The sequence below is a fragment of the Astyanax mexicanus genome, chromosome 7 (assembly GCF_023375975.1).
Source record: "Astyanax mexicanus isolate ESR-SI-001 chromosome 7, AstMex3_surface, whole genome shotgun sequence".
Taxonomy (NCBI): domain Eukaryota; kingdom Metazoa; phylum Chordata; class Actinopteri; order Characiformes; family Acestrorhamphidae; genus Astyanax; species Astyanax mexicanus.
This window is the reverse complement of record NC_064414.1, coordinates 51,170,882-51,242,970: the sequence shown is the minus strand read 5'-3', so window position 1 is coordinate 51,242,970 and position 72,089 is coordinate 51,170,882. Positions and strand designations below refer to the sequence as shown.

General features: G+C 37.4%; 1 protein-coding gene across 3 annotated transcripts; it reads right to left on the bottom strand.

The window, feature by feature from the left end:
• Positions 1 to 36,267: 36,267 nt before the first annotated feature.
• Positions 36,268 to 71,719, bottom strand: sparcl1 (SPARC-like 1). Of its 3 annotated transcripts, XM_022684930.2 has the most exons (11): positions 71,639 to 71,719; positions 60,101 to 60,156; positions 59,914 to 59,979; positions 57,176 to 58,051; positions 55,222 to 55,336; positions 52,508 to 52,629; positions 49,718 to 49,838; positions 45,839 to 45,975; positions 44,522 to 44,670; positions 41,026 to 41,174; positions 36,268 to 38,032 (listed from the first exon to the last, which is right to left on the bottom strand). In XM_022684930.2, exons 2-11 carry the CDS (start codon positions 60,152 to 60,154, stop codon positions 38,004 to 38,006), a joined length of 1,818 nt encoding a protein of 605 aa, XP_022540651.2. In that variant the 5' UTR covers positions 60,155 to 60,156; positions 71,639 to 71,719; the 3' UTR covers positions 36,268 to 38,003. The 3 variants fall into 3 exon arrangements, with proteins under 3 accessions (XP_022540651.2, XP_049337349.1, XP_049337348.1); XM_049481392.1 differs by lacking the exon at positions 41,026 to 41,174; XM_049481391.1 differs by lacking the exons at positions 36,268 to 38,032; positions 41,026 to 41,174 and adding an exon at positions 43,828 to 43,929.
• Between the last annotated feature and the right edge of the window lie 370 nt (positions 71,720 to 72,089).

The window sequence follows — 72,089 nt, the reverse complement described above, 5'->3', positions numbered from 1 at the left end:
AAAAACCAAAACAAACCAGTGAAACAAAAGAACATAAACTAAACCAACAAGAGATAAAGATAATAAATAAACAGGGAATATATACAAGGGAAGAAACTAGAAATAAACAAGGAAAATAACTATAAATGAGAAAACAAGAAATAAACAAGAAACAAGGAACTAAGGCTATGAGAGAACAAGGAAACACTGAGAAAAGCTATTAAACACTGAGAGAGACAAACGACAGGTGAAGGTGCAAAGACCGACAGAGACAAAGTGTCACATGGGATCTATTTAAAGAAACAGGAAACACACTAGAATTGAAAACACCTGGGGAAGGGGCGGAGCTACAAATGAGAAACACATGGTGGAAATCTACTGACAAGAGACACAGAGGAGCATAGGTCACGTGAGGAAAACACACAGAGACATGAGACAGGGCTAAGACATGACATACTGAATCAATCCTTTCTTTTAGTAAACTTTACTTCATTTATTTTTACTGAATCAATCCTTTCTTATAGTAAACTTTACTTCATTTATTTTTACTGAATCAATCCTTTCTTTTAGTAAACTTTACTTCATTTATTTTTACTGAATCAATCCTTTCTTTTAGTAAACTTTACTTCATTTATTTTTACTGAATCAATCCTTTCTTATAGTAAACTTTACTTCATTTATTTTTACTGAATCAATCCTTTCTTTTAGTAAACTTTACTTCATTTATTTTTACTGAATCAATCCTTTCTTTTAGTAAACTTTACTTCATTTATTTTTACTGAATCAATCCTTTCTTATAGTAAACTTTACTTCATTTATTTTTACTGAATCAATCCTTTCTTTTAGTAAACTTTACTTAATTTATTTTGCTGAATCAATCCTTTCTTTTAGTAAACTTTACTGGTTTCTGGTTGACGTGTAAATTCAGATGTTTTCGTGGTAGAGGTCCATACCAGGTGGTGATGCTGCCTGTGATGCTCTCCAGGATACTTTAAGAGTCTTATTTGTAACGTTCAGAAAACGTTCTGCCAACCAAACATTTTATAGGCTGGGTTTTTCCTTCTGTTGGCTTAATGCTGTAGATCAGGGGTCTGAAACTCATTTTCACCAAAGGCCACATCGGCATAATGGCTGTCCTCTAAGGGCCAGATGTAACTTATAAATGTAAAAAAAATGTAACCAAATGTAATATAAAATAAATGTAACTAATTCTCTTAATGTTAAATAACTCTGAACTCTGTATTAATTATTTAATGAAAACATTACATTTGCATGGGAAAAAATATGTTTGCTTGTTGCTCGGTTATAACATAACATAACATCCTAATCCTTTTAATTTGTCATGTTATAAATTTTACAAACTCCGTCAATCGAGGATCAAACTATTCAAGTGAATAAAAAATAACATCAAACACAAGTTATGATATTAACTTTGATCCAAACGTTTTACATACTGAAAAGAGGCTTAATTAGTATAAAATCTAAAATTATGAGCTGCTAAGAACATGTCTGACATACATAAGTAGTAGTAATTTAATTTGCTTTCTAAAAAGTTGCATGATACATTGTATTTTAGGTGAACTACTGTAACAGTTGTTGTTTTTAACACACTTTGCTAAAAATGTAGAAAAGTATATTTGGAAATAGGTATTTTAGAAGTATATTGAATTGCATTAAACTATAAGTGTACTTCATAGTAGTCTATTAAAAAAACACTATATTGTATGATCTATACACTATATAAGGTATGATCAAATTTACTTTCAAGCATTTGATGAAAGCATAATATTAATGTACTTCTAATATATTTTAAGTAAGTACAAAGTAAGATACTTAGACATTTCTCAATATGTTTTAAGTACAATTAAGTTTTTGTTTTTTTTTTCACCAGGGATATAAACTGAGTTAATATAAAAAGCATTTTTTTATGATTATTTCATTTATTAAGGAAAAAAAATGTAGCATTTCACTTTTTTTTTATTTTTTTACCTTGAATCAAACTAATGAGATGCTTTGATTACAATAAACATTTGTCTGCAGCGTTTCCACATCAATGACTCCACTGCTGTGTAGTGGCGGTAAGCCGAACTCTACAGTAACGCAATCAGAGGTGGAAAAAGTACTGAAAAATTGTAATTAAGTAAAAGTACCTTTACTTGGCTAAAATTCTACTCAAGTAAAAGTAAAAGTACCCATCTAAAAATCTACTCGAGTAAAAGTAAAAAAGTACTCAATTTAAAATGTACTTTGATTAAAAGTTACATAGTTACTTTTAATTAGTTGATGTTAAAAAGTACAACAAATCATAAATTAAATTGTTTTTAATGAACTATTATTCCACCTAATAATTTGGACCTTTCAGGCAGTATTTGTTCAGAACACCCCATAAAACATTTTCAAGAACAAGTAGTATAGGTTTCTATGATCCATTTTTTTCTTTACTATTGAAAAGTTATGGTCATATATGTGACTATAAACCGTATTTTTAGTTTGTAGTTTTTCAGGTCATTGTTATATTTTAACTTGCAATTGCTCTTCTTTAACTGTTTTTTTTTTAAACATTTAAGCAGATTGTTTAATGATAAAAATACTTACACCACATGCTTTCTCAGGTTTGATGTGGAAGTTTTGAAAGCTGACAGCTCTGTCCGGTGGGGCACATTCTGTATTGCATGAGGACGTTATTGCCTCGGTTTTCTACGCGTGAGCATCCATGCGCCAGCGCATCCGAGCCAATTATTATTATTTTTTAATTCAGACAATTGTGTTTTTCCCAGCATTTTAATTTTTACTCAGTAATCGGGAGTTTTCCAATGTAGCGAAGTAGATTACTTGTGTCAAAATGTACTTGAGTAAAAGTAAATTTACCTTTTTTAAAAACTACTTTAACAATTACAAATTACTCATAAAATCTACTCAATTACAGTAACTTGAGTAAATGTGATTCATTACTTTCCACCTCTGAACAAAATCAACATGCACTGTGGGAAATGCCACATAAAAGGACGTTTTATACATCTGCTGTAGATAGACAGTACATAAAATAAGGAGATATGAAGATGCTGTGGTTCCTCCTCATGCTGCTGTGTACTGTAGGTACAGTATGTGGTTGGGTGTGAGCTGCTTCATTCCTACAGGGTGAGGATTGCTCTCCTGAGGCTCAATTACAGTCTCTGTCACACGGACTCTTCAGTGTTTCAGCATCCGACTGTCACTGCTTAATTGTGTCTGTCTGTCTGTCCGGGCGTGTGGATCGGCTGCAGCGGCTCCAGACCGGGTCTGATGGGCTGGATTCAGGTCCGCTCTGGGTCTAGCAGGGGTTAGAAACAGGATTTAGTGCCGGGGAAGAGTATTGATTCCACTGCCGGCTCCGATACAGCCGGTTTGAGGATGAGCGATGGTGATAAGGGTGAAAGAAGTTAACAAGAACCCAGAGTCCCCTAAAGCTGTAGTTATGCTCCTCACAATACATCGCCTGCTAAAGCAGACAGGCCTGTAACAACGCCAGCAGGAGCACAGCTATGAGGCTGGGCTCCCAGACACAGATTAAACTCGGTTCTGGAGCAAAACGGACTTTCCGGGCAGGAGCTGAGAATGTAGTTCAGGCTAAAAATAGATATTTTATATTTTCTAGGGATTTTATTTATTTGTGTGGCACATTTCTGAGTTATGTGTGATGTGAAAATGACAAAAAATAATGTTTAATAACCCTGGTAAAACAAATACATACTTAATTATACTTAAAACATATTGAGAAATATCTAAGTATGCTGTAACTATACTAACAAATGTATGTACTTACTCAAAATATATTAAAAGTACATTAATATTATGCTTTCATCAAATGTTTGAAAGTAGACTTTTATCGTACTTTTTAAAAAAGTACAATATAGTGTACTGCTATGAAGTACAATATTCAATATATACGGTGGCCGAGAAAGCCCAACACAGTGCAAATTGAAAAGCGCTGCAAAAGCACAAAACACATCCATCAAAATTACAACACAGGCGCAGCAAATAGAAAAACGCGGAATTTTCCCAGGGGACCTTAAAAGATACTGTACCAGCTGCGTCTTCAGTAACGTCTCGGACTTCACTATGTGTACAAAGGACAATAAGTGGCAAACAAGGCGTTTTGTGAAGCAGAACTTTTAATAATATGCACACAACCGTGGTAATCACAGGTAATAAACATAACTTACTTTTCAGAAGCTTGTTTGCCACTTATTGTCCTTTGTATACAGCTGGTACAGCATCTTTTAAGGTCCCCCGGGAAAATTCCGTTGTGTTGTGACTAGAGCTGGGCGATATGGGAAAAAATCTTATCACGATATAGTTTTCCATATCAGTCGATATCGATATGTATCACGATATAAATCAAATCACTTTGTGTCACACTTAAAGGTTTGTTTTTATTAGTGAGAGAATAAGGGAGTGATGGAAGTTTTATCACAATATTTTTTTCTGTATCTCCATAATTATTAGGGCTGGCCTGAATAGCATTTTTTGAGCTCTGGATATTTGGCAGTAATTGGTAGCGAATATTCCAATATTAGTTTTTAAAAAAAACAAATTAATCATGAACGCGAGCCAGAACCCGAGCTTGAACGTCAGCCTGACTCAGGCGCTGCATGAACTCGGGCTTTTTTCCAATTTTTTCCAATTTTCCATGACTGAAAAAAAAACTTGGGCTATAAGCTCAATATTAAATATTTCGTTTGTTTAGAAATTATTTTATATTCTTAAACCATGTTAAATTATATTAGATTAGTAGGGCTGGCCCGAATAGCGTTTTTTGAGCTCAGAATATTGGGCACTGATTGGCAGCCAATATTGGAATATTTGTTTTTAAAAAGACGGATTAAAAACTGATTAAAGTAAAACAAAAATTGCAACTCGGCCCCTTTAATTCACCACAAAGTTTTCCAAGACCCAGCCGAAAAAAAAAAGATTTCCCACCTTTTCCTCAGCTGGGTCGGGCTCAAAAAATGATTTGTGATAGGCTGTTTTTTGGTTTGTTTGTTTAAGCACTTAGGCTTTTGTACTGCTGCAGTGCAATATTTAGATTTTATATTCTGAAATTCGTTAGGTTTTATTTCTTTTAGCATTTTGAACTTTTTTTCCAATTTCAAATTTATTTTTTTCTGTTCGTTATGTTCTATCGGTCCTTGCGTTTTTTGTAGTTGAAGTTGAATTTAATATTGAAGTTCAATATTTCTAATTTATATTTTGAAATTCGTTAGATTATATTTATTATTGTATTTTGAGCTCACTTTAGTTGGTTATTTTCCAAATTCATATCTATTTTTCTGTTATTATTAAATGTTATTAGCTTATTAGCTTAGCTTGTCATTTAGCATACAGAACTTATTAAAAGTATTTTAAGCCAGACAGACACTGTGTGATTTTTTAATGAGTTTATCTGCACTTTTAAATGGTTTGTCCTGTAGGAAACGCACACGATTTGTATGCTGACACTGTTGTCTGACTGAGGAGCTGCTTTCCGTCAAATGCAGCCTGTAGGCAGGAAAAAATCCAGCCAGAACCGACCATATCATGAGCCAGTTTTAAAGCCAGTAATTTAGTAGAGCATTAAACTACAAATCTGAGATGTACCTGCTGTACTTCTTAATCTCTGCCCCCAAAACGGTCCATTAACTTGCTTGACAGACGCGTCAAATCCCCCGCGAGCACGCGCGGCGCACAGCGCACCGATTAATTCATGCGTTGAGCTTTAAACGCGCAGCTGAGCTGTAATTGGGGAAATATCACAAAAATCACAGTGTGATTTGTTACATTAAAAAAAAGACCATTTTCTTCCGCCTAATCTGAGAGGAAAGCGGTGTTCTCGACCGGCCCGAGTTCATGCAGCGCCTGAGTCAGGCTGGCGTTCAAGCTCGGGTTCGGGCTCGCGTTCAGGCAGATAATCTAAATGATAAATGATTTTGTGTTTTTGCACTTGGGCCATAAGCTCAATATTAAAAAGTTCGTTTGTTTAGAAATTATTTTATATCCTTAAACCATGTTAAATTATATTAGATTAGAGGAAAGTCATTTAGACATCATTCTTAAGGTGTTTTTGTCCTGTTACCGCTCCGCAAAAAAACCTCTTCCTTTAATCCGCGCCCCACATACACATTTTTGCAGCACCTGCCCCGAGGTCCTAATATAAATTGAATTAATTACATTTAGTGCTTAAAATTTACTTAAAATTTATTTAAAACGTGCTGAACAGTGCGGCCGTTTATTCCCAAAGTACAAACACTATGGTTGTTTGCGTGTGTCGGGCCATACTCCACTATTCTTTAGGGTTTTTTGTTGCATGCATGAGAATAACTATTACAATTTTCTTAACTATTTATTAATTTGCTCCAGCGTCTTCTGGATTGATTACACGTTGTGTTTTCGTTGTTTGCCGCGCCACTTAGACGGAAATGGAAATGAATGTTTATCGAATTCTATTGCACAGGCTTATCATCGTCATCGAGGGAAAAATTATCGCGAAACAAATCGATATCGTTATATCGCCCAGCACTAGTTGTGACTCACTTCCGTTGTGTTGTGATTCTATTTGCAGCGCGTTTTTCTTTTTGCAGCGCGTTTTTCTATTTGCAGCGCGTTTTTCTTTTTGCAGCGCGTTTTTCTAGTTGCTGCGCCTGTGTTGTAATTTTGATGGATGTGTTTTGTGCTTTTGCAGCGCTTTTCAATTTGCACTGCGTTGGGCTTTCTCGGCCACCGTAAATATACCTCTAAAATACTTATTTCCAAATATACTTTTGTATATTTTTAGCAAAGTGTGGTAAAAACAACTGTTACAGTAGTTCACTTAAAATACAATGTATCATGTAACTTTTTAGAAAGTAAATTAAATTACTACATTTCAAAAATGTTAAGTAAATTTGTAACACACTAAAAATTGTAGTGCAGTATATTAAAATACATTTTTATACCCTATGAAGTACACTAGCAGTGTGCTTCTTACAAAAGACAAGATCAAGAAACATATTTGTACTCTAATATAAATAGATCACATATATTTAACATCAATTCTTAGTACATTTCTATATCCCTGGTGTACATTAATAGTGATACAGTTGTAATACTCATTAAATGTATTCTAATTTTACTGTAAGCATATTTAAAACATGGGGTTACATACATGAAGTAGGATGTTTAAATCTAAGTTAAGTATATTTAAAGTAGTTCCATTTTAGTACAGTTAAGTACACTTAGCACACTTTAAGTAAGAATTTTGTACTATTTTTATACCGTAATTAAAGTATAATAAGTACAAAAAATAAGTGCATTTAAATATACTGATTAATAATGTGGATACAGGTACACTTTATAATATAATATAATATAATGATGCTTAGTATACTTTAATCTGTTTTTTTTTTCACTAGGGAAAAGCCAGTCACTTAATAATAATAAAATAACAGTCACATATCTATTATCATAGAACCATATTTCCTCTAATTTTAGTTTTTCTAGCTATATATATTTATTTTTGTATTTTTACATTCTCTTGAATTTTTTGTATTTATTGCTTTTAGGGTGGCACGGTGGCGCAGTGGGTAGCACTTCCGCCTCACAGCAAGCCGGCCTGGGTTCGATTCCCGGCTGGGGCGACCCGGGTCTTTCTGTGCGGAGTTTGCGCGTTCTCCCCGTGTCTGCGTGGGTTTTCTCCGGTTTCCCCCCACAGTCCAAAGACGGCACGTTCAGGCTAATTGGAACTTGGTTGAAATTGCCCCTTAGGTGTGAGTGTGTGAGTGAATGTGTCTGTACTATTACCGACCTACGAGTCCTCTTCTGAGGACGAGATCATAGAACCTTGTGAATAAACGTTACCTATCCTGCCACGAAATAGCTGACGAGCTGATGTGGCGTTAAACTCGACTGACCTGACCTGACCTATTGCTTTTATTTTATATTGCTGTATATTTCCTGACACTTCTGTTCTGTTCTTTTATGTAATTCCCCACCCCACCCCTCCCCTTACTTTAGGCTTGTCCCAATCTTGCCAGAAAACATCTTGTTGATTCCAAAGACTTTGGAAGAAAAATCTGTAAACTGACTAGACAAACCTTCTACTTTTTGAAAGGTGTGTGTCCTGTTACATCTGCCGTAAAGGTAACACTGCATTTTATAAACAGAACATCATACCTACAGTAAAGCATGGTGGTGGTAGTGTGATGGTCTGGGGCTGTTTTACTGCTTGCTGTGATAAATGGAATTTCTACCATTCGTGACCTCAAGCTGAAACGTACTTGGGTTCTGCAGCAAGACAATGACCCAAATAAACATACAAACAATCCACCTCTGAATATAAATATAAATATCTGAGGAAATACAAAGTGAAAGACAAAGACTTATTTTTAAGTTCTGACCTGATTCCTTTTCACATCACTGTATTTGATACATAAACATTGTTTTATAAAATACAATGTATTGTGTGATATATATTTTTAAGTGGTCCAGCAAACTAAGGCACTGCCACTATGATTCGAGGATCACCAGTTCGAATCCTTGGTCGTGCTGCTTCTCCATCAGCAGCTGAAGTCCGAGAGAGCACAATTGGCCCTGCTTTCCTGGGTTGGTACAGTAGATGGCGTTTACCAGCATCACAAAACCCCAGCTATCAGAGAATAATCTAAATAATCTAAAAGATTATTTTGATGTTTTTGGATGGTGACATTTATCTGATGCTCTTATCCAGTGCGACTTACAAGTTTATTCCTGTTACAGAGGTGGCTAATGTAGTTTTAGGAGTCTTGCCCAAGGACTCTAATTGGTGTAGAACAGCATAGCTAACCAGACCTGGAATTGAACCCCAGTCTCCCATATGGTAGCTCACTGGAAGATGGTGGTGTTATCCTCTGCACCACACCAAGATCTGTCTGTAATGTTACATTTCTTTGGTCTTAGATGGTGTAATCTGGCCTTTGATGGTTAGGTTGGTTAAAAAACTGCTCACCGAGGTGAAAATATATCCAATGCTAGAGCTTAGGAGTTATGTCAATTTTAAAAATGGTAGAAAATGCACTTTTTTTATTGAGGAAAATAAAACTAAAAAAAGCAATGTAGCATCTACAGACGTTATGGAAGGTTTTTATCACTAACATGTTAAATTTAGCAAACAAATTAGCATGACAAATGCCAACCAGGATAATCACCTCTTCTGTACAGTATGTTGTATAGAAACTGTGCTGTAAAGCTGCAGAATCTCGCAGCCTCACTCTGTTGCTCTCGTAATGTTTAATGCGCTGACAAAATGAACAATAGCTGTGCTATGAGTCGAATTCAGCGAAACCCTCACAGAGAACGCATTGCATTACAAACGCCCAGGCAAAATAATTGGGTACATGTGTCTGAACGTGTAACAGCACGGCCATCTGTCTTCCTCTTTCCATTCTTCCCCGTCTGAATGAGTCTGCAGGATTTGTGTTTCTCGCAGGGATGTGCTCAGCAGGTAGAGAAACGCAGGCGCACACACTTTACTGCAGAACCGCTAGCTTTACATTTCTGCATTTTTTTACTCAACAGCTTTTACTGTTGTTTAGAAACTCTATTAAGTAATAGCTCCGTCTTGTTGGTGTACAGGTAGGAATGAAGCTCATCTGTTGATGCAGACCTTCAGTTCTACCAGAAATACATTACAATACATTACATTACATTACATTTGGCAGACGCTTTTGTCCAAAGCGACTTACAATAGTAAAGTACAAAAGTAATAGAAGTTAGAGGTAAAGACATCTTTAGATAAGGCCTAAAGGAGGTCAAAGGGAAATAATGGGATAGAGAAGTGAAGGAGGAGAAGAAGGAAATGAGATTAGAAGTAATTAGTGTGTTAGAGGTGTTAGGAGAGTAAGTGCTCTTTGAAGAGCTCTGTCTTCAGGAGTTTATTAAAGATAGAGAGAGATTCTCCTGATCTGGTAGTGGAAGGTAGTTAGTTAGAGGTGTTAGGAGAGTAACTGCTCTTTGAAGAGCTCTGTCTTCATGAGTTTATTAAAGATAGTGAGAGATTCTCCTGATCTGGTAGTAGAAGATAGTTTGTTCCACCATTGTGGAACTCTGTATGAGAACAGTCTGGATTGCTTTGTGTGAATGTTTGTGTGGTAAAGCGAGGCGATGTTCATTGGAGGAGCGCAGCGGCCGGGAGGTAGCGTAAGCCTTCAGGAGTGATCAGTGCAGGTAGGAAGGAGCCTGTTCTGTCATCACCTTGTAGGCGATTGTAAGAGTTTTGAATTTGATGCGAGCATCAACTGGTAGCCAATGGAGCTCAATGAGCATCGGGGTGACATGTGCCCATTCTGGCTGGTTGAAAACCAGATGGGTTGCTGCATTCTGGATCAAGACTCCAGAGGCAAGCGTGCAATAATAATAGGTTTAATTTTGATAGTGTTTAATGTATTAGATAAAAATGTATGAAAAGTTAGTCTTTGGAGTAGGCCCCGTCGTCAGCGCAGGGCAGCATGCAGGACCAAACTGGTGGTGGTGGGGAGGAAGGAGGAGAAACAAAACAGGTGGAAGCTGGTGATTGGTTGAGATATGAGTGATGAGCACAGAAGTGTCCTGCTAGAACTAGCTCTGAGCTTATGGTACTTTTAATCTAGTAACCTTACACTGGTTGCAACATTTGCACCCCTGGACACTTAACACTTTAATATACCACATCCTGTACATTTGCACTATTGGGCACCATTGACTCTTTATGGTACATCCTGTATATTCACACTCCTGGACACTGCACTACTCATTTAACTTAAATACAATACTTGCACAGGTTTCCCTTATACTTAATTTATTCTATATTACTGCACTACCTGCTATCTATGGCTGGTCCCTTTCATACTTTGTATAGGTTTGTATTTATTCATGTATATGTTCTTTATTCAGCATTTTTTTTTTACTTATATCTTATAAGGTATAGTTAATATTTCAAATCTCAGTTAGAATTTGACATTTCTTACTGTACTTTCTTACTGTACCACCCCTATAATTTTTGTTTGTTTCTACTGTGTTGTGTTGTGCTACTGACTGCTAAATTTCCTTCTGGATCAAGAAACTATCCATCCATTCATCCATCCACCCATCCATCCATCCATCCATCCATCCATCCATCCATCCATCCATCCATCCATCCATCCATCCATCCATCTATGTCAGCCCTGACGCTATCAGTCTGCCCATTCAATGGTTCTCCAAAAGACTCAATTTCCCAGCATTCTCAGCCCATGAACTACAATGACTCAGCTGAACACATGACTCTGCAGCATTCAGCCTCACCCTCTTTCTGATTGCACATTTCCCACACCTATCTATAGTTGTATTACTAGCCCATTTTTTCCTTGGTTCACTGCCGAGTATTATCTAGTTTTCTAGCTCTGTTACGACACGTTTTTCTGTTACGACGCAATTTCTTGCCTTCTTGTTATCGATCCTTTTCTGCTGTTTGTTTACTCTCTTGCCTAGCCCTCTAGTTTTGTTATCCTTTTTACTCCTGCTTGTTTTACTACTTGTCTGGTGGAACCAGTTCTGTGTGAGTGAGCATTATCCCGCTGAAAACGTGTCTATTAGCACCTAAGGTATCCTAATAATTTAAATGGAGAGAACTGCCACATCATAGTCAACCCACAGACCTATAACATCATCTTACTGCAGATTTTATATTATTTATATATTTTAATTTAATTAAAATGAATTAACCCCTGTCTGGGAAAGACCTACACATTCATGCATCTGGCTAATCAGCCAATCATGTTGCAGTGGTACAGTGCACAGCTATGGGTCAGCTTTTGTGATTGAATATCAAAGAAAAGTGAATGAATTTCTGGAAAGTGAAAGATGAAAAAAACACTAAAAAACAACATTCCATGCTCTGCAAGACTGCTCCCCACATTTCAGCACTGTTTAGTGGACTTGCCTTAAGAGTAAGAAACCCTGATGTCATCCTAAGGGTCATCCCATTACTGGTAACTCAAGTGAACATTATTTGGTGACTCCTGAGAGAAAGGGAGCAATCTATTCCACATAAATGTAGCAGAACTTGGTTTTAACGTCTCTAAAATCTGTTTCAGTTTCCAATTTAATCCCTGAAATGTTGATAAAGCTGTTTCTAAGCCACAAGGCCAGTTTCCCAGACCGAGATTAAGCCTAAGCCTAGACAACAAAGGACTTCCAAGGGTGATTTTCCATTGGCACTGCAAGTAAGTCTAAGATTAGGCTTAATTCAGGTCTGGGAACCCAGCCCACCAAGTACTTGAGAACAGTAAACTAGTTGGAAATACTTTTTTTTTTTTTTTTTTCTCAAAAATGGCTTGCGTAGTTTTTGTAGAGACGTATTTCCAAAAGAATAATGACAAATATGAACCTGTTGGCACCATTCCCAATGTCAGGTGTGGATTATAGACATATACAGCCCCATAATATTAACCTGTGAAGCAGTGGGACTAACTCTGTTCTCTGGAATAATGGAGCTCAATCCAATACATTTGGATGGGATGACGTTGGAAGTTGGAGATGAGTTGGGGTAAAGATCATTATCTATAATTCTGACTTCACATATGCTTTTATTACTGGATGCAATCAAATCCTCATGGCAATTCATTAAAATCTAGTAAAAAGACTTTCCTGGACAGAAGAGACTTCAAGAAAAGCAAGAAAAGCAAAATAAATTAATTTTGTTAAACTTGATATTAGACGAAACAATCATTGAGCAGGTTTCCCAATACTTTTGGCTATTCCTGCTAATGTAACCATTATTTACTCTGCTAGTTTTAAAGAATGTATAGCTAAAGAGCAGTTTACTATGGTTCTTGTCATACCAAAAAGCCAAAACTTTCAACATGTAAGATAGAAAAGTGGTGCCTTTAAAGAAACCAGCCCACACATCAAAAATCTCTAACTTTCAGGCCAAATTTCAAACACCTAAAGCATCTGCAACATGTGCTGCATGTACTAACACCCCGGTTGTTGCTGAGAATAATGGAGCAACTGTCCCAATTTTACATGGTGGATGCAAAGTCTCAAAAAATATTACCATACGTCAGTTGAACTTAGACCGAGTGTTATATATTTGGCATATATAACAATACATATCTGTTCTATATACTGATTCTGCTGATCTGTATCTTCCAACTACTATTGCAAACACACACAGAGCCCTATCTTACACCGTAAGCAAGGTGTGTCATGATGCTCATTGCTATCTTTCACCCCACCAACAGTCTATTTTCATCCCTTCCATCTGCGTCATTAAAATAGCAACAGTGCTTGTGAATATATCTACACTGATGGGTGTGGTGGTCTGGAAATGAGGTGTGTTCAGGTAAATTTCTAGTGTATTGCTATCCCTATCTTGGCAACAGAAAAAACTCAGGTGCATCACTGACTGAATACAACCTAGACAGACATGAACACCCAGATGTTCATTGCTATCTTGGCAGTGAATTGTCAACTACTTGCATATACCCCCGCTAGTTACACACACATGCCTATGCAGCAGTGCACAAACCCACAGCGCGTGCCTGTTGGCAGCAATGCAAACTGTTACATCAAGCAGGTCAGTTTCCTCTGCTGAGAAGCATTGCACACGTCCAGGTAGCTGCACTGTTAAAACAGCAATCTGCCAAAGTCAGAGTGCACCTTGCTCTTAAAGAGAATGACAAGTGACACACTGAAAATCAAACCACACCCATTATTTGCTCATTTCAAACTGTGCAAGGTCTACTTTTCCTGTTGTTACGATAGCAAAGACATTGCTATCTGACGTGCCCTTAACTTGAACAGGCCATCATTTTTGTCAATTTACTTCCTGATGTTACACCACTAAATCTTGAGGATTTTATTCAAGCATTATATAAAAAGCTTTCGTGTTTGATAAGTAACTTTACTGAAAAAAGCATAATTGTAATTGAAAAAAAAAAAATATATATATGTATATATATATTTAATTAAATCTGCCAAATATCAAAATATAATGAATAAAATGATAAAATCTGCTCTTTTCTAAACTTCATTTTAAAATGTAAAATTTCCTGAATACAAATCAAACAGTTCATGTCCTCTAAACCATTTGTTTCATTATGTTGGTCTAGTTTTTATGTCTGTTTTCAAACCAGCAGAATTTGGGTTGATTCCTGTTACTGATCTGGAATCATTAAGTGCAGTAGAGAGAAAACAGGCAGCTTCTCCAAGTGTCCTGTAGAAGATTTCAAACCTTCAAATTTTCAGAAGTTAAATAAGTTATTTTAATGCAGAAAAAAGGGGTTTTTATCGCCTGTATACAGGATAAGGCATTTTAAGGGGTGAATTAAGCTGTATGGTGCACGATTGACGACTCGCCTAAATTGCTATAGATTGCTAAAATAGGCTCCTCAGTATTCAGTGAATGGTAATATATTCTGATACTTTGCATATAGACATATGCCTATAGAACATGATAATGTCAAACCAATTACAATCTCAGTCAGGAGGAGGATCATCCGCAGACTCTGATGATAATTTCAACCTAAAACCTCATCGAAGTTGAGTTTCTTCGTTTTAGAGGCCATAGCAACTCACAGCAACATTCACACTCAGCACAGAGAGCACAGTACTGTGAGATGAATGCATATCCAAGAATGCCTTCTAGCATGAAGAAGGAGCAGGCAGGCACAGTCTGTTCTGACCCGAAACCCTCTCAGAACTAACGGACTGACACCACTGAGCTTCAGGCCAGAGAGGAGGAGGAGGAGGTGAGGAGGAGAGGAGGAGGAGGTGTTGGGCTGTGGGGTGGAGGTGAAGGGTAGAGAGGAAATAAGAAAACAGTAAAGAGGAGAGAGAGAGAGTTTGAGGGAGAGAGTTCGAACAGAAAGACAGCGGTTGCATTTACATGCACTCAGAATTTATTCATGGCAAGATTACTGCAATTATCTGATTATTTTAGTATTCCAGTATATAAACAACATACTGAGATTTATCAGAATAATCCAAATAAGGTCTAAACATCAGTTTAAGAAGTCTAAAGAGAGCAGGATTTTAGATCAGATTTTTTAGTGCATGTATATGTAAACTTACGGCCCGACTGTGGCCCGATTTTGGCCCAATTACAGCCCAATTACTGCTCGATTACGGCCAAATTACGGCCAGATTACGGCCCGATTACTGGCAGATTACAGCCTGATTACTACCCGATTATTGCTTGATTATGGCCTGATTACTGCCCGATTGTGTCCTAATTATGCCCCTATTACAGCCCGATAACAGCCCGATTACTGTCCGATTATGACCCGATTACTTCCCGATTGTGCTTTGATTATGGCTTGATTACTGCCCGATTGTGTCCTGATTACGCCCCGATTACAGCCCGATAACAGCCCGATTACTGTCCGATTATGGCTGATTACTGATTGATTACGGCACTATTACAGCCTGATTATGACCCAATTACTGCCTGATTACGGCTCGGTTACTGCCTGATTACAGCATAATTACTGCCTGATTATGGCCCGATTACGGCCCGATTACAGCCCGATTTTGAGTAAAATTAACATTGTTGTTTTATTCTATAAACTACGGACAACATTTCTCCCAAATTCCAAATAAAAATATTGTCATTTAGAGCATTTATTTGCAGAAAAAGAGAAATGGCTGAAATAACAAAAAAGATGCAGAGCTTTCAGACCTTAAATAATGCAAAGAAAACAAGTTCATATTCATAAAGTTTTAAGAGTTCAGAAATCAATATTTGGTGGAATAACCCTGGTTTTTAATCACAGTTTTCATGCATCTTGGCATGTTCTCCTCCACCAGTCTTACACACTGTTTTTTGGATAATTTTATGCCTTTACTCCTGGTGTAAAGATTCAAGCAGCTCAGTTTGGTGGTTTGATGGCTTGTGATCATCCATCTTCCTCTTGATTATATTCCAGAGATTTTCAATTTGGTAAAATCAAGGAAAAACATCATTATTAAGTGGTCTCATATTATTTTCCAGAGCTGTATACTACATTTGTGTAACGGGAGAAACTGAGATGAGCAGAGTTGAGAGAGAAGAGATGGGGGAAGGAAATGATGGTGGATTTAGATATTTTTTTGCACTTGTTTAATAATAGAAGCTGATCACGTAGAGATACAGCATCTTTCGTTTACCTGCTGTGAAGAAGAACGCGAAGGAAACACTAGGGAAGAAAATTCTCTGCCAAAAACTACAGAGGTTGGTACTCAGCTCCCTGTACTTTCATAAAAGTTTGATGGATTTGTGCTTTCCTGAATATTTTAGCATTAAAAACATTTAATATAACTTCCGCTCAAGTATATCAGTATTAACTCTGAGAAGTTCTATCATTTTCTCTTTAACTTTCAGATACTACAAACTCAAACTTCATTTTATTTGATAATATATATATATATATATATATATATATATATATATATATATATATATATATATATATATATATATCTGTTTCTAAATTTCAGGCCTGCAACATACACCTTTTATAATTTGGGACAGTAAAGCATTTATCACTTTGGAAATCTGACATTCCTTTACACCATGGGTGTCACCGCCATTTAATCTGAAGTGGCCGTGTCCCCTTCAAATCTCATATGCTCATTGCTATATTTCACCCCTCAACAGTCTATTTTCCCGCCTTGTGCCCATGCTGTTAAAATACCATCAGAGTTCAGTAATAAATCTGCACTGGTGGGTGTGGTGGTCTGGAAGTGAGGTGTGCTCAGGTTAATTTTTAATGTGTTTCTAATTTGGAGGCGGAAAACACAGGAGCTCCACTGACTGATTAAAACCCTGACAACAGTCAATCATCAGAGTCCATTCCTATAGGTCTCTCCAGCGCATTTTGAGCCACACAAGGCGTATTTTTTGTGCCCTCATGATACCAAAGACACACCGACACGCCTTAACCCTTCTACTGTCGTCAAATTTAGTAACACCTCTTATTCTCTGGATCAGTATGATCCCAGCAATTAAAACCTCCAGAAAATTATTATAATTACATTTAAATTAGCTTGTTAGCAATCTTTATTAGCCAGTTACTTTATGCTTGAATCATCAGCGGTTCTGACATTATTATAATGTTATATTAGTATTATATAAGTATTATAAGCATTGTGTTGTTAGTTCAGGGCCTAAAGTGAAGTTACATTTAGAGAAAGATTATAAAACTGAGTGTCATACTGACCTCAGCATTATTACCACACAAATATGTGTAAAAACTTGATATTTCTTATGTTTGTATGCCAATAAAACAGCCTTAATAAAACAGATATTGAAATTGAAACTTTTTTACATATTGTCTTCATCAAATTAAGAAAAGACAATAAATATGAATCACAAAACTAATGTCAACCATTTTTTCAGAGACTTTAAACATTGAATGGGGTCAAAATGACACCAAAGATAATAGGAGGGTTAAATCCAGGTGCATGATATGCAATTTTAGTATGCTATAGATCACTGAAATAGGGCTCTAAATGTTTCAGATGTTATTTTCATCATGCAAACACACCTTAGAGTGTACAAAATTCTTCACAGATTATCTATTAGGATCAAGTCAGGACTAAAGGCAGGCCAGTCCAGCACAAGTAGCAATTTTTCTACACAGCCATGTGGTTTTGCATTGTCTTGCTGAAAAATGACTGAAAGACCCCAGATAAAATTTACAAGTTAAAAGTCCAATTACCTAACCCACTCATTAGGACATTCCCTCTATTACTAGTGATGCCCCAACACAAAGAGGGTTAAGACTAGCACATGCCTCCTCCGATACATATGAAGTCAGTCTCTTTTTAAACTTGGAGGAAAGCGCAGCAACTCGGTTCTGATACATCAGCTCACAGATGCCTTGTGCTGATCCACATCACCCTAGGAGTGATGAGAGGAAAGAGCACCATCAGAGAGAGCAAGGCAAGTTGTGCTCTCTCAGGGCTCTGGCAGCTGATGACAAGCAGCATGAACCACTCGGAGTGGTTGCTAACTAAAGTATTTGCATAAATGAGGTTATAACAATATAGCAACCATCATGGATACCATAGCAACATCTTAGCAACCACCCAGTAACGCCCTAGCACATCGCTCGACTATGGATGCTAGGTAGCTCTGGACGTGAGGGGTGTTCAAACTTTTGACCAGAAACTGCTTTATCCAATAGCTCCTCCATACACACACAGTACTGAAAAATTTATACGACAATTTGTATCGTTTCGTACAGCATATTTTCGGAAAGAACGTGATATGTGCACATGCAATGCGCAACCATAATTATTATGGAACTATAACATGTCCTGTGGAGCTGAAAATGGATAATAGGTGTAAAAAAGAAATAAGGGGGTTATGAATCTATGCTTGATTGGTGTGTTATACTATAATAACCCTAACTTCTATCAGTTCTTCTATAAATAGAAACATCAGGGCTGGTCTTATTGATGCTTCAGAATCGATCCACCCCCTCCCTAAGTGACAGACAGGGATGGAGGGAAGACAGAGAAGCAGAGAGAGAGGGAGGATGACGGTGTGGAGGAGAGCGGCGGGAGGGGGGAGGTGTCCGGTCCAATGGCTCGTCAGAGGACAGGCTGTTCCTCGCGCTCGGTCTCCTCATTACCCGCCGGGTCAGCGCCGCTTACAAATCTCATTACAGAGCGGTGGCAATGTCAGTCCTCGACACCAGCGCTTCCCCGTGCCGCTAACCAGCCGTTAGATACACTAAATCCTCCAGCTCCGCCTAAAAGACTGCTGGGAGGCAGGTCGTCCCCGCTGCCGCCGAGCGCCGCTCTTAACCGCCGCCCCCGAGCCACGGCCACGCGTTTAGTATTGATCCCGTCACTGACATGGATCATTCATCGATCCCGCAGACCGTGGCCGAGAGACAGCGGCGCGAGGTGGCGGCGCTAATAGAGACTCGACGCCACTCGCCGGTTCCACAGTGACCAATTACAGCAACCTCTGCTTTCAAATCACGTCTCGCACGAGGGGAAATTTGCATCGCCCTGTTTTTGGAAACATTAGGGAAGCATTTCGAGACGACCGGAGAAGGAAAAGGGCAGGGATGTCCTGATCAATACCTCTTTTTTTTTACTCTTTTTTTGTTACCAGACATGAACAAATAAGCGGGTTCACCCTCATCCACTGTTTTCGATCCAGTGTTCATTTTGTCAGATTTTAATCTAGTTTTAATTTTAGTCTTTTGACTATGGGGGGTGTTGCAGAATGGTTACCCACTATATTAACTGCACGCCACTGAGTTCAACTTACCTAAATCTCTTGGTGATGAGAAATACTACTTATACTACTTACCCCATAAATAATTTTTATTCCAGAGCCATGCTATGTGCCTTGTCATGTTATAATCACTGGTCAATAAAAAACAAATATCACATAATTGACACATTTTCCAGTCATTGAAATTTTCATTTAGTTTTTATCAGTTGAAGAAAAGTGTAATAAATTTCGTCACAGTTTTTGTTTTCGAGTAATAATTTTTATTTAGTTTGCTACAGGTTTGTGCACTGCTGCATGTCCATGTGTGTACAAACAGTGTGGTTGTGTCGTTTATTGCTGTCTCTTTGCTGTGAAGATGCTTGAAGATGAGGAAGAAGACACCGCAGACATTGCCCTAGGTGTAATACAATTATTTATTACAAAGACAATATCTTCAAGGCGGTCCTAGGCCAGCCTTGGAGAGAGATGTTTCCCAATTCGATGTTCCTGCTGCTCTCTCTCCCCTGTGCTTAAATAGGGTGTTATGGTATGCATATGGAAACACTTAAGCAAACTCTAGGCATATGCCGCTATAGGAGAAGTCTACCTAGAAAAATGATTACATACATTATTAAGAGAGAAATAAAGAGAATATAAAGAGAATACATATGCTGAAAATATACTTCAGTTGAACACACGTTGCGCATGCCCCAAGATAGCAATACACCAGAAATGTACCTAAACACACCCTATTTTAAGACCACCACGCCCATCGGCGCAGATATATCCACAAGCACTGTTGCTTTGTAATGAACACAGGAACCAGTGAATGTGGAGCCATGTGCTGAATGTTGAAAAGCAGTTTATTTGCAAAGTAAATTAAATACGGAGATAACAAGGCAGCAGTAATACAGGACATACCAAAACTCGTAGTGGGCCAGGCAGGGGTTCAGCAACGAAGAGACAATCACAATAAAGAAGGACTAGGCTAAAAAAATGGTCAGGAGTTAGAGTCTTTGGGGCAAACAGGGACTAGAGCAGGCAGACTGACAGCGTCCGGTGTGAGATGCTATTTAAATGACGCAGGTGGAAGGCATGAAAAGAGTATACATCTCTGCATTAAATGCTATCACATACACACAGTCTATATGGTAAAAAGTATTCTCTGGACAGTAGAGACATTTACTCCATCAAAATCTAATTAAAGCTGATATTGAGAAGAAACTATGGTCGAACAGGTGTTCTAATACATTTGTCCGTATAATGTAATACTGTAAAATAACATATTTGTCTTTTTCTCCACAGCTGTGTAGATTGTCCTCTGCTAAAGCACATTAGTGTAGAAGCATGCATGGCCTGAGACACAATACAGACAATAAACCTGTGTCATAAATATATGAGCTCCTGCATGCGATCGCATTCGCGACGCTTAGCTTTATTTACCCGTGAAACGCTCGGAAACACAGGCCCGACACAATAAATCACGTGGAACAGCAGGTTAAACAAGCCGAGCAGAGACCACGTAATAGGCCACAGAGCTCATTTCTGTGATGAACGGCTTACAGAGGCCAAAACAACACTAAAGTGAACACATACATTTCCCACCTAGAGCTAACCTAGCACAGACTTAAAAAAGCACGGGCCTAACCGATTCCACGTCAAGCTATCAGCCAGACTAAATAAATTCTTATAAACGGCCTCATTAGAATTACACGCAGACAGCCTGAACTCCACAGAAATCATTTATGCCCATGAACAATGCATAAGTTATCCCCCGCTAAACGGAATCCAATTAGCATCTGTTTATCGGGTTGAATCAACAGCCATACATTCAGCTGCACTGGCTGCTGTTGCCCAATTAGCGCTAATTACAGCGTCTATACAGCGGAGACATGGAGGAGTGGATGAGGAGGAGGATTGTGACATAATGACAGCACTAACATGACAACTGTGTTATCATCATCCCTCTCATACGAACTGTAGCGAAGGAGCATGATTCAGCAAAAGATCGATACAAACTGTAAGAACCAACCAAGGTGATTTGGATGCAAATGCAGGCAGGCTTTATTAATCCAAAACGCGAGGCAAAAATAGTAGTCGAAAAATATAGGCAATAGTTCAAAACCAGGAATAAATCACAAGGCAAAATCGTAGTCGAAAACGGGCAAGGATCAAAAAAAAACAGAAATAACAAAACACTGAAATAAACGCTTGATAAGACACTAGAGTGGCAATATCTCGCAACTAGACTCAGTAAATGTCCCAGTATAAATAGTCTTAGTAATAAGCTGATGTCCCAAAGGTGTGTGGGAGGGGCGGAGTCAGCTTATTAGTATTCTGGCGAGGCTGATCTTAAAGGTGCAGGTGTGACACAAACAAAAATGCATGCATCTCAAAAAATTCAAATATCACTGAAAAGTTACTATATTTCATTAATTCAGTTAAAAATGTGAAACTCATATTATATTGATGTATTACAGTAGTTATTTCTTTTATTGTTGATGATTATGACTTATAGCCAATAAAAAAACAAAAATCAATATCTCCGAAGACCAAATGGTACTTTTGTCAGTGTAGGCAGTGTGCAAAGTCCTGCTGGAAAATGAAATCTGCATCTCCATAAAAGTTGTGAGCAAAGGGAAGCATGAAGTGCTGTAAGATTTTCAGCACATTTAAAGATATAACACAGTGGATCAACACCAGCAGATGACATGTCTCTCCAAACCATCACTGATCATCAGTAAATTTTACATTTCATGTGTAAATAAAGGGAGCAGAGTCTGGAGGAAGAGTGGAGAGACACACAGTCCAAACTGCTTGAGGTCTAGTGTGAAGTTTCCACCAATCAGTGATGGTTTGGAGTGACATGTCATCTGCTGGTGTTGATCCACTGTGTTTTATTATCAAGTCTAAAGTCAGTGCAGTTTTGTTTTCCCACAAAATCTTACAGCACTTCATGCTTCCCTCTGCTACTGACAACTTTTATTTTATTTGACACACTGCCAAAAGTACCAATTGGTCTTAATTAATATTCTAGTTTTCTGAGATACTGATTTTTGGGTTTTCATTGGCGGATTGTAGATACATACTATAAAGAAAAACATATGGAATTATTATTAGTAGACAAAAAAGTGTTAAACAAATCAGAATATGTTTTATATTTTAGGTTCTTCAAAGTAGTACTTCTTGTTTAGGTTAGACAGTTTTGCACATCTCTGCTGAATTTTCTCAGTGAGCTTTATGAGGTAGAGTCACCTGGAATTCAGGCTTTCAGTTAACAGCTGTGCTGAACTCGTCAAGAGTTAATTACTTGAATTTCTTGTCTCTTAATAAAGTGTTTGAGAGCATCAGTTAAAGTAAAGTAGTGAAGAGGTAGAGTTACAGGTATACACTGAATAGCTCTATTTGAATAATGTTCTAATCCAGATTATGAGAAGCAAAAACCACTCAACTAAATAAAGAACAAAGATGGCTTAAAAAATGAAGGTCAGTCAATCCAAAAACATTTCAAGATGTTTGAAAGTATCCTCAAACGGAGTCAACACAAAGACCATCAAACATTATGATGAAACTGGCCCTCATTAGGACCACCCCAGGAAAGGAAGAGCGAGAGTTTTCTCTGTTGTACAGGATAAGAGTTTTTTTATCAGAGTTACCAGCTTCAGAAATTGCACACCAGATAATTTTGGTTTTAGTTTTACAATTTTAAGTTACTAAATTATTCTTTATGTGTTCCTTCATAGTCTGGATTACTTCAGTATTTATTAACAATGTAGGAAACTTTAAAAAGGAACAATATGTGATTTTAATTGTACTGTTGGTTTTAAAATGCAAGGTCACATATTTGCTAAATATTTTGATTCCTAATCAAATGCATCACACAGTTATAGTACAAATGTTAAGAACCCTGTGCTACAGAAGGTTCATTTAGCTATACATATACAGTACTTCCCATACATTCCCTTATACTACATGTAAAGGGCTTTTGGTACAATAAGTATAACAGCTTTGCATAATAATCAAAATAATAATGAGATAATTTTACAATCAACTCTGATCCCAAGCTGTTCTCATTATTCCAGACTAAATCTCTATAGGCTCTGATTAATGTAAATTCAGTCTCATTTAAGATCCCCTTATCATCACACTCCCCACTGCCCACTCTCTGCTACCCACTCTCCAGTCTTACAGGGCTGAGAGGAGAGATATATAATCACTTACACTCCCACGCCTCGGCCCACCCATAATCTGATAACAAGCCAGGAAACTTTCTGAGGCTTTGATCCGGAAAGCCTGGGCTTTTAGATGTGAGGGGCTTCAACACAGAGGGCTGAGCTGCTGTGGGGCACCTCAAAGGAAGAGCTCACCCCTCGGAGGAACCAAAACAGAAGTTGTACTTTTCTCTTTCTGATCCTGCATAAAGTTTAACGTTTTGTCATCAGCACATGCTGGAACTGTGCAGTTAATCTTAATTCATCTCAAACTCAGCACTGATTAAACCCCTCAGGGTCTGGAGATGAACCAGCTACAATATAGCATTGAGTCATTCTAAGCATTCTGACTAATAATTGATCAAACATGCAAATTTAAGTTTAATGTTACAGCGGTTGGACAATGAAACTGAAACACCTGGTTTTAGAGCACAATAATTGATTGTGGTGACGGACAGTTCTGGTGGAAACAGGAGAGTTGAGGTGCACATTGAATTCTGCGTGATTTGATCAGCCGTGGTTTTATGTTTTTTGGATTCAATCCGGGTTAGCACCCGAACATCCCTTTCAGACAGCTTACTCTTACAGCGTCCACAGTTAATCCTGTTGGATGTGGTTGATCCTTCTTGGTGGTATGCTGACGTTACCCTGGATACCGTGGCTCTTTATATCAAATCAAATCAAATCAAATTTATTTGTATAGCGCTTTTTACAACTGGTGTTGGCACAAAGCAGCTTTACAGAAACATGATTACAGGACAAAGAATCAGGCAAAACATTAAACATAGAATATATATAATACAGAACCCCCAGTGAGCGCGGAGGCAAGGAAAAACTCCCTCAGAGCTGCAGGAGGAGGAAGAAACCTTGGGAGGACCAAGACTCACATTAAAGGGGGGACCATCCTACCACTGGTCAAATGGCTTTTAAATTAATTTTAAAAAGTCTTTCATACATCCACATAGGTTTTATATATTCAGGTGTATAGCAGCTCCACTAATGGCTTATAGAGTAAGATGGATGATGAGCAGCTGATCTGTGGTGGTGGATGGAGAAGAGCTGACTTCAGAAACTTCCAGTCTGGCCAGACAGAGGACATGAGAGCCTGAGGCATAGGCGTAGGAACCGGGGGGGATGGGTGGGACATGTCCCACCCAATATTAGAAACAGGTGGATTTGTCCCCCCCAAAAATGATATCAGTTCGCTCAGGTCAGCTGTACTATTAATGAGGAGACAGACCGGACCAATCACGGAGCCGGTTCAGGTATTAAGTCACGCCTCTCAGTAGAAACAGCCAATCAGCTTGCTGGTTTTGCGGCGCGCGGAGCAGAGGCAGTTTGCTGTTGGGGAAGCCCCGCCCCCTCGCTGTGAGATTTAGCAGCGGGATCGGGACGCAGCAGCTTCAGCTGATTTTAAAACAGAGATGAATATACGGAGATTTTTCTAAAAGAAAGGTAACGATAGGCTTACCACTTCAACTGTGATGATATGTTTCTGATAGCTGGTTAAAAATACACGTCTCTGAATCAGCACACAGATTAAACCCACTGTGATTAATAAACTGCAGCTGTGTTAGTGTGTAAGCTTATCTTTGGAATTAGCTAGATTGGGAGTCAGGGTTAAAGGAAAAAAATAAAATATATATGTAATGTTTCCCTGTACCTGATCAGCTAATCACTTTAATTTTCAAACTGTTTATTCATTTAGGATTACAGGACTTACTGTGAGCTATAATGAACGAAAATTGATTTAACTAACTAGTTATCTAGAAGCTGGATGTAGATGATCGCCAGAATTTCGTACAGTACTTTATGTTTGTAGTTTAAAGCAGTTACTTAACCCCGATCACTGCCCTAAACTAGTGTTTTCCACCTGATCAGCTAATAAACAGTCATTTACTGAGTTTACCTGTTAAAATCCTTTAGCCCCCTATGGAGCCTAAATTAATCATGTATATCCACCAGAGGAAGCTCTAGAATATGCAGAACAGTTTTAATATGCAGTAGAATATATAAGAACTGGGTTGAGAAACACTGCTGTAACGTGACTTCTGTTCATTTGTATTTCACAGTAAGACCACATGTCCTGACGTTTATAAAAGTCTCTATGAAACGTTAAGTTACATTCTTTTACATAAAAGGACACCATCTTAAGAAGAGCTCTCAGTAGAAAAAAATAAAAGTGCAGGAGAAAAAGTAAATATACAACAGAATTGACATGCCAATACACAATAATAATAATAACAATAATAATAACAATAATAATAATCTGTTATATTATTTTAAATATTAGGTGATAACTGAAAATTTTTGTCATATGTACATAATTCAGACATTGCTTGCATAATTTTTAGTTGTATGTAATGTTTAGGTTGTAAAATCACCTTATAATAATAATTTACTTTTAATTAAAAGTAATTTCCACAAATGTTGTTCTAGGAAACAATTGGGTGGGCTTGGGTTCATATTGGCAAATGTGTCCCCCCCAATATCAAGCCCGCTCCTACGCCCTTGGCCTGAGGGTCCAACATCCCGCGGTATCGGGTCAGACAGGTGGGCAGTCAGTAACTCGGAGGAAGGCAGAGAGATGGAATTAGTTTTGACTGGATTTATGTAAAACAGAGAATATAAAACATTATCAGAGTGTGGCAAATGACTCCGGCAGATCTAAATAAAACAGCCTAACTAAAGGCAGAGAGCCAGAAGGTAATATACATTATACATCACAAAGATTTGCTGTCTTGGTCACAGATGCTCCAGCAAGACGTGCACCAACAATTTGTCCTCTTTTGAACTCTGGTATATCGCCATATAGCAAAACTGTGCTCTTACCCTGCTAATTGAACCTTCACACTCTTACAGCTCTCACTGGTGCAATGTGCAATTAATTAAGATTGGCCACCAGGCTGCTCCAATTTAGCCATGATGAAACCTCCCACACTAAAATGAAAGGTGTTTCAGTTTCATTGTCCAAAACCTGTATTTTCTGTACATATTTCATCCATATTAATTGATACCATCCTGTTCAATGTGCATCTGCTCAATGCTGGATGCAGTAATATTGTATTGTGAGTGAGAGCAGAAAGTCAGAGTGTTTGCTGATAGAAGCCAGAGTTTTAAGGTCACTCTCTCTGAGGCTTTAAAGGAGAAATTGAGCGGATTGATTTCACAGTGAGGTCCTAACCCCACCCCCCTGCACTCTCCACCTCGAAAACAATTCACTTCAATTCATTCAGGAAACAATTAAGCACAGCAGGTGGATGTAAAGGTGGCCATGCTTACTGTTGTACCAGTACATTAAAACACCTTGAGCACTTTGAATACATATTCACATGTTTGTTTAAGTGTTTTACAGATTGAGAGTCCTTGGTTTGTGGTTTTCTTTGAGACCAGACGTTTCTGTAGATCTGAAACACTGTACAGCTTTTTTTTGTTTTAATTTCAGGTTCAAGGTTGAGGTATTATAAAATTCCCCTGCAATGTAATTAGGATCCTATTTAATCAAATGCAATCGCACTGAAAGCTGCTTATCCAATTAGTGTGAGCTCTTTTTCTTACCTTCACAAATAAGCAGCCTGATGGTGGGCTGCAGAAAAGTGTAGCGTAAACGTTTTAATATAAAGGTGCCTCAATGGGTTGTGGGTTGTGATCAAGAAACATATTTTTCAATTGCATTAATTTGCATTGCACCAAATATTAACATTAGCTTCGTGAGCACCATTAACGTGGGTAGTAGAGAGTAGTAGAGAGTTCCATGTACATTATGTCCATGATTTTTTTTTTTTTTTTCAATTCACTGACAAGATAGCAATTAACGTCGACTCAGTCTGTTGCAAAAATAGAAATACACCAGAAATGTACCTGAACACACTTCACTTCCAGACCACCACGCCCAGACGTAGTTGAGTTGAGGAGAACTCTTTGTCGGTGTAGTCATCATTTATTAGCATAATGGGTGTGTCCCCCAATCCTAGCTTACCATCAGTGTGTAGTCTTGCCCACCAGGTCTACCTTCCATTGCGTTTCCATTATACTTTATAAAATGGCCGTTTGCCTAGCCAACATGTTTTAGGCTATAAGAGCAAGTTACCATATTCTGTACTGTAAACTGACAAAGTGCTGGAAATGCACTGAGAACTGCAATGTAGGATTACAATTCCCATGCAATAAAAAACATACACCGGCATAAACTTGTTGAGTATGAAATTGTTATTGTTTTCAGTAATGATGCTTTTTGTTGTCATTTTCTCCTAAATTACCAGGGTTTTTAAATATTACAATGTTTTTTTTATATAATATTAATTTAATTACACAAATGTTTGCATTAATTGTTAACACTGTTAATGAGTTTATGTTAAAATAAACTCCAGCTGAGAGCTGTATTTTACTCTAGATGGGATACGTATATTGGATAGTGTATTTTACTGTATTTTTTATGTGTTTTCTGTTGTAAAGATAGCAATAGACCAGAAATGTACCTGAACACACCTCACTTCCTGACTATTATGCCCATCAGCCTAGATTATCAGCCTATATTCAGAAGCACCATTACTATTTAAACAAGGGAAATGGAAGGTGTGAAAATAGGCTGTTGGCGGGGTGTAAGAGAGAATTAATGAATTGCATTCATAGAAAAAAATACTAGATAAAATATAAAAAGTGAAATGCATGCATCAGTGATTGATTCAGTGTGTTCGTGCAGTGTGTGCTGTAGCAGTGTGTGTGTGAAGGAATGGTAGAGTAGAGTGTCAGTCAGTAAAGGTTCAAACCTTTTCAAGCAGCATTTTGGAGATGAAACATCCAGAGCATCCAGATGCTGCTGTATTTATGTAGGCGCTATATTGCTCAGTCGTAATGCACAATTTTCTAAATGTACAGCATCTTTCCCCTCAATATTTTTTTACAGATAGATGTTTGAGTAGCTGGAGCTGGATGCTTTCAGGATGTTCTCACAAAAGCCGTAAGAGGCTGATCAAAGCACGCCTGCAATTCCGACTGCACTCAGTCCGTACTCATAATGTGACTCTAAATCACGCTGTGCATTTTGCATCCGCCCGCCCGCCCGCCGCACCCCCTCGTCCCGCATTACAGCATCACACAGACCTTGAAGTGTCACCTCTCTGCCATCAGCTGCTTCAACAAACGCAGCAAACCCCGGGGTCACCGCCGAGTGATTTACGCAGCGAGGACGCAGCGCCGGCTTCCTGAAGGTCACCGAGGTCAAGGTCGATGATGATGTTTGGAGAGAGAGTCAGGCTGGTTTTCACTTTTCTTTTCAGAATACTTTCCCTGATTGAGGTTAATGTCTGCAGTTTCGCTGCCAAGCCCTTAATGACCCATTCAGAAAAAAAAAGCTCTTTCTGTCGATTCAAGTTGCCAGACTGACTTTTCCCATGGTCCTGTTTGTGCAAGATTTGTTCCACTCGTTCTTTCATAACAGAATTCAGCTCAGTCATTTATTTATTTACTCTGTACTTTCAGTTCAGACCTGAATACACCTGTATACAGATACAGAGTACACTGCAATAAACTGCTGTAAATTTTAGAGAAATACATTTAAAATATCCATCATTTAAATATATATTTTTTTTAAAGATAGGACATTTACAAAAATGCAACAAACAAAAAATAATCAGATTAGTGACAACAATATTCAGTGATTAATGATGATTAATTGCACTTCTCCTTTAAAAAAAAAAAGCTTTGTTTATTGAGTTTTTAGTTTTTAAAGTACTTGGCATTTACAACATAAGTATGCTCATCACTTGCACAGTACAAATGCATTCTCTGGTAAAAAAAAAAAACATATATATATATATATATATATATATATATATATATATATATATATATATATATATATATATATACTTAATTGTACTTAAAACATATTGAGAAATGTCTAAGTAAGTAAAAACAGATTTATGTACTTACTTAAAATATATTAAAAGTACATTAATATTATGCTTTAATCAAATGTTTGAAAGTAAACTTTCATCATAGTTTTTTTTTAAAGTACAATATAGTGAAGAACACTTTTCGTTGAATGTAATTCAATATACTTCTAAAATACTTAATAATAAAGTGTGTTAAAAACAGCTGTTGCAGTAGTTCACTTAAAGTGCAATGTGTCATGTAACTTTTTAGAAAGTAAGTTAAATTACTACTACTAGTTAAAAAAAATGTAAAGTAAATTTGTAACACGCTAAAATTGGTTGTACAGTATATTAAAATATATTTTTATATATGTCTCCGTATTCAAGCAAGGAGTTGTGGAGCTACTTTGAGCTGGATAACGGTGGAAAAAACGATTTATCAGGGTAAATTATGCCCCATATCACCCAGTCTGAAGGGTGTTTGAACAAACTGTTAATTTTATTTCTGGATCTCGGAACGCTGTGGGAGAACGGAGGTGTGCTATTCATCAAAGATAAGAACTTTTTATCATATTTTACTACAACAAAAGTCAATTTTACACCAGAGTTCTCCTTTAATTATATAAAAAAAGTCATATAAAGTTATTATATTAAGAAAGTTGCATATTATGCGACTTATGTCTCAGAAATGACCTTATACTGACATATTGGGACTCAATAGTCTAATTTGTGCTTGGACCACATATATATAAATAAATATATATATATATATATATATATATATATATATATATATATATACAAATATCTTCAAATGTGTATGGATTTGTTTGGTTCCGTATGGAAATAATCAGGTAATTAGCTTGAAAAGTTTAAAAGTAAATGCTAAAATACATAATGTAGTAATGAGCAGCCAGTTAATTAGACTACTTGTAAATCCTTAATAATGGCTTTATTACAAGAGCATTATGATGCCCCACAAACCTATAGGGAAGTATTACCATACTATATTCAGTTTATGTTAAACTTTATGTTAAACATATGTTAAAATAAATGTTAAATTATGTCTGTTTATCTCTATAAATATGTAAACTCTGTCTCTGCCAAGAAGGTAAGCAAGTCACTTTACCATAACCCACCATACAGCTGTGCATAAACTACTGCTTACAGAGCTGCAACCCACCGCAGATAAGAGAGTGTGTTCTCTAAACCCTATCCGGATAAAAAGCTCTAGTTTGTTTTAGAAAGATAAGATATTTTACATTTAAAATGTGGTCTAACTCTGAGGAAGCAACGTGGGAGCTTAAGAAGTGGGCATCAAATATTTAAGAGGAGAAAACTCAGTAAAAGAACGGACAGTAGATGCCAAAGAGCGCCAATGATTCACTATACGCTCCAGTTCAGGGAAGGCAAAGCATCCTCCACAGAAGTAAAGTTCAGACCAAAGCCTCAGTGAGCCAATTACTCCCCGTGGGATTTCCTCTCTTTTATTCTGGAACTTTCTCTCCTACAGCCCTGTAAGTTCTGGGTCTTTAATAGGTAGGTGTGAGTTGGCGAGTCCAAAGCACTAGGTCATTATCTTAGGATGTATCACGGTGAGTTTCAGGACTAATTAAATTACACGGAAATCTTCTATGAAGTTTCTGTGTTTTTTTAATCCAGTTAGATGTGGATCAAATGGCAAAGTTGGAGCGCAAAGTTAGAAATTAACCAGAAAGACAAACTAAGTGATTTTGAAATGATAGAACAGTCTTCTATTATCTTATATAATACAGAAAGTTAATACAGACACACAACCCGCTAACTGAGAATGTTATAAGAACATTGAGCAACTTTTTAAAAAGGTTCCAGAAAGTTTAGCCTTAAATGCCTTAAATTAACGAGAAAAGAAAAACAGAATAAAGATAACAAAAATAACAAAGATAATGAGTGGTCCAGTGGTCTAAAGTGCTACAACTAAAATCGAGAGATTACTGCTTCGAATCCCGGTCATGCAGCTTGTCATCAGACCTCATCACTCCCAGGGTGATGTGGATCAGCACAAGGCTGCTTCTGTGAGCTATTATATGTCAGTATAAGATCATTTCTGAGACATAAGTCACATAATATTCAACTTTGCGAGTAGTAAGAGATAATAATATAATTATGAGAGGTGGTGCTTTTTCTGGCGGGGGTGCTGAATTCAGCACAACACAGGCTTACACGTGAGGTCAGTGATAAAAAGCAATGAATCGAAACAATGACAAATTACTGCAATAAAAACGACTTTTGGGTAAATTATTGTTCTGCTAACAGACTGGGAAAGTTATATTGTTAATGTATTACCTAATGTCTTATTCATGGTAACTAATGCATTAATTCATGTTAGTTAACACGTAATGTAAAGTGTTTTTTTGTAATTATTGTACAGGTTGTAGGTTGGTTGTGACGCTCCCTGACTCTAAATCTGTATTGTGGAGAATATCAGCAGAAAACTGACCTAAATTTCCTTTGAGTTTCCTGTTAGAAGATGCAAATAACACCCCTTTGCTTTCAGCGGCTCGATATATAATCTTTTCATTTCTCTCCTTGTTTCCTGCCCTTCTGAGAGCAGCGCTTTATGATCAATACTGGAGTGCAGGAAGATGGATCATGCACTGTTTGCCTATGAGGGCACATTTTACGTTCCGAATGCATTATTAAGCTACAGATTTATTGGACTTTTTTTGCCCGGGCCTCCCACTACTGAGATAAAGGCATTTTTTGGTGCAAAGAGATTTTTTTTGTGTGCAAATGCTGTTTAAGGTGCAATGAACTGCTGCCATCTAGTGGCGAGGCTGACCGAGGCTGTGGAGTAAAATACATCATATTAATTAAGATGAAACGGTGTAGTTGAGGCGAATGGGCCGTTAAAGCCCTGTCTTTATGTTGTAGCATTCTGCTGAACTGCTGCTTTTATAGAAATTTTTCATGGGAACAGGCTTCATTCCAGCTGACAGACTCTAAACACCCTCCTTAATATCTCTGATATTCTCGCTTTACTGAAATTATTGATTATCTGGATTCAGCTGGCTGCTGCCTAAGGCTCACAGGAGATATACTAACATATTTCACACATAAATGCAATATATATATATATATATTATACTGTATATAGTGGTGTAAAAAGTAGTTGCCACTTACACAGTTAAATCACAGTTAATTTATGGGAAGGCAAACACTTTTCACAAAGGGCTAGATTGGTTTGGATATTTTTTTCCTCCTTAATAAATGAAACAATCATTTAAAAAGTGATTTTTATATTTACTCAGGTTATCTGTGTTTGATATTACAGTTTGTTTGATAATCTGAAAAAAAATAAGTATTAAAAAAATGCAAAAGCTAAAGGAATCGGTAACACTTTATAATAACTTTCATTAATATTCCATTAACCAATGATTAATAACTGTTATTTTTCACATTTTAAGAAACCAAAAAGTTGCTATCACATTTGTAAAAATTAATGAATGCATTGGCAACATTTGCCCGGTTTAAAATGCATATTTACTAGCGATTTATTAATGTTCAAATTCTGATGAGCTAATGATTTGCTAACATTTCTAAAAATGAAACTCCATGCTGATAAATAAGTGTCCTCTGTGAGAATTTGTTAATATTCAAATTCGGATGAACTTCTGCTTTGTTCACATCTACTGATCTTTAGTTAAAAAATATATTAATAAAAGTTGTTATAAAGTGTTACCGATTCCTTTAGCTTTTGCATTTTTAAATACTTATTTTTTTCAGATTATCAAACAAACTGTAATATCAAACACAGATAACCTGAGTAAATATAAACATCACTTTTTAAATGATTATTTAATTTATTAAGGAGGAAAAAAATATCCAAACCAATCTAGCCCTTTGTGAAAAAGTGTCTCCTCCCCCAATAAATTGACTGTGATTATTCACACTTTTTGAAAAGCTGAGTTCAATTTTACTACTAACCACAACCAGGCCTGATAGTCTGACAACATGAAGCAGATAAAAGATCTCAAAAATCAACACATTATGCCTCAATCTGAAGAAAGGTAAAAACAGATGAGAACACAAAGTCATTGATCATCTATCAGTCTGGAAAAGATTATTAATTCATTTCTAAAGGAAACTTTGTGACTCCAGCGAACCACAGTTATTATTATCATTCACTAATGGAGAAAACATGGAACACTGGTGAACCTTCCCAGGAGTGACTGGCCAAGTAAAATTTCTCCAGAAGGGCATGAACAACTCATCCAGGAGGTCACAAAAGAACCATGAACGTTATTTAAAGAACTGCAGGATCTCACTCGCCTCAGTTAAGGTCAGTGTTAATGATTCAATAATAAAAAATAAGAGACTGGGTGAAAATTGTCTCCATGGGAGAGTTCCAAGATAAAAAAAAAACACTTCTGACCAAAAAAACAACACAACCACCCCTCTCACATTTACCAGCTAACATCTTGATGATTCTCAGGACTTTGGGAAAACATTCTTTGGACTGACGTGGCCAAAGTGGAGCTTTTTTGAAGGTGTGTGTTTCGTTACATCTTGCTTAAAAGTAACTAATAATTTCAGAAAAAGAACAACATACTGAATGTAAAACATGGTGGTGGTAGTTTATGATGGTCTTGGGCTGATTTGCTGCTTCAGGATCTGAATAACTTGCTGTAATAGATGGAAGCAGGAATTCTGCTGTTTACCAGACAATCCTGAAGGAGAATCTCCATCCATCTGTTCATGACCTCAAGCTCAGCAGTACTTAGGTTCTGCAGCAGGACAATGACCCAAAGAACACAAACAAGTCCACCTCTGAATGGCTTAAAAAAAATTAATGAAGGTTTGGAAGTCGAATTCCCTATCCCAACTTTCCCAGTAGGAAATTTGACATGTTCCATATTCATCAAACAGGCCTATTTAAACAACCAGATCCTTCTTAAAAAAGGCTTAATTTCACTCTCCATAAATACCTAGTAACACCCTGCTTCACACTCCTCTCCTCACACTCCTCTCCTCACACTCCTGAGCTAATTACAAAGTGTGTTATGGCTAAACTGAGAAGAGCAGTGAGAAAATAAACGAGTGCAGTGGAGCTCAAACCATGTATTATAACGCTAGCTGTGATTCTGAGGTTATTTATAAGAGAAAGACAAGATAAAATAAAAAAAACAAGGAGATAAAGTGGGACACTGCTGTTAAAATGTAGTGTAAATATATAGTTATTAGGCTTTGAATACTAAGGTCTTCCTCTTTCATACATACCTTATTATATACCATATTATACAGTTAATAATCATCAATGGCAAGAAATAAAAACTATAATAAAAATGGTACTATACAATAATAAAAAAGAGCAGGTCAGTTTTCTCTGCTGAGAAGCGTTGGACACATCCAGGTAGCTGCGCCTTTAAAATATTAATCTGCCAAAATTAGAGTTCACCTGGCTTTTAAAGGAAATGGCAAGAGACTCACCGATTGAGTTTTTTCAAGTTATGCCAAAAATACACTCCTATGATTAAATAAGAGAATTATTACATGCCCTTTGTGTGTTCTGAACCATGCAAAATGTACTTTTCCTGTTGTTATGATAGCAAAGACACACTGACACACCCTAAATCAAAATACGATCTAATGTTTCTTAAAACATATTACACCAACATATTATACCATGAAGTATTTAATGAATTGTATAAAGAAGTGTCTGAGCTATTTTCATTTGATATTGTTATAATAATATTAAAATAACTAGTAAAAATAGTACTAATCTGTCACGTCTGGTGCTGTTAGCTCCTCTGTCCCTTCCACACCAAGCTCTAACGGAGGTTCTCAGGCCAACAACTACACTACCCAGAATGCACCACCCGCTGACATCACGCACTCACCTGATCACGTGACACCTCACCTGCTTCCTCCAGGAAGTCCCGAATACTGATTACTGGCACTATAAAGGTGCACGCCACACAAACACCCACGCCGCGTATTGTAGGTTCTCCTCATTACAAAGCGTTCTATATCTCTTGTCTTCAGTTTATCTTGTGTATGACCTTGCTTTTGTTTTTCTCGACGCCGATTATTGCCTTTGCCTCTGATACTGGATTGTTTGTGTATTACCTGGACTGTGTTTTCACTACTGCTTCTTGGATTACCTCTGACATTGGATCTCTCGTGTATGAACTCTGGACTGTTTCTCGTTTCTGGTATGGTTTTGTCTTCATTGCTCTGTTTACTGGTGATCACCCATTGTTTCTGTATCGACTACGATTACATTTGTTTATTGTTATAATAAACTTTATATACTTTTATCAGTATCTGCACGTGTCTGCAATTCTGTGCACACCATGACATAATCAAACTATTATTATTAACTAATATTATTAGTTTATTTTATTTGCCTTGTTCTCTGGTGAGATTTTTCAGAAGTTTCAAAAGTCATAATATTTGATCTCAAAACAATCTGATGAACTGTGTATATCTACTTAAAAATGCAGATTTAGACACAATTCACAAAAAAGTGCCAATTGTGTGGATCAGAAAAGAGAAGAGGATATAGAAAAGAATATAATGAATTTAATAGGAAATTTTACTAAAGGTGTTAATAACAAATTAGGTTTCTTTTCAAAAAGTGATCAAAATGTTTATGTTTAATTTTACAGGGTCATCTACTATTGATTTATTTTTTAAGTTAAATATCATATTAAAGTACCATAAAGAATTGAATGCATAGTATCAAGAAGTGTCTGAGCTAGTTTCATTTGATATTATTATTATAATAATATAAAAATAACTAATTGTACAAATCAAACTATTAATATTAACTAATATTATTAGCTCTTTTTAATTGCACTGTCTCAGAGGTTGTCATAATGTTTGAATGTAAAACAAGAATTATATACTTCAAAGATATGATCTGATTAATTTTTTAAATAATATTAAAATGCAGATTTTGACACACAATTGAAAAAAGTTGTAATGTGTGAATCAGAAAAAAGAAAAGCAATATAACTGATTTTATAGGGAATTTTATTAAAGGTGTTAATAATGTAATAGATTTATTTTCAAAAAGTGATCAATATGTTCATGTTTATTTTACAGGGTCATCTACTGAGAGAAAACACTTATATTACACACATATTAACATCTATACTATACTATCCTACCTACACCCTAATCAGGCGGGTTCTATAGAGTACTGGAAAGGGTTAATTTAGAGTGATTCATAATCATGATGCTTCAATGGGTGATTTTTGGTTCTATACAAAGAACCATGTACAAAACCATCTAAAAAAACACACAGAAACATTACTTTTTGCCTTTAAAAGGTTATTTAAATTGGTATATTTCTACTGTATATAGGATATAGGAACTGGAGAACCCATAAAGAACCCACTTTATTAAAAGAGTAATACTTTTCTGAAGGCCGTCTTTTATTATTTCAGTACCAAATACGTTTTTTTAATGTTTTGAAATCCAAAATCATTAAACATATTTTGATCCAAAATCTTAGTTGCGGATTTTATTTTCCAGCAGGATTTGGCACACTGCCCACACTGCCAAAAGTACCAATTGGTCTTATATAATATTCTAATTTTTTGAGACACTGATTTTTGGGTTTTCATCTATATGATATGTGAGTTTCACATTTTGAACTAAGTAACACTTTTCTGAAGGCCATCTTCTTTTATTTTAGCACTAAATAAATCCAAAATCCAAAATCATTAAACATCATTTGATCCAAAATCTTAATTGTAGATTTCATTTTCCAGCAGGATTTGGCACACTGCCCACAACGCCAAAAGTACAAATTGGTCTTATATAATATTCAAATTTTCTGAGACACTGATTTTTGTTTTTTTTCATCTATATGATATGTGAGTTTCACATTGTGAACTGACTAACACTTTTCTGAAGGCCATCTTCTTTTATTTTAGCACCAAATACGTTTTTTTAACATTTTTAATCAAATTGCGGATTTCATTTTCCAGCAGGACTTGGCACACTGCCCACGCTGCCAAAAGTACCAATTGGTCTTATATAATATTCTAATTTATACAGAATTTATAAGACACACTGTCCAAACTGCTTATCTTACTTGCGGATTTCATTTTCCAGCAGGACTTGGCACACTGCCCACACTGCCAAAAGTACCAATTCTCTTATATAATCTTATATAATATTCAAATTTTCTGAGACACTGATTTTTGTTTTTTTTTTTATCTATATGATATATGAGTTTCACATTTTAAACTAAGTAACACCTTTTTAAAGGCCATCTTCTTTTATTTTAGCACTAAAAAAAATCCAAAATCCAAAATCATTAAACATAATTTGACAGTTCCATCAACTACTATGCACTATGTGTAAACTTATCCCCTGCTGGAATGCATTAAAACACACAACTTTTCAGTTACTAATGGTTAAAAACGACAATAAAAAAGAATGATCTGTGTATTAACTACTGATCACTGTTCCTCCTCCATCTAAACACATAAACATCATCATTCTCACGTTCTCTTTCTTCCTTTCCCACGCAGCCGTAGACGAATCATGCGTATCCTTGGTTTAAAGATGCAGACGTAACTGGAGAAGCAGACGCTACACTCATTATTCTCTCAGAACAGTTTAACCTACAGGCTCATTTGTTTGTGGGAACAGAGGAGACGCCTCCTGCTGCCGGAGCTCCTCTGAAGGTCAGTCTGCTGGAGGTGAAGGTCTGAAGCTGAGGTCCAGCACTTCATCATCTTAGAACAGCAGCTTGGTGTCCATGTCCTCTGTGGAAATAGAGGAGAAAATAATATTAACAATATAGACATAAATATAGACCTTCACTCTGATATAAGCCTTATTCGGTATGAGATATTTAATGATTTATATAATCGAAAAGGCCTGTTTTGCGCCAATGAAAATCCAAAAATCCAAAAAAGTAGATTAAAGTATATTAAGCATTATTATTCTATAGTGCACTAAAGTGTTCTTGTAGCCACTTTATTATTAATCAGTATATTTAAAGAGCGCTAAAATGGAACAAATTTTTGTACTTACTAGGGGTGGGCGATATGGCTCTAAAATAATATCACAATATTTCATGGTATTTTCGCAATGATTATATTTTTGGTGATATGACAAAACATTAAATAAAATAAAAAAATAAAAAAAACAGAATACACTACTGCGATAAAATACAAATTAGATTTCATTATTGCATACGATATAATATGACACACCCCTAACTGATATATAAAAAAAAATAAAGAATTTTATCAGAAGTCAGTGGTCCAGAATGTCATGATACTAATAATGCACTACATATATCTCCATATATCCAGGATTAAAGTAAAATAAATTATACTGGAGAGATATAATCTATAATGGGAAATAAGAACAGTGTGAATTTTTCTTTCTTCTTTTGCTAAACAGTCGTACCCTAATGTAATAATTAGGGGTGGGTATTAATATCACGATATTTCAGGGAACAATATCGTTCACGATATTTAAAAATGTTGGCGATATTATCACGTACCATATGATGTGGCACACCCCTAGTACTTACTATACTGTATTTTTAAAGTTGTACTTAAATTGTACGAAAATTTACCTTTTTTATTAAACTTAAGTAACATTTAAACATACTGCTTCATGTATGTAACCCCATATTTTAAATATGCTTACAGTAAAATGCATATATAATACATTTAATGAGTATTACAACTGACTCACTATATTTTATACACCAGTTATATTAGGAATGCACTAAGAACTGATGTTAAATATATATTACATAGATATATTTACATTAGAGTACAAATATGCTTCTTGTTCCTGTTTTTTGTAAGTAGCACACTTCTAGTATATTTCATTGGGTATAAAATTATATTTTATATACTGTCCTACAATTTTTAGCGTGTTGCAAATTTACTTACATTTTTATTTAACATTTACATGTTATTTAACACTGTACCCTATAATTTACTTATATTTATATTTTCCTAATTATAATTACAACACATTGAAATATAGTTTAACTGTTATATTAATGTAATACCTAAATATAGTTTTAAAACATTTTACCAATGTAGTAATTTAATTTATTTTCTAAAAAGATACAGGATACATTGTACTGTAAGTGAAAAACAGTAACAGCTGTTTTTAACACACTTTGCTAAAAATGTACAAAAATATTTTAGAAGTAAATTGAATTACATTAAACTAAAAGTTGTAGTATATTGTATTTTTTAAAAAAGTATGATCAAAGTTTACTTTCAAGCATTTCATGAAAGCATAATATTAATGTACTTTAAACATATTTTAAGTAAGTACATAAATCGGTTATATAGTATATTTACAGCATATTTAGACATTTCTCAATATGTTTTAAGTACAATTAAGTATATTTTGTTTTCACCAGGGCAATAGGTACTTTTGGCAGTGTGGGCGGTGTGCCAAGTCCTGCTGGAAAATGAAATCCCTCTGCATCTTCATTAAAGCTGACATGTCTCTAAACCATCACTGATCATCAGTAAATTTTACATTTCATTTAAAGTAAATCAAGGGAGCAGAGTCTGGAGGAAGAGTGGAGAGACACACAGTCCAAACTGCTTGAGGTCTAGAGTGAAGTTTCCACCAATCAGTGATGGTTTGGAGAGACATGTCATCTGCTGGTGTTGATCCACTGTGTTTTATCAAGTTAGTGCACAGTTTTCCCAGAACACCTTTCTTGCAGATTTCATTTTCCAGCAGGACTTGACACACTGCCCACACTGCCAAAAGAGCCATTTATCTTATAAAATAATCTTATATAATATTCTAATTGTCTGAGACACTGATGTTTGGATTTTCATCTATATGATATTTGAGCTTCACATTTTAAACTGAAATAATGAAATAAAGTAACTTTTCAATGATATCCATTCATTTTTTTAGATGCACCTGTACAAATCACACTTTCAAACAAATTCAGAAAAGAGAAACAGATCCAGAAGATGCATGTAAAATGCAGTAAAATGTAGACTGATATTGTAGTCATATTATGAATATATTATTATTATTATTATTATTATTATTATTATTATTATTATTATTATTATTATTATTATTATATTTTTGATATTTGATGAGTTCCTTTGATTTTACCAAATTGAAAACCTCTGAAATATAATCAAGAGGAAGCTGGGTGATCACAAGCCATCAAACCAAACTGAACTGCTTGAATTTTTGCACCAGGAGTGTAAAGCATAAAGTTATCCAAAAGCAGTGTGTAAGACTGATGGAGGAGAACATGATGCCAAGATGCATGAAAACTGTGATTAAAAAAAAAAACAGGGTTATTCCACCAAATATTGATTTCTGAACTTACTTTTGAAAACTTTATGAATACAAATTAGTTTTCTTTGCATTATTTGAGGTCTGAAAGCTCTGCATCTTTTTTGTTATTTCAGCCATTTCTCAATTTCTGCAAATAAATGCTCTAAATGACAATATTTTTATTTGGAATTTGGGAGAAATGTTGTCTGTAGTTTATAGAATAAAACAACAATGTTCATTTTACTCAAACATAATCCTATAAATAGCAAAATCAGAGAAACTGAAGTGCTCTCTTATTTTTTTCCAGAGCTGAATATATATATATAACAATATGACTACCTGTGCTGTGCTACACTGGATTTACTGTAATAATGAACAAGCTAAACTGAAGCAGAAGTCAAAGGAAGCGTCTGCTGTTACAGTGTCTGTAAAGCAGGGCGCTCAGGCCTGCGGCGACTCTCACCGTCCTTGATGCCGAAACACTGGCACCACTCCCTGAAGGAGACCAGCTTGTCCTTGTCAGCATCACATTCCTGGAAGAAGACTGAAGTGCAATGCTCCATGGGAACCAGAGGAACCCGCAGAGGAGACAACTCAGAGTGAGTCAGAAACCTGGAACAAAGGAAACACCAGAGACGATCTGCTCGGCTCCATCAATCAAAACAACACTCAGCAGTGCTGTGTTACAATAGGTGTGTTTTATAACAATGCTATTATTTGCTATTAACCCTTAGAACCCTACAGACGGATTTTACATCCAAAATCGCTCCTTGTGTTCTCAGCTTAATTACTCAGGAATCCCTTCACACATAAACATACAGTCATATGAAAAATTTTGGGCACCCCTATTAATCTTAATCATTTTTAGTTCTAAATATTTGGGTGTTTGCAACAGACATTTCAGTTTGATATATCTAATAACTGATGGACACAGTAATATTTCAGGATTGAAATGAGGTTTATTGTACAGAAAATGTGCAATATGCATTAAACCAAAATTTGACCGGTGCAAAAGTATGGGCACCCTTATCATTTTATTGATTTGAATACTCCTAACTACTTTTTACTGACTTACTGAAGCACAAAATTGGTTTGGTAACCTCATTGAGCTTTGAACTTCATAGCCAGGTGTATCCAATCATGAGAGAAGGTATTTAAGGTGGCCAATTGCAAGTTGTTCTCCTATTTGAATCTCCTCTGAAGAGTGGCATCATGGGCTCATCAAAACAACTCTCAAATGATCTAAAAACAAAGATTGTTCAACATAGTTGTTCAGGGGAAGGATACAAAAAGTTGTCTCAGAGATTTAACCTGTCAGTTTCCACTGTGAGGAACATAGTAAGGAAATGGAAGACCACAGGGACAGTTCTTGTTAATCCCAGAAGTGGCAGGCCAAGGAAAATATCAGAAAGGCAGAGAAGAAGAATGGTGAGAACTGTCAAGGACAATCCACAGACCACCTCCAAAGAGCTGCATCATCATCTTGCTGCAGATGGTGTCACTGTGCATCGATCAACAATACAGCGCACTTTACACAAGGAGAAGCTGTATGGGAGAGTGATGCGAAAGAAGCCATTTCTGCAAGCACGCCACAAACAGAGTCGCCTGAGGTATGCTTTTGCTTTTGCATACCTCAGGCAACTCTGTTATTAGATATACCAAACTGAAATGGCTGTTGCAAACACCCAAATATTTAGAACTAAAAATGATTAAGAATAATAGGGGTGCCCAGATTCTATCATATGACTGCAATGCATATATGGTTAGAAAGGGAGGAATTTAATCTTTCTAAAAACAGCGGTCACATCCCAGTGCAGTAAAGCTAAATCTACAAGAAATCCTTTGAGAAAAACTACTAAAAAAAGAGTGAGATCTCCTTCAAAGTTTCTTGTTTTATTCTTCCATTATAACTCTATATATTTGCTTAAAACCCATAATCTTCTGTATTTAATCTATTCACTCTTGGGTCTCTGAGTAAATTACATGATGTCATCATCACCCCTGACTCCTCAAAGTGTTGAAAAAAAGGACTTTTCCCATAACAAAAAAAAAAAAAAGGTGCAATTTGCCTTCCTCAACCAATATTATTTATTTTTAGTGCTTCAAACATATTTATATGATGTTTCAAACCAAATAATATCAGTAAATAAAGACTCAAAAGTGTCCACAGAAAAAGTGTGGACTCAAACTAAAGCTAGGTATGGTGTGCGCACTACTTTATATAGTTTTTATTTTACCTGCACATCTTTACTCATCATTTCTCATCATTTCTCATCATCTCATCAACTCTCTATTATAATATTTTGTCATTATAAGCAGCTGAAAATAAATAACTAGTTTGGTAAATCAGTTTTGTTATTAGTTGGAATATTGGCCATATTTTTCCGGATTAAAATACTGAAAGGCATAGGCTGCTCTGAGTGTCAGGTTTTTAGTATCTACATGTAACCTAGAGGTGTGATTATTAATTATCAAGAACAATAACTCCGCCTGATGATGTTTCTCCATGTATTTTGTCAAAGTAATAATTGATAAACCATGCAATGAACTATCATCAATATTCTTATGCTTTTAACCCATAAACACTCTAGTCTAAGCATTTTTGAAAAGATATCTTAGGTGTGAATATATTTAAATCTATACATTCAAAAATAAGTAAAAAAGAACATCTGTCATCTGTAATCCCTCCTGTTTCATTTGTAACTCCGCCCCCTCGTTACTTTCACAGGTGTCCCTTGTCTGTGTGTGTATCTGTCTGTCTTTGTTTGTTTATTTTACTTCTTTGTTTGATAATTAGTCTTTGTTTCATAGTCGTTGTTTTTTTAGCCGAAAGAGGAAGAAAACATAAGACAGACACAGGCTAAGGTGTGGCTTTTATAGGGCAGTGGTTGAGGCACTTTTGCACCATCTTGTGGTAAAACACTCAGGGCCCTATCCTACACCCTGCACAAGGCTTGCCCCAATGCTCTTTGCTATCTTACACCCCATCAACTGTCCATTTTCACACCTTGCGCTCAAACTATTAAAATAGCATCAGAGATTCGGTATAAGTCTACACTGATGGGTGTGGTGGTCTGGACGTGAGGTGTGTTCAGGTAAATTTCTGACGTGTTTCTATATATTTTTGTGGTGCTCCACTGACTGATTAAAACCCTGACAACAGTCAATCATCAGAGTCCATTCCTATAAGTGCCCCCAGCACGAAAACACACACTGCAGAGCACAAACCCCACTTTTAAACTAAACAGTAAACAGAATAAAGAATAAAATAACATTACTGTTCCCTTAAATGAGCTGCTGGTGTTTCTTCACAATGTGAACACGCAGGTCAGTCTCTGTCTCTGCTGTGACGCACAAAAGCGCTGCCCTGTTAAGATACGAACGCGCCAAAGTCAGAGCTCACCTGGTTCTTAAAGGGAATGGCAACTGGCACACTGATTGGTTTATTATTTTACGTTACGCCCAAAATTAACAACACCCATGATTAATCAAGAGAATTAGTACATGCCTTTTGTGTGTTTTGGCCGGTGCACTTTTGATCACTAATTTAGGGTCCTCAGTGTTTAGTCAGACCATACATGTAATATACAGAGTGAATATACAGCACACAGTTGCTCACTTGCTGTAATGCGATGAATCACAGGTGAATAGAAAGGTTTTTTTTTTTTTTTCCAGAAAGTAATTTGCTAATTTGACAATGTACTCCACTGTTTAATTACACACTGCTTCACTACCTCAGTGTTTTAGTGTTTTCTCAACTGTAACACCCTTTAGATCATTAACAAGACAGCAGAAAACTGAACTATGCAATAGTGTGCTCTTATCCTGCTGTGGCTGTATATAATTTATATAATTAATAAGGCAGTTTAATATTAATGAACAGCATCTACAACTTAAATATGTCCTGAAATCTCAGTTAAATATATAAATTACTGTAAAAAAATAAAAACACTATGGACCTGTCTGACGGATGCTGATCCATTTGGGCGAACTGCCAGTGGACCGGGTAGATGTACATGTGGTAGTTTTTCTCGAAGTCCTGAGCCAGCAGCTCGATGGAGTGATGACCTGCATGGAGACGCCGCTCACTCTCATACAGCTTCTGAACCTGAATCGTTCACAATACAAAAACAACACAATTAAAAATATATATACATAATATATATATCGTCGCTGTGCAATAAAAAAAAACAACTAAAAAAAACAACTAACTCTATTTTTGTTGATTTTTAGTTTAGTTTCAAAATGACCTGAAATAAACTCTTTTTACAGGTTTTTTCTCTTTCCTGTAAAGTACAGCAAGTTTTGGAGATACTTGTTTTTCATTGGACAGCGACGATATACACCATATATATGCAATATTCGGTGCACTTACAATCCTTTAATTTTCCCAAAATCAACAGTGTAACTTATAATCTGGTGCACTTTATATATTAATTTTACCAGTCAGGTATTAAGGAGCAGTAAAGCCACTCTGCTGAAGTGAAACTGAATACAGGAGTTTCAGTTTTATAGCTATCAGTATTAGCATTACCCGATAACCACGCTAAGCGCTAGCTCTTTGGCTGTTCAGAATGTAAGTATAATCAGCCTGTAACCTGCTGCTAACCTCAGCTAGCACTACTGGAGCAGCATTAGCATTACCCGCTAACAGCACTAATTGGAAATCTGGAAATCTAAGCTTACTGTAAATAAATGGAAACGCTTTACTCACCAAAATAAACAGCTTTCAGGAGAGAAATCAATGTCTTGATTAACATTTAGCGCACGTTTGACTGAAAATGTTTTTTTTAAGAATTACAGCTTTGTTTACTTAACTTAGCTTAGATTTACAGACCTGCTGAATTTAGAAGGACTCTTACTAGAGTCGTATAAAATGTGCCTTATAATCTCGTGCACCTTATATTGTATAAATACGATAATTTATTTCATTTATTTATTGTGTGTATAACTTGGAGCAGGAACCATAGCCAGCTGACTAGATGGTTCCTAATGTTAATGCTATTTACCAAATTCAAACCGTATATCCTCACTCTTATAGAAAACCCTTGTATCTCCAAAATGCCAGAAGAAGAAAAAAACTTCCTAATTTTCTAAGAAAGTTAATGTAAATGTAAATGATTCACACTATACATTTCAACTCTGATCATACAGGACACTTTGTAGTTCTATAATTACAGACTGTAGTCCTGTATCGGTTTCAGTGCCGAGACTGATTCACTCTGTGAGGTGTATACTGGAGATTATTCACTGTTGATGGTGATGTAGATACACACCCTGAGTCTCTGCTTGGCCGTGAGGAAGCCTGGAGTAACGGAGTCGTGCTCGTAGAGCTGCAGCAGAACGTTCTTCAGCCAGTCTCTCATACGGAGCGGAAACTGCAGCAGCTCTGAGCTCAAACATGGTGGAATAACTGACATACAAACACAAAAACACACAAATAAACCATTAAAACCAATAAATCTGCAATGAATTTACAGATTAATTGCATTGTGATGAACTCTGAAGCTACATGAAGTTTGGAGGTGTGTAGTGATGATGAACTCTGAAGCTACATAAAGTTTGGAGGTGTGTAGTGATGAACTCTAAAACTACATGAAGTTTGGATGGAGGTGTGTAGTGATGAACTCTGAAGCTACATGAAGTTTGGAGGTGTGTAGTGATGAACTCTGAAGCTACAGGACGTTTGGAAGGAGGTGTGTAGTGATGATGAACTCTGAAGCTACATAAAGTTTGGAGGTGTGTAGTGATGATGAACTCTGAAGCTACATAAAGTTTGGAGGTGTGTAGTGATGAACTCTGAAGCTACATGAAGTTTGGATGGAGGTGTGTAGTGATGAACTCTGAAGCTACATGAAGTTTGGATGGAGGTGTGTAGTGATGATGAACTCTGAAGCTACATGAAGTTTGGAGGTGTGTATTGATGAACTCTGAAGCTACATGACGTTTGGAAGGAGGTGTGTAGTGATGATGAACTCTGAAGCTACATGAAGTTTGGATGGAGGTGTGTAGTGATGAACTCTGAAGCTACATGAAGTTTGGATGGAGGTGTGTAGTGATGATGAACTCTGAAGCTACATGAAGTTTGGAGGTGTGTAGTGATGAACTCTGAAGCTACATAAATTTTGGAGGTGTGTAGTGATGAACTCTGAAGCTACATGAAGTTTGGATGGAGGTGTGTAGTGATGATGAACTCTGAAGCTACATGAAGTTTGGAGGTGTGTAGTGATGAACTCTGAAGCTACATGAAGTTTGGATGGAGGTGTGTAGTGATGAACTCTAAAGCTACATGAAGTTTGGAGGTGTGTAGTGATGAACTCTGAAGCTACATGAAGTTTGGATGGAGGTGTGTAGTGATGATGAACTCTGAAGCTACAGGACGTTTGGATGGAGGTGTGTAGTGATGAACTCTGAAGCTACATGAAGTTTGGATGGAGGTGTGTAGTGATGATGAACTCTGAAGCTACATAAAGTTTGGAGGTGTGTAGTGATGATGAACTCTGAAGCTACATAAAGTTTGGAGGTGTGTAGTGATGAACTCTAAAGCTACATACATTTTGGAGGTGTGTAGTGATGAACTCTGAAGCTACAGGACGTTTGGAAGGAGGCGTGTAGTGATGATGAACTCTGAAGCTACATGAAGTTTGGATGGAGGTGTGTAGTGATGAACTCTGAAGCTACATGAAGTTTGGATGGAGGTGTGTAGTGATGATGAACTCTGAAGCTACATGAAGTTTGGGGGTGTGTAGTGATGAACTCTGAAGCTACATAAATTTTGGAGGTGTGTAGTGATGAACTCTGAAGCTACAGGACGTTTGGAAGGAGGTGTGTAGTGATGATGAACTCTGAAGCTACATAAAGTTTGGAGGTGTGTAGTGATGATGAACTCTGAAGCTACATAAAGTTTGGAGGTGTGTAGTGATGATGAACTCTGAAGCTACATGAAGTTTGGATGGAGGTGTGTAGTGATGAACTCTGAAGCTACATGAAGTTTGGATGGAGGTGTGTAGTGATGAACTCTGAAGCTACAGGACGTTTGGATGGAGGTGTGTAGTGATGAACTCTGAAGCTACATGAAGTTTGGATGGAGGTGTGTAGTGATGATGAACTCTGAAGCTACATGAAGTTTGGAGGTGTGTAGTGATGAACTCTGAAGCTACATAAAGTTTGGAGGTGTGTAGTGATGAACTCTGGGGCTACATGAAGTTTGGAGGTGTGTAGTGATGAACTCTGGGGTTACATGAAGTTTGGAGGTGTGTAGTGATGAACTCTGAAGCTACAGGACGTTTGGAAGGAGGTGTGTAATGATGATGAACTCTGAAGCTACATAAAGTTTGGAGGTGTGTAGTGATGATGAACTCTGAAGCTACATAAAGTTTGGAGGTGTGTAGTGATGAACTCTGAAGCTACATGAAGTTTGGATGGAGGTGTGTAGTGATGAACTCTGAAGCTACATGAAGTTTGGGTGGAGGTGTGTAGTGATGAACTCTGAAGCTACAGGACGTTTGGAAGGAGGTGTGTAGTGATGAACTCTGAAGCTACAGGACGTTTGGAAGGAGGTGTGTAGTGATGATGAACTCTGAAGCTACATAAAGTTTGGAGGTGTGTAGTGATGAACTCTGAAGCTACAGGACGTTTGGAAGGAGGTGTGTAGTGATGATGAACTCTGAAGCTACATAAAGTTTGGAGGTGTGTAGTGATGATGAACTCTGAAGCTACATAAAGTTTGGAGGTGTGTAGTGATGAACTCTGAAGCTACATGAAGTTTGGATGGAGGTGTGTAGTGATGAACTCTGAAGCTACATGAAGTTTGGATGGAGGTGTGTAGTGATGATGAACTCTGAAGCTACATAAAGTTTGGAGGTGTGTAGTGATGAACTCTGAAGCTACATGAAGTTTGGATGGAGGTGTGTAGTGATGATGAACTCTGAAGCTACATGAAGTTTGGAGGTGTGTAGTGATGAACTCTGGGGCTACATGAAGTTTGGAGGTGTGTAGTGATGAACTCTGGGGCTACATGAAGTTTGGAGGTGTGTAGTGATGAACTCTAAAGCTACATGAAGTTTGGAGGTGTGTAGTGATGAACTAATCTGAAGCTACATGAAGTTTGGAGGTGTGTAGTGATGAACTCTGAAGCTACATGAAGTTTGGAGGTGTGTAGTGATTAACTCTGAAGCTACATGTAGTTTGGAGGTGTGTAGTGATGAACTCTGAAGCTACATGAAGTTTGGAGGTGTGTAGTGAGTGATGAACTCTGAAGCTACATGTAGTTTGGAGGTGTGTAGTGATGAACTCTAAAGCTACATGAAGTTTGGAGGTGTGTAGTGATGAACTAATCTGAAGCTACATGAAGTTTGGAGGTGTGTAGTGATGAACTCTGAAGCTACATGAAGTTTGGAGGTGTGTAGTGATTAACTCTGAAGCTACATGTAGTTTGGAGGTGTGTAGTGATGAACTCTGAAGCTACATGAAGTTTGGAGGTGTGTAGTGAGTGATGAACTCTGAAGCTACATGTAGTTTGGAGGTGTGTAGTGATGAACTCTGAAGCTGCATGAAGTTTGGAGGTGTGTAGTGATGAACTCTGAAGCTACATGAAGTTTGGAGGTGTGTAGTGATGAACTCTGAAGCTACATGAAGTTTGGAGGTGTGTAGTGATGAACTCTAAAGCTACATGAAGTTTGGAGGTGTGTAGTGATGAACTAATCTGAAGCTACATAAAGTTTGGAGGTGTGTAGTGATGAACTAATCTGAAGCTACATAAAGTTTGGAGGTGTGTAGTGATGAACTCTGAAGCTACATGAAGTTTGGAGGTGTGTAGTGATGAACTCTGAAGCTACATGTAGTTTGGAGGTGTGTAGTGATGAACTCTGAAGCTACATGAAGTTTGGAGGTGTGTAGTGAGTGATGAACTCTGAAGCTACATGAAGTTTGGAGGTGTGTAGTGAGTGATGAACTCTGAAGCTACATGTAGTTTGGAGGTGTGTAGTGATGAACTCTGAAGCTACATGAAGTTTGGAGGTGTGTAGTGATGAACTCTGTAGTGATTTGGATGTGTGAGTGAATACTTTTGACAGTATAGTGTATTTTTTCGTGCTTTTCAACAAGCTGGTAGATTTTTAGAGTAGAAAGGAAACTGTGCCACAGGTTTAACCTACATTTACAGGAGCCGGTATAGTCCAGGTGCAGCCTGTGGCCTTTCTTTGTGCCTTCAAGGCCGCACTTGGTGGCAAACAACTGGCAGGATGTATCATATGTCTGGTTGTCGGTTCCACAAACCTACAAACACAATGAAGGGCAAAAAGTAATTTAACCACTTAAAATTGTAAAAAAGCCATTTTTAAAATTGTTTAAAAGTAGATTAACAGCTCACATTTTTTTTTACTTTTTACATTTATCATAACATATTAAACTAAGCTTTGCAATTTCAACTAGAATTTATGAGCTGCCAATAATATGAATTAAGAATGAGTTAAATGAGTTACAAGTCTGTCTGTGCAAAAACATTTATTTATGTCAATTATTACTTTTAAGTTTTACTTAAAAGTTATTTGACAGATCTTAAAAAAAAGAACTTATATAATACTATATAAAAATAATAATTGAGTTTGGTTATTTGCCATTCCCGTCTGGACAAAAAATGGTCCATGTGATCCAAAAAAAAAAAAACATACACACTGCAAAAAACTAAATCTTAGCAAGTGAAATTTTCTAATTTTAAGGCAATAAATCTTATTTTCTTCTCTGATAAGACTTTATGTCTTACTAAGCATTGTGTAAGTTTGCTTATTTTAGGGATAATTATCTTATCATAAGCACAATCAAGCAGCAATCAAGATATTCTGATTCTTGTGTCCAAAAGCAGTGACTTTTTTGCTTGATTTAGGTGTTACTTCACTCATTTGCTCACCATTGCTTTTTGAAAGAAATCTTACTAAGAAAATTTTGCTTACCCCATTGGCAGTTTTTTTTTTGCTTAATATACATATATTTGTCTTAATTTACATATATATTGTCTAGTTTTTGCCAATGGATTTTACACACAAAAAAAGTGTTATATTGTATTTACTCATTTTTCTCACATTGATGTTTCTCTTCAAGTTACTGCTGTGAAGCAGCTGTGCTGGTTCAATAATACCAATAACTTTTCACTCACTTCAGAAATTGTGTTTTTTTATTTTAATTATAATTAATAAATAATATTTAACAAATGTTTTGCATAGTTTTGAGTCAGTAAGTCTTCTATAACCCAGGGACCTTTTAACTATTAAGAGGTTATCTGTATTATAAATTTTTTTTTTTTTTTTTTATAATAGTTTCAATTTGGTTCTGCTAATTTGAAACAATATGTATTATGTAGTCAAATCAACTTGCAGACAACTCAGACAAAGTTGTGAGCTGTAGTAAATCATAAATCCAACTAAATTTAACTTAAAGCTGTTAATTTTTCATTACAGATTTTCTCAATTGGTTTGGTACATTTTTCAGATCAGAATTGAAATTCTCAAAACAGTTCATTCAATCTCCACATCTCTGTGTCACTTGTGCACATCACAATTGCATTTCTCATTGTTTTTGACCTTTTGCAAATGTGTTTGTCATTCATGCTAATGGTCTCGTACAATTTTCAGCTGTTTTTTGCATTATCCATTGCTTATGTCGTGCTCCTCAAAATGTGTTGTACTGAATATCTATGCAATTGTCTTCCCTCCAAAACATTTAGGCTTTAGGTCATTGCCTCGGTCATTACATGTAAAAGTGCTGAACATGTTATCATAATCTCTCAGGCATTTCTATAAAACTTTGTTGGTAAAGTTGGTAAAATCCTGGTCTTACAATGGCTGAAGATGAGTGCTGCCAAATCTTGAAAGAATAACTGTGTTTTCGATCGTTCAAAAGTATTTCAAGGGATGATATTCAGTGTAACGTGAATTAAAACATGTAGTCCAACAGAGAGGAGAGTCAGAATGCATAAAAAAAGAAAGCACTATAATTCCTTAAGTTGTTTTCTCAGGTTGTTTTGAATGTTTACAGTAAGTTTATAATTTTGTAGTTTTGTAGTTCTTTGTGTTATGTAAAGAGTGTTGCCAAACAGCTGTCTTTCTTTCCTGAATTCCTCTTTTTTTTTGTCAACAAATTGCAGTGCAAACAATACAGTAAAAGAATATTACTTGAAAAATGTTTGATTACAGTCCAATTTCTTGCTGTGAGTCTCCCACATACAGTCATGATTAACTATGTTTTGTGTAAGTTTTTTGTGTATTTTTGTGTGTAACACAAACAATTTGAATTGATTTGATGAAAAGTTTGTTTCCTTCAGAATATACTTAAACTGTACACTGTTAATAACATTGTTCAGAGGCAGTGACACACAGACTAGGCATTCCGATGGCACTGACAAAGTGATTGAAATAAAAATTTGCTTTTGAAGCAAAAACAAAGAATTCTGAGTGAGTTACGAGCTTTTGAAGGTATTTCAGTGAGTTTTGGAGAAATGCACTTGTTGTGATGCCAATGTAAATCATGATGTGAGAAATGAACCAAATCGACTGAGAAAAACTGTAACAAAACTAGTTGTGGAGAGTATTTTCCTTTGAATAGTTCAGAATTAGACTTCATCCAATATTAAGTAGATACTATATTCCAATTTCTTATTAAAATGAATAAAAATGAATAAACAAATGAGACTAGAAATCAGTTGTTAACTAAAACAGCAATACAGTTTAGCATGTTTCATTTTTCTGGTATGATGGCTGAACTTTGACCGAAATTATGGGTACATTCAAATTAAAGGACACTATCTGAAGAAACCACTATATAACCACCAAAAGTATCCAAATTCAGACTCCCAGGCCTCAAAACCACATCCACAGGATTATCCAGACTACAGAACATACTCCAGCCCGTGTTCCAGACATAAATCAACTCAAAGTAAACAGTTTACTCACGTGATCAAACTCTGTGAAGCCTGGAGGACACTCTGCAGGATCCTGACACACACAGGTCGGCTTCTTCTCCTCATTCAGCTTGCATGTCTTCCCTCGCTTACAGCGGAAGTTCTCACACGGGTCTGAGTATGATATATAAATGTTTGATATAAATATATATATATACATATATATATTTATATCAAACATCTATATATCATACTAATACACTAATAGATATTATATATATTATATATATATATATTATATAATAGTGTATACTAATATATATTAATACACTCATCATCATCATCAAAGAAATAGTTACAAAAATACAGTAGTTTAACGAAAATAGAAGTGCAAGATATTGCAATACTATTCAAAAGGAAGATAAAAGTTACCAGGGACAAAATGATTATGTGTATTAAGCTACATACACAGAATTAGTGTGTAATATATGTGTAATGCTGCAACATGCCCGACGTCTCAGCATGTAGAGAGTTGTAGAGAGGTTCCTAATGGAGTCCTGTGATAATCCAAATGCACTACCACATTTACTACATTTTAATGGGGACATTATATAGAATAGTTCTATAGGCTATTTATGTCATTCCTTGCACAAAATCTATTCTTGCCAGTTTCAGTCATTTTCAGAGTGAGCCGTTTAAGAGCTCTGACACTTTTATGCAAATAAGCTGTTGCTGGCCATGCTAAGCATTTACCACATGTTACTGTTAGCTTGTGCTAAATGGCAAAACATGAACAATCTAGTTCATGCTTAACTCCAATAGAAACACAAAACTTTATTACATTATTAGAAAGTTCTTACATCTCCCTCATCTGCTGACCACAGACAATAGGTACAGATCCCTCCCTCAAACGAAACACGGTGCTGGTAAAACCAGCAGCCCAAAATGCCGGATCCTAACTGATCTATTGGGTGGGGCTCTGGTGGTGGTTGAAACGTGAGAGGTGGAGCCTTGGTGGTTCTATGCAGGTTTCCTTATGGTGACATCACAAGAAGGGAGGAGCCAAACAGCTTATAGAACCATACGATTTTTGACACCAAACTCTTTCAGCTGATTCACAGCAATTATAGGGGCAGTTACAAAGCATGTGGACGTACAAAAGCATGCAATTTTTTTTTTTTGAATAATGTCTCCCCTTAATATGCAATAACTATACTTACTTCTCTGTATTATTTTATAAGGCAGTTGTGTTTCTAATAATTCTAACGATTCTTATGATTGAGTCCAGCGAAATTTAAGATACACTCATTGTTGAAACAGATACAAATACAAATACACAGCTTGTCTAGTCACTGTAGAAAGTGACTGCCAATACACTAGACTAGATAATTATAAACATATTGACACCAAACCTAATGCCAGGCATGAGCTAGAGGGGTAAAAAAAACAGCATTGAGCTGTGTTCTCTAGAATTGTACATTTGGGATGAGTTTTTGGGGGAGTTAAAGATTAATGAGTTGTGGTTGTGATCATCCATTGACCCCAATATCTATCATTTAAGGTGTTTAAAGCAAGCAAATTCTCACAGCAATGTTTCAAAATATTGTGAAATGCAGACAGCATCATAGATGATGATGATCACCCACCGCACACCATCTTTATGGTTTATAGAAGCAGTTTCAGTGGCAGGTTCCTGTCACAAAGCTGCTCTACAGACAGACTCAGGAGATCCTTTGTCCCGAGAGCCACCAGACTCCTCAACTCCTCCCAGTGGAGCCGGAGGATGATTTTTTTTTTAAACACAATCTATTTTTTATCTGTACTATAATCACACTGGACCATCCATCCATCCATCCATCTATCTATCTATCTATCTATCTATCTATCTATCTATCTATCTATCTATCTATCTATCTATCTATCTATCTATCTATCCACCCATTTACCCACCCATCTATCTATCTATCTATCTATCTATCTATCTATCTATCTATCTATCTATCTATCTATCTATCCACCCATTTTTCCACCCATCCATCCATCCATCCATCCATCCATCCATCCATCTATCTATCTATTCTATCTATCTATCTATTCTATCCATCTATCTATCTATCTATCTATCTATCTATCCACACATTTTTCCACCCATCCATTCATCCATCCACCCATCCATCCATCCATCCATCCATCAACCCACCCACCCATCCATCCATCCATCCATCCATCCATCCATCCATCCACCCACCCACCCATCTATCTATCTATCTATCTATCTATCTATCTATCTATCTATCTATCTATCTATCTATCTATCTATCCATCCATCCATCCATCCATCCATCCATCCATCCGTGACAGTTACTTCAGATAAAGCAGGGTAAACTCTTTATAATACTCTTGGTTTCAGAATAAAGATTGAGTTAATTCAGTGGATCACTCTTTCCACTGTTCCAGAGCTTCTTCACTGTAGTCCAGAATCCACGAGTCCTCTCCCCTGAGCTCTACTATAAAAAGCGAGTCTCTGCCAGCCTATAAACAGAGAGTGCGCCCACATTCTTTGGGCTCTGCCAGTTTGGACAGAACACAAACCCCAGCCAGCACTCTCTTTGACTCCTTAAGCCAGGTCACTGAGACAGGCGAGGGTTTGTTTGGCTAGGCCGTGGCCCTGGTGGAACAGTGTGTGTTAGAGAAAGCCCTGTTCAGCAGATTCCTGATGAGAGCTCGGGGCTGTGGAGACGCAGGTCTGAAACAACACACACTCACCGGCTGGAGCTTCCTGACCATCTGCCCCCAGCGCAGCCCGAACCACTGGCCTGGGTCTGGGGAACAGCTCCACTGTGGCCCGAATCTGCACCGGGTTAATACCTACCAGAGAGGACTGGAAAAAAAGAGAGCAGCAGCAGACACAGCAGGGATTTAGAGAGAGAGAACAGTGTTCTGGATAGAGATTAAACCTGGTTGAGTAAAATGAACATTGTTGTTTTATTCTATAAACTACGGACTACTTTTCTTCCAAATTCCAAATAAAAATATTGTCATTTAGAGCATTTATTTGCAGAAAATGAGAAATGGCTGAAATAACAAAAAAAGATGCAGAGCTTTCAGACCTCAAATAATGCAAAGAAAACAAGTTCATATTCATAAAGTTTTAAAAGTTCAGAAATCAATATTTGGTAGAATAACCCTGGTTTTTAATTACAGTTTTCAGGCATCTTGGCATCATGTTCTCCTCCACCAGTCTTACACACTGCTTTTGGATAACTTTATGCCTTTACTCCTGGTGCAAAAATTCAAGCAGTTCAGTTTGGTTTGATGGCTTGTGATCATCCATCTTCCTCTTGATTATATTCCAGAGGTTTTCAATTTGGTAAAATCAAGGAATCTCATTATTTATATCATTTGTATAGTACTAGTCAATAGTTTGGGCACACTTTCTCATTTGGTGTTTTGTTATTTATTTTTTTACCTACATTATAAGTGAATACTGAAGTCATTCAGACTATGAAGGAACACATAAGGAATCATATTTCTGAGGCTGGTAACTCTGTGGAACTACTATGCAAAAGAGCTAACTCTTGCTTTTCCTTTTCCTGTGGCGTTCCTGATGAGAGCCAGTTTCATCATTACATTTTTGATGGTCTTTGCGGTGACTGCACTTAAGGATACTTTTAAAGTTCTTAAAATGTTTCAAATTGAATAAAATTCATTTATTTAACTCATATTTTTTCTTTAATTAGTTGAGTAGTTGTTGCTTCTCATAATGTGGATTAGAACATTACTCAAATATCAAATATTCACTATTCACTGTATACCTGTAACTCTACCTCTTCACTACTTTACAACTGATGCTCTCAAACACATTATTAAGGGGCAAGAAAGTCAAGTAATTAACTCTTGATGAGTTCAGCACAGCTGTTAACTGAAAGCCTGAATTCCAGGTGACTCTACCTCATAAAACTGACTGAGAAAATCCAGACAAGATGTGCAAAACTCTCTATTCTAAACAAGATGCTACTTCTAAAATAGAATCTAAAATATAAATATTTTGGTTAATTTAACACTTTTGTTTGACTGGTCTTGTACCTAAACACTGTACTGATACACTGCTGATACACTGATGTGTTGTTAATGTGTTACTAACAATTTGTTAAGCGTTTATAAAACATTAGAGTTTATACAAATCTTTAATCTGTGACACTTTTTCATGCTGGCAGCTCTGGACACTCTATGGACACACCTCAATCTATGGACACATTCTCAGTCTTGCTGATGCCTATTATATTATTTTTTTATAGTTCTACCCTATTTTGCACTAGTGGTTTATTCCCTATCTACTGTTTATGTATCTACAAGCTTGCACTGCTAAATTTAAATGATTATATAACTGTGTATTTGCACTCTCTGTATGGCTGACATCAGTTATCCTCACTTTATGCACATTAACTGGTGTTCACTGTCTACTGTGTTCAACTGCACTTCCTCAATTCACCATCACACACACACTAAAAACTGTACTTTTATACCTTTATTCTTTATATTATATTTTATTGTATTTTTATATGTATTGTTATATCTTATCCTTCTTTTGTAACTTTGTGTACTATACATACCCGCTGCTGGATGTCTAGAATTTCCCCTCGGGGATCAATAAAGTATCGGGGATCAGTAACGTATCATTCTATCTATCTATGTAATCTTTAAAATGTAGAGATCTTACCCACTTCCCGTTTTTCCTCCTCTTAGCTTTCTGCAGAGCACCTTCCGAGCTTTCCGGCTCTTTCTCTTGGGTCTGATCGTGCTCTGATGGACCTTCGGCCATTGGGGGCTGGTCGCTCTGCATGTTCCTCTGTCGTTGGCTCTTCTTCTGCTTACGACCTTTACCCTTATTAGCATTTGTTTCTACTTCTTTTTCATTGGGAAGAGTGTTGTCTTCATCAGCAGTGTTTTGGTCCCTGTCCATGTCCTGAAATGTCTCCATCTGCTCGTCTTTTGGCGTCTCTGTGGGCAGAGGTTCATCACTTTGCTGCTCTTGGCTTGATTCTTTGGTTTCTTGGTCATCTGTTGCTGAGGGCTGCTGGGAATCGTAGTCCTCCATGGCTGTGGGAAGTTCATTGTCCATCTTCTCCACCTTTTGTTCTTCAACAGCTTTAATGTCTGAAGGTTCAGAGTCTTCTAGTTTGGTGGGTAGAGGCTCTACACCAGCTTCTCCATCAGCAGCATAGTCCAGATCTACTGGTATCTCGGAGTCTGTGCTGCTTCCCAGCTCCTCCACCACCTCTTTTGTTCCTCCTTCTCCACCATTAACCTTAGATTCCTCTCTGATCTCTTCCTTCGCTTCCTTCAATTCTCTTTCTTCTTCTTTTCCTTCATCTTCATCTTCCTTGTCTTCTTCCACAGCCTGCTGCTGTTCATCCTCAGAAGCCTGTAGGAGTTTAGTGAGAGCTTCTTCACTCAGAAGGACAGGGGTGGCCCTCTCATCTCCATCAGAACTGTCCGCTGGCTCGGCCTCGTCCTCTGGTTCTGGACTGCTGGCCTCAAACGGGAAGAAGGTTGGTAGGGTGGCGCCATTGCCATCATGCACGACTGGGGAACTCTGGGAGGAAAAAGAAGACAGGAGTAGAGAAATTGTATGTAAACTGTTATGAAAGGGCTGTTTCATCAGAGGCTGATATACAACCTGTGCACAAGTTGTGAGGTGTTATCTTGTTTGCTAGGTTGAACACTGGCCATCCACGGCTAACCATTTTTTTTTTTTCGGAACGTTACAGTTAACAGTCTTATACTGTTTAATCTCTTAAGCTTTATGGATGTTCTTCGAACATTTTAAATGTTCTGGTTACATCACTGCAACGTCAATTTGGTCAATATTTAAATTTTTACTTTTGAGTATTCACTTACCTGGAAACATTGTGTCAATTCAACACACAGACTTTAATGTTGATGTTAATGCAACACAAGTGAGTAAACTCTACATATCCACATAAACATGCACAAATTATGCACAAAGTGTCAATATTTTGTGTGATCACCATTATAATCTAGCACTGCTGTTGCCGGTAATCCTGGTGTTGCGCCTCCTAGCCTCAAGAGGTCGCTCTCACCTTAGTATTAGTGCTATGCACACCTGTTTTTCTCAGTATATAAGTATGCTGCTCTGGACTATCTATGCTCCAGTTTTTTTAAAGCTAATTTTATCTCTCTCTGTTGTTTACCCGTCTGATTGACCCTTGCTTCTGTGTAACTCGACCACTTATTTTGGATATGCCTTGTCTGTTTTGTTTGCCTGTGGATTATTGTACTTCCTTAATAAACCAGCATTTGGATCCTACCCTGGTCTAGTGTGACACTAACCCTCTTATGCCTGTATTTCACCAGGACTTGACAGGTTGCTACTGGAATCCTCTTCCACTCCTCCATAATGACATTACACATCTTGCGCAAGTCACGTCGCCTTGCTTGTTGCTATCTTACACAGTCTATCCTACAACAGTTTCTACCATACAACAGTATATTTTAGTTTAGGAATATATTCACGCCAATGACCGTGGTGATCTGGAACTGAGGGGTGTAAATTTCTGGTGTGTGTCAATGCAGGTGCGCCACTGACTGATTAAAACCCAGTCAACCTTCAACCATTCATACCTATCTTAGCCATGAAGGATGCTGTGTGCATCTGCCTCTTAAAGGAAATGACGACTGCCACACTGATTGGTTTATTTCACGTCATGCCCAAAATTAACCACACCCATGATTAATTAAGAGAATTAGTACATGTCTTTTCGAGCCACATAAGTCATATTTTTTTGCACCCTCACGATACCAAAGACACACCGGCCTAAATCCAGATGCAAGATACGCAATTGACCGATGCGCTATAGATCGTTAAAATAAGGCCCATAATGCTTCTCCACCTTCCGATTGAGGATGCCCCAAAGGTGCTCGATTCGGTTTAGGTATAGAGACCATTGATGTCAGTAACGTGTTACTTAGTAACGCATTACCTAATCTGACCATTTTTTTTGGTAACAAGTTCACCTACCGCATTACTATTTCTAATCAAATAATCAGATTAAAGTTACTTATCCCAAACACTTTTTTGTCATTTTCCTTAATAAAAGATATTGTAGCGTCTGGCTGGACGTGTTAAAAGGAGGGACGAGAAAGTGTTTACACTCAACGTTTTAAAATAAACTTAAAAGTAACTTAAAATTAACTTGAAATTAACTTAAAATTAACTTAAAATTAACTTAAAAGTAACTTGGGAAACTGTCATGTGGGCTCATGCTCTGCTTCAGCATATATTTTTTGTAGTAAATGCACATTCTGAGTAGTGAAGTGGCCTGGAAGTGAAGAACCAAAGAAGGGCAAGAACTTGTAAGAACTTCAAATACACTCTATAGCCCAGAGAACAGGGTGTCAGACTGCATTGTGTTGGATGGAGGTGATGAAACATACCTTTTCCTTAGAAGACTGAGACTGTTCTCTGTGAGGTTCATGCTTTCCATGAGGCTTACATCTCACCTGCAGGAGGAACACATTCAGAAAACATTAAAAACAGAAGACTGGGGCTGTTTAGCAATTTTGGTTTAAAACCCAAACATACAAAAATCCAGAAACAGTCTAAAATGTATATTTTACTCACAGTCAGAGCTAAAGCTGAAGCCAGAAGGCACAAATACAGAAGACGAACCTTCATCCCTGTGAGGAAATCAGAAATATTATGAAGGTAACTTTATAAAATAATCAAATAAAAAAAATCCAAACTATGGAGGAACACATAAGCTAAGGGAGCTGTTTCTAACTTCTGATGAACTTATCCTGTACAACAGAAGAAACTCTTGCTCTTCCTTTCCTGGGGTGGTCCTGATGAGAGCCAGTTTCATCATAACATTTAGTCTCTTTTAAAACTGCACTTGAAGAAACTTCCAATCTTCCAATCTTAAAATGTCACAACTTTACAACTGATGCTCTCAAACACATTAAGAGACAAGAAGTTTGAGTAATTAACTCTTGATGAGTTCAGCACAGCTGTTAACTGAAAGCCTGAATTCCAGGTGACTCTACCTCATAAAACTGTACAAAACTGTACAAATGTACAAAACTGTCTAATCTAAGCAAGAGGTGCTACTTTAAAGACTCCATTCTTTACTAAATAATGTTAATAAGTTTTTCTTCATAGTTTGGATGACTTTAGTATTAATCTTCAATACAGAACATTTTAATATTTTAAAATAATGGAGAAATATTTCATTTAATTTAATTATCGCCCATCTTCGGGTGCCTTTCTGCCCTTCCAATAGAAATGAATGGCCTTATAAAGTGCCTCTTATGTCCTTCCTACTAGGCAGTGTATATGTGCTACTTACAGTAGAATATATTGGGCCCTATCGTTCACCCTGCGCAAGGTGCATTGTGATGCTCTCTGCTACCTTGCACCCCATTAACCGTCTATTTTCAAGCATTGTGCCCACGATGTTAAAATAGCATCAGAGTTTAGGAATAAATCTACAGGTAACATTTCAGGTGGAAAACACAAGAGCTCCACTGACTGATTAAAACCCTGACAACAATCAATCATCAGAGTCCATTCCTATAGGTGCTCCCAGTGTTGTACACCCCCACTTATTAAGCACACACACACACACACACTGCAGAGCACAAACCCAACTTTTAACTCAGCAATAAACAGAATAAAGAATACAATAACATTACTGTTCCCTTAAATGAGCTGCTGGTGTATCTTCACAGTGTGAACAAGCAGGTCAGTATCAGTCTCTGCTGAGACACACAAAAGCGCCGCGCTGTTAAGATACGAATGCGCCAAAGTCAGAGCTCACCTGCCTCTTAAAGGGAATGACAAGTGACACACTGATTGGTTTTTTTCACGTTACGCCCAAAATAAATCACATTGCGACCTCATGACACAAAAGACACGATTGAATAGGGCTCATTGTGTTTTTTGATGGCAGAAGACAAACTGAACATTTGTGTTACTGTTGAAACTACCCTTGTGAAAAAAAAGTATACTGAAATTATGCCGAAACAGGTCTGTACTTAAGTTATGTTATTTTGGAACCACTAATTTGTACTTAATTACTACTTATAAGTAATTAAAATGAGATAAATGTGCAGTAAATGTATACTAAATTTATATTTTCGCCGCTATTTATTACAATTTAAGTATATTTGTGTGAGCTTTATCCAACAGACCATTAAAAAAAATATATATTAAAAGTGTCACGGAATGACCCAGGCAGGGTGACGAGGAAAGCGGACACAAGTGCAGGTAAGGGCGATATAAATAAATAATTTATTAAATAAATAACAAAGAAACAAGGAAACGAGGAACAAGTAAACATGTAACAAAGAAACACAAATAACCAATAACAAACGAGCGATGATAATAATAAACAAATAAGGAATATATATACAAGGGAAATAAACTAGAAAATAAACAAGGCAATAAACTATAAACGTGAAAACAAGAAATAAACGAGAAACAAATGACTAAGGTTAAATACAGGGAACATAGAGCTAAACAAGAAACTAAACTAGACAAGGAGAACTAAACTAAGCAGGGCAAAGGAGAAAACAATGGAAATAAACAGGAAACCAGAAATATACACGAGATAAACAGAGGTAAACACAGAGCAAGGACTAGGGCTATGAAACGCGGTGAAACAACAGAGAGACAAAACAACAGGGGAAGGTGCAAAGACCAACGGAGACAAAGTGGCAGAGGAGGGCTATTTATAGTAACATAAAACACACTAGAATTGGAAACACCTGGGGAAGGGGCGGAGCTACAAATGAGAAACACATGGTGGAAATCTACTGACAGGAGACACAGAGAGGCACAGGTCACGTGGGGAAGACACACAGAGACATGAGACAGGGCTAAGACGTGACAAAAAGTGTGATTAGCAATAGCTAACTCATTGCTACAAGCATCAGCTGTTAAAGTTCTTTTACCTACACTAAACTAACTAAAGTAAAATTTTTAAATATATAATTTGTAGCAAATTTGACTAAGGTACGGTTTTATTGCAGAAATATCAACTCCTATTGACTCATTTAGAAAAAGTAGAGTTTTATCATAAAAAGCACGGTTTCATAAAGTAATACTGAGCATATATTTTTACTACGTACATTACCGGTATAAAATCAGCATAGCAAAATTAAGTATACTTTTTTAAAATACACTGAAATACAGATTAAGTTGGTGAAAATATCAGTATAAGTAGAAAAAGGATACTTTATTTATTTCGCATATAGTTCAAGTACACTACTATTATATTTAAATACACAACTTTTTTCACAAGGGTATAGCTCAGGGGTGTCCAAACTACGGCCCGCGGGCCATTTGCGGCCCGTTTCCTTTTTTGGAGCGGCCCGCAAGGTATTTTAGAAATAGAATGAAAGTTGGCCCGCTGGTAAGCAGGTTTTTATAATAAGAGATTCAAAGTTTGAACGCTAGGTGTCAGAAACGGGCCAAAGAGTCTAAAAGCGGCGAGAGTAAAGTTGTAGCACAGAAAACCGGGCCACAGCATAGCTTTTAGATCTATGCTGTGACCCACCCAAGATGGCGGCGCGTTAACACGCAGCGGCCGCTCTGGGTCCGTTAAATGGTGCTTTTGTGTTACTATTTGTCGTTTTTTCCGTTTATTTCCTGCAAATATGTGCATCGGAACACCCGTGCACATGTTCTACCACCGCCAGACCCTGCTACAGTGGAGAAACCAGCCAGAAAACACGCTACCGGACGAGGTTCTGCAGACGCTACTTGAGCTTAGCCTGCTAAGAGACCCAGGCCGCCAGCCCGCGGTGTTTCCTGACGCCGGAGCCCAGCGGAAGTGCCATCGCAAGCGGTGCGAGCATAAGCGTAAGTGCGGAAAGAGAGCCGGGATCCGCGCGAGGCTAAAGGCTAGTCCTAGCCGGCCGGCTATACCATCGCTCTTTCTTGCAAACGTCTGTTCCCTTGACAATAAACTGGACTACATCCGACTCCAGCGAACTACCCAGCGTGAGTTCAGAGACTGCTGTGTTTTGGTTTTTGTGGAATCGTGGCTTAACGACAACATTCCGGACAGCGCCATTCAGCTAGCCGGGCTAACCGCGTTCAGAGCCGATAGAAGCGCGGCTCTATCCGGGAAGACCCACGGTGGAGGCGTGTGTGTTTACATCAACACGGAATGGTGTAACAACGCTGTGACTGTCGCCAAACACTGCTCTCCGCTGGTGGAGTTCCTGATAGTCAAGTGCAGACCTTTTTATTTAGTACGGGAGTTCTCCGCCGTGCTAATAGCTGCTGTCTACATTCCACCCAGCGCTAGCATTGGTGCTAATGCTAAAGAGTGAACTCTATCGGACTATCAGCGATCTGCAAAACAAACACCCAGACGGACTGTTTATTATCGCCGGAGATTTCAACCACGCAAATCTCAAGTAAGTGCTCCCTAAATTCCACCAACATGTGAACTTTGCAACGAGAGGAGCAAGCGCGTTGGATCTTGTTTACACAAACATCCCCAGCGCGTACCGGGCGGAGCCCCGCCCCCACCTCGCTTTCTCGGATCACATGTGTGTGTGGCTGACTCCAACATACACACCACTCATCAGACACTCCAGACCAGTTCAGAAGCAGGTGAAAACCTGGCCGGCAGGCTCCATCTCTGCCCTTCAGGACTGTTTTGAGTGCACTGCATGGGACATGTTTAGGGAGGCTGCTACTGAAGGCGATTCTGTTGATTTGGAGGAGTATGCAGCATCAGTCACTGGCTACATCAGCAAGTGTATTGATGATGTCACTGTCTCCAAGACCATCACCACACGCCCAAACCAGAAGCCTTGGATGACTGCTGAGGTACGTGCGCTGCTGAGGACCCGCGACTCCGCCTTCAGAGTGGGTGACAAGGTGGCCCTGAGGAAAGCGAGAGCCGACCTGTCAAGAGCTATCAGAGTGGCAAAGTGCGCACACGCCCAGAGAATCCACAGCCACTTCAAGGACACGGGTGACGCGCGGCGCATGTGGCAGGGCATCCAGGCAATCACCAACTACAAGACAATGCCACCGTCCTGTGAACGTGATGCCTCCCTCCCTGATGCCCTAAACAACTTTTATGCACGGTTTGAGGCACAAAACAACACGATGGCGAGAAAGACCATGCCCAAGCCGGACGAGCAGGTGTTGTGCCTAACTGCAGTGGATGTGAGGAACACTCTGCGCAGAGTCAACCCACGAAAAGCTGCAGGACCAGACAACATCCCCGGCAGAGTGCTCAGGGAGTGCGCAGACCAGCTGACAGATGTTCTCACGGACATCTTCAACATCTCCCTGTGCAGCGCCACTGTCCCAACGTGCCTCAAGTCCACCACCATCGTCCCTGTGCCGAAGAAGTCCACAGTGTCCTGCCTCAATGACTACCGTCCCGTTGCACTTACACCCATCATCATGAAGTGCTTCGAGAGGCTAGTCATGAGGAACATCAAGACACAACTGCCCTCTTCACTGGACCCCCTGCAGTTTGCGTATCGTCCCAATCGCTCCACGGACGATGCCATCACCACCACCCTCCATCTCTCCCTCACCCACCTGGAGAAGAAGGACACTTACGTCAGAATGCTGTTTATAGACCTCAGTTCAGCATTCAACACCATCATCCCACAGAACCTCACCAGGAAGCTAAGCTCGCTTGGACTCAACACCCCCCTCTGCAACTGGATCCTGGACTTTCTGACGGGGAGACCCCAGTCAGTCCGGTTCGGGGGCAGCACCTCCAGCACCATCACACTGAACACGGGGGCCCCCCAGGGCAGTGTCCTGAGTCCTCTGCTGTTCACCCTGCCGACTCATGACTGTGCTGCAAAACACAGTTCTAACAGCTTTATCAAGTTTGCCGATGATACAACCGTGCTGGGTCTCATCACCAAAGGCGACGAGTCAGCATACAGAGAGGAGGTGCAGCGGCTGATAGACTGGTGTACAGTCAACAACCTTCACCTGAATGTGGACAAGACAAAGGAAATGGTTGTTGACTTCAGGAGAGCACAACACACCCACTCTCCACTCAACATCGACGGGTCCTCTGTGGAGATTGTTAAGAGCACCAAGTTCCTTGGTGTCCACTTAGCAGATAACCTCACCTGGACCCTGAACACCAGCTCTACAGCCAAGAAAGCCCAGCAGCGTCTCTACTTCCTCCGGAAGCTGAGAAAGGCCCGTCTCCCTCCACCCATCCTCACACTCTTCTATAGAGGGACCATTGAGAGCATCTTGAGCAGCTGCATCACTGCCTGGTTTGGGACCTGCACCGTCTCTGACCGCAAGACCCTCCAGCGTATTGTGAGGACAGCTGAGAGGATCATCGGTGTCTCTCTCCCCTCCATCACGGACATTTACACCACCCGCAGCATCCGCAAAGCAACCAGCATTGTGAATGACCCCACTCATCCCTCACACGAACTGTTCTCCCTCCTGCCTTCGGGAAGAAGGTACCGCAGCATCCGGTCCAGCACGACCAGATTCTGCAACAGCTTCTACCCCCAAGCCATCAGACTCCTCAACTGCAGAGACTGAACTGATGGTTTTTCTGTACATGCACACACTCTTACCCCACTTACCCCAGAAAATGGAAAGCACTAAAAACCCTACTACCTCACTGGACTAGGGTTGCAGCGGTAACCGGTTTCACGGTATACCATGGTATTAAAATGCACGGTTATCATACCGTGTGTGTTTGCTTATTACCGGTAAAACGCAAGCCAGCGGAGAAACTCACCCGCGCATGCGCAACTCTGCTCCGCTTCAGCTGCTCAGCACACAGCGGTGAGAACAGCAGAAAGTGCATCAGACTAAACAAATCTCCGTCCGCCTAAAAAAAGGCTAAACTAAAATCAGCAGTGTGGGACTATTTCAGAGACCCGCCGAACGCACCCGAGGATGGTTATCAGATTTGTAATCAATGTGGCCGTAAAGTCACAGCTAAAGGTGGACATACGTCAAACCTGTTCTCCCATCTCCAAGAACACCACCCCGCTCTGCAGCGCAAAGTATGTGTTTAGTTTATAATTTTAATCTGAACATAAATAAAATCTCTTTGTAGTCGTGCACAACCCCTGCGGTAAGCGCCCGCAAAAGCGCTGAGTTATCTGAAATTTGGGCACGCAGGTACAGGCGTGAAGTGCGTGCTACGACGGATTCACGTGTCCGTGTAAAGGTTCTGGCCGGACTGGATGTGAAAGACGCCATTCATTTACATGCGTTCATTTTCAAATTCTGACGTGCCTGTTTTTTATATGTTAAAACCAGACTCAGAAATAAATCCCCTCTATCTGGTTATATACCAACTTGGCAGTAAAACGGACGTTTACAACAGTTGTTGATCAGACACTGACCCAGGCTCAGTTTATCAGATATTAAATAATTTAAACTTAAATAATTGTACTGAATATTTTAAACACAGGATCTTTACTTCTTAGAGGACATGTAATGTGTGACACGTGTGTTTGTGTGTGTGTGTGTGTATATATATATATATATATAAAATTATATACACCCTTAATGACCTTAAGAGTAGTGGAAAAACCTGGTTTCCTTCACCTAATGGTGTACAGTTTATTTTTTTTAAGGAGACATTATCTATATAGTTGTTCCAGGTTTCTACAATAAATAGTTAATTGAACAAAAACCTTTGTTGTAATTTCTTTAAGGGTCAGTTTAATAATATATGTAACAAACTGTGATACCGTGATAACCGTGATACCGCGGTATTTTCTGAGACGGTTATCATACCGTGAAAATCTCATACCGTTGCAACCCTACACTGGACTCTATTGCACACTGTGTAATAGAGTAATTACTACCTCACCTGGTCCTTTTTGCACACTGCAAAATTTGCACACTGTCTTGTTATTTATTATTCTTTGTCTGTAGGGTGTTGTATTGTCTGTCTGCACTTTTGTACTGTTGCACTATTGTTCTGTCTACACTGTGTTTATGGTCCTTGGAGGAACATTGTTTCGTTTAGCTGAAATGACAATAAAAACCACTTTGACTTTGACTTTGAAGAGTCTAAAAGCAGAGAGAGTGCGCATTTCTAGCGCAAAAAATGGCCAAAGAGTCTAAAAGTGGTGAAAATGCGCATTCCTAGCGGAAAAAAATGGCCAAAGAGTCTAAAAGTGGAGAGAGTGTGCATTTCTAGCGCAAAAAAACGGGCCAAAGAGTCTAAAAGCGGAGAGAGTGCGCATTTCTCGCGAAAAAAAACGGGCCAAAGAGTCTAAAAGCAGAGAGAGTGCACGTTTCTAGTGCAGAAAAACGGGCCAAAGAGTCTAAAAGCAGAGAGAGTGCACGTTTCTAGTGCAGAAAAACGGGCCAAAGAGTTTACACAACACTGTAAAAGATAGATAAAGATAGTAAGTCAAGTAAAATGGTGTGTAAATGAAAGTAATCAGGAAAATGTATTATTTAAAGTGGTATATTTCATTATTTGTTTATTACACAGTCTGTGGCCCGTGACTTCAAATATATTTCTCCTTCTGGCCCCCAACAAAAAAAGTTTGGACACCCCTGGTATAGCTGACGTTATTTAAACTACATTTCAGCGCTGAAACTCAGTCATGTTCCAGCTGGGGAGGACTGACAGCTCTCTGGGTCGTTCTCACGGTGAAGAGTCTTCATCAGCATGCCGTCCGCCCGCCCGCCATGATAACCCCGGGTATAACCGGCCCACTCGGTTGTTGTGGCAACGGGCCGGGGGGATGTGCCCCTCTCAAAAGTCACATTCAGATCCAGAGGAGCAAAGCAAACATCAGAAGCTACCAGACTGGAAAAGAGGCGCTACGTACACAAACTTTCTCTTGCCTTTTTCCCTCTCTGGCCCACAGACAAAGCCGCTACTATTGGATCAGTTTAGGAGCACAAAGCCTCTGTGGGCTGAGGGATGAAGATATTGCATACCAGCAGATGATGAACGATGACAATGTTTTTAAAACCTGAATTAAAACTAGTTTTCTTTGTAAAAATTGGAGAAAAAAATACTTTATTTTACTTAATAAGTAATAATAACAGATTTATGTACTTAAAATACATTTTACAAAAGTAAAATTTGATCATACTTTTTAAAAAGTACAGTAATATAGTGTTTTTTTTTTTAGTAAATAGACCACTATGAAGAACACTTTTAGTTTAAAGTAATTCAATATACTTCTAAAATACTTATTTCCAAATATACTTTTGTACGTTTTTAGCAAAGTATGTATGGGAGCCAAAAGAAGCTCTGCCTTTAATGTATATATATATATATATATATATTGTTACATATTGTTGTTAAAAACAACTGTTACAGTAGTATCATGTAACTTTTTAGAAAGTAAATTAAATTCCTACTACTAATAAAATGTTTTAAATATATATTTAGGTATTACATTAATTAAAACAGTTAATATGTTTTTCAATGCTCTGTCATGATAATTAGGAACATATAAATATAATTAACTAATTCTAGGATATGGTGTTAAATAACAAAAAGAAATCACACTAAAAACTGTAGTACAGTATATTAAAAATATTTTTATACCCAACAAAGTATACTAGAAGTGTGCTACTTACAAAAGACAGGAACAAAGAGGCATATTTGTACTCTATTGTGAATAGATCACATATATTTAACATCAATTCTTAGTACATTGTTTAAAACACTCTGTTTATAATAGTGATACAGTTGTAATACTCATTAAATGTATTATAGTTTCACTGTAAGCTTATTTAAAATATAGGGTTACATACATGAAGTTGTTTAAATGTTTAAATGTTACTTAAGTTTATTTAAAATAGTTCCATTTTAGTACAGATAAGAACACTTAGCACAATTTATGTAAGACTTTTGTACTATTTTTATACAATTAAAGTATAATAAGTACAAAAAAGTTGTTCAATTTTAGCACTCTTTAAAAATATACTGATTAATAATAATGTGGCTACAAGAACACTTTAGTGCACTATAGCATAATAATGCTTAGTATACTTTAATCTACTGATTAAAAACTGATTAAAAATTGGGTAACACGTTAAAAATACACAAGTGTAAAAATGTGCACAAGTTGATAGGGTCAGCTCTTAACCCAAGAAAACTGCTCACAAAGCCTCTGTGGGCTGAGGGATAAAGATTTTGCACATCAGCAGATGAAGAACGATGACAATCTGTTTAAAACCTGAAATAAAAATAGTTTTCTATGTAAAATCACTACAAATATTATTGGTGGAAAATTGGGTAACACTTTACAATGCGGGTACATTAATTAACAGTGCTCCCTAACTATTGATGATATTGGATTTAATAAGAGAGAAAAGTAAAAAAAAAAAAAAAAAAAAACTACACTAAAAGAATGTGGTGGAGTAGGGTTTACTTAAAAAATTGTAGGAAAGTTTTTTTTTTCCCACGTAATCAAGTAATCAAGTAATATTTACTCATAATTCTCAGAATATTTAACTTTTTAAGATTTTACTCAGTGTATCTTAGTAGATTTTAAAAAGGTTATTTTTTATTAAATTTAAGAGAGAGTTACAAACATGCTTCATGGTTCCTTGGCAAACTGGTAAATGATGCAACTTCCTGTCTTTAAACTGGTGGCAACATAAAAGTCCCAAAGTAGTAGTTTCTTGAGGGTCGCACCACATGATATTCTATAAAAAGGAGATTGTCGGACAAAGTTTGCTTGTATATTACAATAGAAATAAAACTACAAATGCTTTATAATTTTGTACAGGACTAAAAAAAATTTTGAAAATAATAAGAAGTGTTCTAAATCACAATCAGAATGAGTAAAGATCAACTTGTATTACTTTGTCTCATTTGTTCTGTAGTGCTGACATGCTCTAATGTCTAAATTGCTGATTTTGTTTATGTCCAAAGTGATCGGGGCTAAGCTACTGTTTCATTGGCTGGTTTATGATCTATTCTGATGGACAACAAGTCTCAATTAGTGTTCTGTTAATCAAAGCATAAAAAAATAATGTCTATTATAATGGATGCAGGGTCTGAAAGAGTTAAAATAGTTCCATTCTGTGATCCACTGCCAAAACACAGCACTAAAAGGACCTGTTTTTATTGTATAAAATGGACAAAAACGATTGATGATGCATTTATTAAAATGAAATAAAAAATAAAACTATACTAGATGCATACTAGAAGTCAATAAGGCCAGCTCTTAACCCAAGAAAATGTGGTAATACTTTCTATGAATGGCATCTCTTTAAGACTCTATAACTGATTAGATTATTAATGATAGATATTCATACTATTTAACATATATTATGATCACATCATCAAGTCTTCATTCATAATAAACATTGCTATAATGGGTTATGCGTTTTTAATATAAATTGTAACCATGTTTATAATGCCTTATGAATGCATTATAATATGTTATGAATGTAAGAAGAGACCACTTTAAGTATATGGATATAGGTTTATGTTTGGGTAAAATTAACATTGATGTTTTATTCTATAAACAACAGACAACATTTCTCACAAATTGCAGATAAAAATATTGTCATTTAGAGCAATTATTTACAGAAAATGAGAAATGTCTGAAATAACAAAAAAGATGCAGAGCTTTCAGACCTCAAATAATGCAAAGAAAACAAGTTCATATTCATAAAGTTTTAGGAGTTCAGAAATCAATATTTGGTGGAATAACCCTGGTTTTTAATCACAGTTTTCATGCATCTTGGCATGTTTTCCTCCACCAGTCTTACACACTGCTTTTGGAAAACTGTATACCTTTACTCCTGGTGCAAAAATCCAAGTAGTTCAACTTGGTTTGATGGCTTGTGATCATCAATCTTTCTCTTGATTATATTCCAGAGGTTTTCGATTTTGTAAAATCAAAGAAACTCATCATTTTTAAGTGATCTCTATTTTTTAACCCAAATTTATTATATATTTATATTTAAAATATATTAATTAACCATTTCTTCTTTTTCTTTTTAAACTTGTCCATTAATAAACTCTCCAGATATTCAGAACAACTCGATGGAATTCACTTTTTAAAACACAGTAAAAGTATCAATAACGGCTCCAAAAGTTGTGCAAAGAATTATTTTTATTGCCTTTTTTTACAAGTGTATTAAAATGAGGTTAAATAGAATATCTCAAGATAAAAGACGTATAAGAGAGATTACCTTATTACTGAGGTTTGCAGAAGACGCAGCAAGAAGACGGTGTGATAACTCTGCTCAGCAGACGCTTCATTAATATGACAGTATGTGAACTCCTCTCTTTACCACTACACACACTCCCCCCCCCCACACTACCATCACAATCACACACACACACACACACACACACAGACCCACAGCACTGTCCAAACAACACTGCAGCAACACAGGGAGGGGGTGCAGGGCCTCATTCAGATACACACGGCATGATGAACAGACTTCAAATAGGACAAACTCTAAAACAGTAATATTTTATGTGCTTATGTATGTATTAGTGCATCTCATTTCAGTAATTCTGTTCAAAATGTGAAACTTTTGGCTTACAGCTAAAGAAAAACCAAAAAATCAGTGTCTCAGAAAATTCGAATATTATATAAGACCAATCGGTACTTTTGGCAGTGTGGGCAGTGTGCCA

Bases quoted from the DNA above. Each gene is read 5' to 3' on its own strand.
- sparcl1 (XM_022684930.2), bottom strand. From the start codon at position 60,154: ATGAAGGTTCGTCTTCTGTATTTGTGCCTTCTGGCTTCAGCTTTAGCT. The intron at 58,052-59,913 runs GTATGTTTCATC...TTTTCCTCCCAG, and splicing joins CTCAGTCTTCTAAGGAAAAG to AGTTCCCCAGTCGTGCATGA. The intron at 38,033-41,025 runs GTGAGAGTCGCC...CTATTTCCACAG, and splicing joins GTGTTTCGGCATCAAGGACG to AGGACATGGACACCAAGCTG.